Source organism: Xenopus tropicalis, chromosome 2, assembly GCF_000004195.4.
Source record: "Xenopus tropicalis strain Nigerian chromosome 2, UCB_Xtro_10.0, whole genome shotgun sequence".
Classification (NCBI taxonomy): domain Eukaryota; kingdom Metazoa; phylum Chordata; class Amphibia; order Anura; family Pipidae; genus Xenopus; species Xenopus tropicalis.
This window is the reverse complement of record NC_030678.2, coordinates 71,069,985-71,142,073: the sequence shown is the minus strand read 5'-3', so window position 1 is coordinate 71,142,073 and position 72,089 is coordinate 71,069,985. Positions and strand designations below refer to the sequence as shown.

Genomic DNA, 72,089 nt, shown 5'->3' with positions numbered 1-72,089 from the left:
TATCTGTAATAATGGCCCTTTTATTGGAGCTTCCTATAGATCCTATCTGGTCTCTGTCCATGTTTTAAATGAGGGGTGAGTGTATCCTAACGGTCCCTGCCAGAAGTACAGTAGGAGGGGAGTAACCAACTGACAGCCCTGCAGTCACACAAGCAAATACAGGCTTCATTTCCCTATCGGGTCAGTCTAAGTGCTAATTGGTTCCTATCCTACAATGCAGTGTGCTGAGCCACCGGCTCCCTAACACTTCCAGAGAATTCAGCCAGCAGAAAGGGTATTAAGAGAGTATAATTCACTTGTGCATTCTTGATTTTCACATGATATGTCTTCTTTAAGGCATTTATATAGTCCCCCATGGGACTTAAAGCAATCGTGGCAGCCATTATAGGTGCACTAAATAGGCCACGACACCAGGAGATTAAGGTACTTGTCCAAGGAGCTGCAATATGGAATTAAACCAGGGTCTCTAGTATTAGATTACACATTAAAACCTGATCCACTAGGCCAACTTCTCCCCAATGAAGTACAGGGGACAGGTACTTTAAATAACCAGCCATGTATCACCTTTGGATATATAGCACACTATGCTTGAACATGATTTAATTCTGCTCCTGTAGCAGCATAGCTTCTGATGTCTCTTTTATATAATATAAAAAAATTCCTTCTGATTTCTGTAAGTTGATTAGATTTCAAGGAAATTTAAAGCTATGGGTTTCAGTACACAGTTGAGTGGCACTGTGTACTGATACTTTCAAATTTCCTCACTCTTCTATGCATACACACATAGTAAAGTTAAAGTTGTATCAGTTAATTACCTGACAATCAGGAAAGTGTGTTGCTAAATACTTTATATATATATATATATATATATATATATATATATACTTACTGCAAGAAATCCTTCACAATATGGTACAATATACAATTTAGCAATGATGAGTATGTGGTCTAGAACCTTGATTGAGGGCTTTGTGTGCTCTGCCTTGTAACTGTTTTAATATATGTCCATCCCCCTGCATGTCACTAAACTCAGCTGCAGATGCTTTTTGTACAGCTGCAAGCAATTGTCCAATTGAGGGGCTATTTAAATGGGCTGTTTGTCTTTAAGTTAACTTTTAATATGTTATAGAATGTTCTATTCTTTGCAACATTTCAATTGGTCTTCACTTTTTATTTTTTATAGTTTATAACTATAACTATAGTTATAGTTTTATAGTTTTTTAATTATTTGTCTTCTACTTCTTACCAGTTGTCAGATGAGGGTCACTGACCCAAGCAGACAAAAAACTTTGGCTAGTGCTACAATTTAATTGTGATTGCTATTTTTTATTACTTTTTATTAATCATTATCTTTCTGTTGAGGCCCTCTCCTAATTATATATATTCCAGTCTCTAATATAAACAAAAGCCTGGTTGCTAGGGTCTACTGATGCTGAAATTCAAACCTGGACAGCTACTGAAGAAAAAGCTAAATAAAATAATGAATAAATAAAAAATTTAAACCAATTGTTTTAGAAAACCAATAGTAGTAGAATACAGAATTGATCTTGTTTGGGGCCTGCTCAGAGTTTTAGCATGCCTAATAGTGATGAGCGAATTTTTTTCGCCAGGCATGAATTCACAGTAAAATTCCACATTTTGCCTTAAACAAATTTGCCATGAAACAATTTCACTTCAAAAATTTGCAGTTGCATCAAACACATAAATAATATGAATATATATACATTTGCTTCTCTCATTGCAGCTTGCCTATAATCTTCTCTTTTGTTCACATTCCTATTTATTAAATCATCTTGCTTGCATTATGACACAGCTTCTAGGTTTTGTTATTCCACTAACATGCCAGGGTTACACAGCACATAGGTTACTATCAACCAATTCCACACCTAAGCTAAGTAAAGTTACCAAAAAATGTATTAAGATCAATGCCAGTGCACAAAGTAATCTAGAGTCTCATACTATTCATTTAATGACATGCTGTCAACTCATCATTCTGCCAGGAGCAGCACAGCAAAAAGGTTTTTTTAAGCCATGCCCACACCCCAAAATAACCCATTTTACCAAAACATAACCTAGACTTGCCAGTATAATTACTACAGAAAATGGATAATGAGCATATTAACCCTAGACATGTTTATACTGTATAATGCCTATATGAAATGGATAATCAGCATATTAACCCCAGCTGTACCAATATAATTACTGTAGAAATGGCCGGTGAGCACTCTATTAATCCCAGAGAAGCAAGTAAGATCACTGAAAAATTACCAATGAGCACTCTATTAACTCCACACATGCCAGTAAGATCACTAAAAAAAGACCAATAAGCCTGCCTAGTTTTAATAGTAAAGTGGCTTTTTTAGATCATCAATTTTAAATTTCATTTGGAAGAACTGATTTACAATATAAAGCAAGGATTTCCTGGAAAAAAAAGTTGTTTATGAACAGTTTCAAGATGAAAAGTGCTCAGAGAAATTATTTTGCCTAAGGGTTAAACTTTTATATGCGCCTCTGGACATCTTTGTAAACTAGCATGTCTATACAGGTGATTATAATTTTGTGGTAAATCACTTGTCCGTGATATGAATCTTGCCTGCATAAAGGGGAAGAGACAGTCATCCTGATGGCTCCTAGGGATACTTCATTAAGCAATCAGCTCTTTTAATGAAATATTTCTTTGTTAAAATATTCATTGATCTGTAGCTACTCTGTGCAAGGAAATGCAAGTGAGTCAGGCACAGTGCAGTCCCTAAAGCTCTGAGAGTGAACCATGGCAAGCACGCTCTTAAAACAGAATATTGTGTGCCCCCGCATTTTAAAGAGTCTAATTAAGGCACTGGACCTTCTGAGGTGACCTTCAGGAAGAAGAAAGAATGACCCTTTCCCCATCCATTCCTATACCTTTTTATTGCCAGCTCAAAATTAAGAGCAGCTTAACTACTGAACTGGAGGGATTCTAAGTGACAGAAAACAGGTGGGAGAAATGGTCTATTGAAACTGTGGTTGTAAGACAGAAAGTATTAATTAGAATTGGATAGTAACAATTTATAATAATTTTAATGTTAAAAAGGCACCAGGGCCAAATGGAATATACCCTTGGTACTTAGAAAGCTTAGTTCAGTTTTAGCTAGTCCTCTATGATTTTCACAGACTCACTTTTATCTTGTATGGTACCTATGGATTGGAGGAAAGTCTATGTAATTACTATTGTGAAAAAAGGTACAGGTATCGGACCCCTTATCTGGAAACCCATTATCCAGAAAGTTCTGAATTACGGAAAGGCCATCTCCTATAGACTACATTTTAATCAAATAATTCATATTTTTTTAAATGATTTCCTTTTTCTCTGTAATAATAAAACAGTACCTTGTGCTTGATCCCAACTAAGATATCATTAATCCTTATTGGAGGCCTATAGGGTTTATTTACTGTTTAAATAATGTTTTAAGCAGACTTTAGGTAGAAGATCCAAATTACAGAAAGACCCCTTATCCGGAAAACCCCAAGTCCCGAGCATTCTGGATAATGGGTCCCATACCTGTATTAAAATCTCAACCTGGCAATTATAAGCCAGTAGATTATTTATATCCATACACAGACTTATCAATAAACCTGCGTAATAAGGTGTATGCGATAAGTGTTAGTGAATCGGCCCCTTAATGTCGTATATTTATAATGAGCGAGCGAGGATCTCTTGTTTCTGTCTATATGAATTTTGTGGTCATAGCCTCATTGTACCCCCACCTAATGGTTTAAAATTTAGCGGTGAGCACAACTTTCATTATTTTGCTATAGTTTACTTGGTATAATTCAGGTATCTGATCTATTATCTGAAAACAATTTTTATTATTTTAAATTATTTCCTTTTTCTGTAATAATAATACAGTAGCTTGTACTAGATTCTAATTAAAGTGATACTGACAGGTCTGATTTTGAAAGCAAGATATAGATAATGTAAAAGCATTGGGCAAATACTTTTAAGACAAAATTATAAATAAAGCATGCAAAGACAATGTTATGATAGACATAAAATAAAGGTTACATTTATGCTAGTGCAAAGCAAGGTTGGTAGCAAAACAATCCTCTTTCCTCTTTGGGTTTTAAATATACCACTTCCTCGCCTTGTTCCATTGTGAAGTGAAGGATTCTTGAACTTACATATATGTAATGTTACATAAGATGATACCTCACAAAGGCAAAGTACTACGTTTTGTATAAATGTCTTTTAAAAATAAAATGTGTATTAGAGTGAAAATGTATATTTGAATGAGTACTAGTTTAAAAGAAAATGGAATTTTCCAAGGTAGGAAAATCACATGTGGTGTTTAGTTGCCACATTCTTCCTCTGGAAAAGCAGCATTGCCAAGAGACAGGGTATTGCCAATGATAAAATGTGAAGACGCCACTGGGCTGATTTATTAAAGGAATACTGTCATGGGAAAAGCATGTTTTTTCTTTTTTTAAAAAAATGCATCAGTTAATAGAGCTTTTCCTGCAGAATAATGCATTGAAATGTGTTTTTCAAAATTGCAAACAAATTTTTTGATATTTAATAATGAAATTTCACAATGGGCTAGCCATATTTTCACTTCCCAGGGTGCCACAGCCACGTGACCTGTGCTCTGATAAACTTTAGTCACACTTTACTGCTAAGCTGCAGGTTATCACTGGGAGCTGCTATTTTCTTTTATTCTGATATCTACTGGGAGCTGCTATCTTGCTCCCTTCCCATTGCTCTGCTGATGGGAGGGAGGTGATAACACTCCAGCTTGCAGCTCAGCAGTAAAGTGTTACTGAAGTTTATCAGAGCACAGGTCACATGACTGTGGCACCCTGGGAAATGAAGAATATGGTTAGCCCCATGTGAAATTTTAAAATAATTTTAAAAAAATCTGTGTTTTTGAAAAATTGATTTCAATGCAGGATTCTGCTGGAGAAACTCTATTAACTGATGTGTTTTGGAAAAAAAAACATGTTTTCCCATGGCAATATTCCTTTAAGCAGTGCTTATTAAATTTACACTCAGAATGGTCAGTTTTTCTGCTTAGCGGAAGCATTCTCAAAATATATAGTTGACGGCAACAAAGGACTCTCCCCATGCCAATAAGTTGTATTTCTGGGTCCTCAGTGAATACAGAGCAGCCCATAAGCATTAACCACTAGTAAGTTATTTTCAGGTGTCAATTAATCATTTTTATGTTTTATGGGGTGTGTTTTTGGGGTGTGGGAGACAAACCCACTCAAGCATGGGGAGAACATTAAAACACCTTGCAGATAGTGGGCTGTCTGGAATCAAACCAAGACGTCCAATGCTTTAAGGCAGCAATGCTAACCACTGTGCAACATTGCTGTCCATTATGCCACTGAGCTGCCTACTGTACCAGTAAACTCCACTGAGAGTGAATAATATATAATCTCTGTAAGCGCCACATTACAATTTGGTGCGATATAAAGGATAACAGTAATAATAAAGTGGTTCCAAAGCAATGGCTGCTGTACAGACCTGAACATTTGCAATGCAGACAAAAGCTTTTGTTATATTTTGTAATTTTAAAAACCATACTTTTGTACCAGATTTTGAACTCTGCTAATGTGGTAACTAAATGCCATCTGCAACTGCTGTAGGGATTGTGTTTATTCATCTCCTAAAGATTTAGAGTTAGGGTTGCAGGTGTTAGGCTTCAGGATTAATATTTTTAGTTTGGTTCTTATAAAAAAAAAACAGCAGATCAGCTGTGTTAAAGAGACAGTATAAACCTCCTTTCAAAATGAACTTAATAGGGCTTGTGCTGAACATACTTTTTGCCAATTGTTTTAAAAAAGATATATATTATAAATATAATATTATATATTTCTGATACAAAACAAGAATATAAAAATACTTTTGTACTTCTTGTCACTACCTGTTCCCTAGGCTCTATTTAGGTCTGGTGCCACCCTAGACACCAGACCTATATGCAGCCCATAGTCAGCAGAAGTGACATCGCAAGCAGCGTGCACATGACCCCCTCTTCTCCCCAGCTCTGTTGCCGGATTTCTCCATGAACTCTCCATTGGCAGCTGGGGGGATTTTTTTTTAAATTTATTATATAGACATAGGGTTTCCACCCTATGTTGCCACGGTTATGTCACAGGGGGAGGGTAGGGGTGGCCAGCGATGTACAGGGGTGGGGGAGGGGAGGGGCGGTGACATCATGGGGTGGGGCTATGATGTGGAGATTGGCCAATCACTGGGTCAATCTCAGTGTGTCCTGTCCAGTTTTCCTGGCTGCTGCTTAGAGAGGCTGCTTTGTTGAAAGTTTGTTGAAAGGATGTTCGGAACAAATTGCCCTATTTATAAAGGAACAAGTCCTATTTATAGTGGTTATTTTTTAGCAAAGTTGTTTTTGAGGTGTATACTGCCTTTTAAGCATATAACTACTATGCCCTAACCAGTTGGTACCATTAATAAGATACTAAAATATCTCCAAAAACTTATAGGCAGCTTATTTATTAGGACAGGGAAAATTTGCACCTGGGAAATAATCTATAGTAACCAATCAGTGATAGAAGCAATTTGTTTAGCACTAATTACATGGATTTCGTATTTGTTATATATTATATACCGTATTTTTTGCCATATAAGACGCTCCGGAATATAAGACGCACCCAATTTTAAAGGAGGAAAATCTAGCAAAAAAGATTCTGAACCAAATACTGTAGTAAAATATTTTAATCTTTTCAAACACCACTGTTTAGAAAAAAAAACGCTGACTTGGACAAAAAAAAAATCCCATAATGCAGCTCTCCTTCAGCAAAAGCAAGACCTGAGCATGTGTACAATATACCATATATACTCGAGAATAAGCCGATCCGAATATAAGCCGAGGTACCTAATTTTACCTAAGAAAACTGGAAAAACGTATTGACTCGAGTATAAGCCTAGGGTGGGAAATGCAGCTGCTACTGCTAAGTTGTTTTTTTTTAACTGTCAGGCAAGTTTGGGAAGGCTAAGGAAGCTGCCATACTAAGTATCAAGTACTTGCCATCCTGCTGTGTGCGCTCCCCTGCGTGTGCTTCCATCCTGCTGTGTGTTCCCATCCTGCTGTGTGACATGTCATGTGACATTGTTCTGGGTTTACTTTTCAGTTAAGTTTGTTCATTTTCATAAAAATAAAAAATAAAAAAAAATTAATAAAGCGCAGGTATGCAAAGAGTTAAAACTTACAAACTGCAGGCCCTGGTATCTTGCAATTGGAAAATCTTTTACTACATATGTAGAGTTATATGCGCAGGGGACCAGCACGTTCTCTCTTGATTGTTCAATCAGTGGCGCTGAGAAGGGGAAGTCGAAGACCCCTGGAGTCTGCCTCTGCTGCTTATCCTCGTGCTGGCACTGCTCCAGTGAAGAACCTGTTAGTGTGTCCTTCCTGCAGGCCTACAGTACTTAGGGGCTAGGTCTAAAGGAGCATTTTATTTATATTTCTATGGGATTTCTGCTTTTAGTCTTGCCCTTGATGCCGCTCTCAGTCTCCCTGCTGCCGGGTTCTGTCAGGCGGGGGTGCGAGCGCAATGGCGTTACGGATGCCAGACACGGGGGGCGGGCGGTTGCGAGCGCAAAGACGAAACGAGACGGGGGGGGTGCTAGCGCAAATTCTTCTATTCCAAAACTGTGTATTCGTCGTATAAGACGCACCAACTTTTCCCCCCCATTTTGGGGAAGAAAAAGTGCATCTTATACGGCAAAAAATACGATATATTGTATATTCTGTAGTATAAGAATAAACTAGAAAGGGAAGTTTGAGAACAAACTTCATGTTGGTTTGAAAAACATGAATTCACTGAATGAAATCTCATTTATTGTTGGCTCGGCCCACTTTTTCTAAGCTTGGACCACAGTTATATAGTAAAAACCACTGTGCAAAGTCTAGGGACCCTGGTTTTAATAGTGTCTGAATGGCAGCAATTTAAATTTCCCCACTGAAAGTCAACGAGGGACATCTGATTGGCGGTTGATGGCTCTGCCCACTTTTTCTAACCTGGAACTGCAGTTACCCAGTGATTAACTCTGCAAAGTTTAGGGACCCTAGGATTAATAATTAAAGAACAGCAGCAGTTTAAATTTAAACCAATAAAAATCGAAGTCACCCAGTGACAACAGTGGGCACCCTGGCATAAATAGTGCGAGAATGGCAGCATTTTATATTTAAACCAATAAAATTCAATGGATGAAGTCTGATTGGCTGTTAGTGGCCCAACCCACTTTTCCTATTTTTGAACTGCAGTACCCCAGTGACCACCTTTGCAAAGTTTGGGGACTCAGGCATAAAAATTGTGGGACTGATTTTACATTTTACACTTCACCATTGAAAGTAAATAGGTGAAATGTGATTGGCTGTAGGTGACTCCGCCCACTTTTTCTAACTTTGAACCGCAAATATACAGTGACTAACTTTGGAAAGTTTAACAACCCTGGAATTAATACTTAAATAATGGCATCAGTTTAAATATAAACCAATGAAATTTAATGCCTGGAAATGGATTGGCTGTTGGTGGCTTTGCCCACTTTTTCTAACCCTGAATACGTAGTCAGCCAGTGACTGACTAAGTTTGGGAACCCTGACATAAATAGAGTGAGAAAGGCAGCATTTTAAATTTAAACCAAAAAATTTAAATAGGTGAAGTCTGATTGGCTGTTGGTGGCTCCACCCACTGTGTTGTGAAAGGATGATGTTCAATGTGTTTAATTTTAAGTGCAGAAAAGCAGCCACAAGTCTTAAGCACTTTGTTGGGAAGGGTTGTGAGGGGTTTGGTAATTAACATAAGGCTATTGTAGGCATAGATATACATTTTATGTTGTGTGTGGGTTAGAGAGAGGCCATTTATATTAATGTTATTTTGAAGATAGGAGGTCAATGGTTCTAATGCTAACATAAATAAAATTGGGAAAAGTGACAACATTTTTCTTTAAAGCCCCATTTGTTTAGAATGTAGTGTAAATATGGCCAAGAGATTGTGTCAAAAGTCTTACTCACGTCAACAGATAGAAACATGCCAGGAGTGGATTGGGATTGTATTGGGTGAATAAAAGTTATTGCTCTTCTGATGTTGTTGCTAGCTTGGCACTTGGGAACAAAGATAAGAAGGTATTTAATCACTCTGCCATGATCTTTGATAATATTTTAACACCTATGTTCATAATTGAGTTCTGTAGTTAGAGCTTTCAGGGTCTGGTTTTGGGATAGGAGAAACTTGAGCTAATAGGGAGTCTCCCACCCTACACCGAGTCCCCCATCCAGGATTTGATTCAAAGCCTTAGTTAAGAGTACTGTAAATTATAGTTACATAGTAAGTTAGGTTAAAAAAAGAAACATATCCATATGTCTAACTGCTAGTTGATCAGAGGATGGCAAAAAAAACTCTTCTGAAGCCTGTCTAATTTGCCGCAGAGGGGAAAAAAAATCCTTCCTGACTCCAAGATGGCAATGGATCAACGTGTACTATGAGCTATCTTCCATAATCCTGTATTCCCTCACTTGCTAAAAAGCCATCCAACCCCTTCCTGAAGATATCTATATGTATCAGCCAGTACAACTGATTCTGGGAGCGAATTCCACAACTTCACAGCTCTCACTGAAAAAACCCTTTCTGAATATTCAACCCAAACCTCTTTTCTACTAATCTGAATGGGATGGGTGCCCTTGTGTCTGCTGGAAGGACATTCTGGTAAATAAAGCATTAGAGAGATTATTATATGTTACCCATATATATTTTAACGTAGTTAGCATATCACCCCTTAGGGCTGTGACAGACGGGGAAATTAGTCGCCCCCGACAAATCTCCCTTGTTGCGGGCGACTAATCTCCCCGATATGCCATCCCACCGGCTAGAATGTAAATCGCCGGTGGAATGGCATACGCAGCATGGAGATTTGCCAAACTCGGCGAAGTTGCCCTGAGAGGAAACTTCGGTGATTTCGGTGCCGCGTATGCCATCCCACCGGCGATTTACATTCTAGCCGGTGGGATGGCATATCAGGGAGATTAGTCGCCTGTGACAAGGGAGATTTGTTGCACGGCGACTAATCTCCCCGTCTGCCACGGCCCTTAAGCACCTCTTTTCCTGTGTAAACAATCCCAACTTGGCCAGTCTTTCTTCATAACTTTCCATACCCTTTACCAGCTTTGTTGCCCTTCTCTGGACCCTATCTAACTCAATAATGTCCCATTTGATCACTGGAGACCAAAACTGCATAGCATATTTTAGATGGGACCTTTCCAGTGCTCTGTAAAGCGGAAGAATAACCCCCTCCTCCCGCAAATCTATGCCCCTTTTAACACAGCTCAAAACCTTGTTTGCCCTTGCAGATGCTGTCTGGCATTGCTTGCTACAGACAAGTTTATTATCTACCAAGGTCCTTTTCCATTATGGATTTTCCTAATGCAGTCCTATTAAGGGTATAACTGGCTTGCATATTTTTACTTCCCAGATGCATAACCTTTATCGACATTAAATTTCATCTGCCACTTCGCCGACCAGTTTGTCAAGATCCTGCTGCAAAGATGCCGTATCCTGGATGGAATTAATTGGGCTGCAGAGTTGTGTGTTATTCGCAAACACTGATACATTACTTACAATACCTTCATTAAAGAACAAGTTAAATAAAAGTGGACCCAACACAGAATCCTGAGGGACCCCACTAAGAACCTTACTCCAAATACATCCAGACCAGGGGATTTAGAGATTTTCAGACGTTTGATTGCCCATTGGGTCTCCTCCTGCATGATTGGCTGATCCATTTTGTCTGCTTGGTGAGGTAGATTAGTTGATTGTAGGAACGAGTTGATAGTATGTGTTGAAAAGGAAGCAGTTATAGAATAAAGGGATTTGGAATAGCTGCTGAATTCCTGAAGGATTTTAGAGGGGTTGAAAGTGTCATCTACTTCCCACATCAAGTAGTTAACATTGGGGAGAGTGCAAAGGAGTGGATGTATCCTGCCCTGGGTCACTAATTGTTTGAGTCTCCTGCCATCAAGAGAATGCCCTTCTTATATTTATGTATTAAAGACAATAAGTTGGTCAAATATTCTATTTGCCTTGTGTTCGGGCAATAATAATTAATAAAAGGCTGATCTTGTAATTCCCCAATCACAATTAGATATCTGCCCTCTGAGTCTCTAACTTCTTCCTGAATTTTAAATGGCAGGCCTCTACATATACAAGTTACTTCTCCATTAGTTTTAGTTGGGGCACTAGCTGTGTAGAAAGAGGTAAAGTATGTAGAGCGGAACCTTGGGGTAGAAGTGGTAGATAAGTGTGATTCCTGCAACAAAAGAATGTGATAATATTTAAATGCTTTGATCCTTTTGTTGGGGGAATTGAAACCCTGCACATTATGAGAAATCAGTTTCAACTGTAAAAAAGTCATGACACCATAAAGTTAAGAAAATTACAAATAATAATAAATAATAGGTAATAAAGCTAACGCTGGTTTAAATGTACGTCGGCAGGCAATGGTTTGGGTGAAAGGTCAGTGTATATCTGGATGAAGTGGCCCTCAAACTTGAGAGGTGCTGTTTCTCTAGAAGCACAAGTTTGCCTCATTTGCTTGAAAATAATGAGACTTGGCTATAACATCTCAGGCCTGTTCTGATTGCGGAGGTTTCCCAACAGAGCTATGGACCCTATATAGACCTATATGGACCTATAGACCCTATATAATTTGAGTCCAGCCGGTGGCTGGACTACATTTCTTCACTGGTCTCCCTGCACGTTCCTGGTTGTCTCCTCCACTCCTCTCCTCTTTTTTTTTTTTTTTTAAAGATTTTATTTTGCATATTTTATATTTCAAACAGTTAAACAAGAAGAAAAGAATGGGGGGGGGAGTGAGGGTAAGGTAGCAGTTTTGGTCAATGCACTCCTAGCATGTATTTGTCTATTACTAAAGCCACTTAACATAGCACACGTTTTACAATATTTATTCATTCAGCACTTACAAAACTATATATTTGCAACTAAATTCTTAAATTATATTTAAATTTATTTATTTGTATCTAAAAGTTTTTCACTCTATAGAGAGCAATGAATAGCATTTCACCCACATACAGTATCTTCCTGTGCAAGAACGAAATCTCCTGTCAATGTGTACATGTACTGATTGTCTGTTTACTTGCCCAGCAGGCGCTTAAGGGGACATATGATAACTATGTAAAATTATATAAAGGGACCATACAGTATACTCTATACTATAATCACCAGTAGGTATTTCCAGTAGACAAAAGTGGATCCATGAAAATTTGAATCTAATATTCATAAAGGATACAGTGAGAGCTGTAAAGATTAGAAATTCTCTGTCTGAAGTTGTTGTACTTGCAGATTTATTAGATAGTTTCAAGAAGGGGTTGGGTGGCTTTTAGCAAGTGAAGAAATAAAGGTTTACTGAAAACAGCTTTTAGTAGAAAGTTAATCGAGGAATATTGCCATCCTCTGGATCAACTAACAGTCAGGTTTTATATAGACATAAAGGGGTTGATTCACTAAAGTGCGATAAATTTTATCACACTTTTTTTGCGTTAAATAAGACGCAATTAAATTGGTGAATGAAATTAGTCTATGCGAAAATTAACACCTACTTCAGGCAGGTGATAATTATAGAAAAGTACAGTTAATGAGTTTTTGGCAATAAAATATGGACTTAGCAGTGTTATTTATTCAAGTATGTGTTTTTTTACGAAATTTTACTAAAGTATTGGCATGTATGGCTAACATGGCGTTCATATTCGCTACTATAGTGGTGAATATTTAGTCGCCACAATATTTGCTACTATAGCGGTGAATATTTAGTTGCACAAATACAATACTATGTATTGTAATCTCGTGACATGTGTGACTTGCGGCCATTTTGTGTCATTGAGCCTGCTGTATGAGACTGAGACATCATGCCTGGGGTTTCTGATGTGCTACCGGGGGAGAGGCGCTACATTGTGACCTTTTTCCTGCGCTCAGGATATGATATTCTGGGGCCCTTAGGGGTCCATGAGAGGAAGAGGGCAATCCTGCGTGACCTCCAAGATGGGTTGCGCGCCAGGTTTGCCCTTGATGTGGACCTCCGCATGGTCCAGTGGTTATGGTCGGACCTGAAGCGCAGGAATTCAGATCTGATCGCTGAAATAGCGGAAGGTAATTATTGTACTTATTATTGTATTGTTCTACCCTCCCCCAATAATTACCCTATCCTGTAAACCAGTGCTGTCCAACTGGCGGCCCGCAACCCCCCTCTGTGTGGCCCCCCACTTGTCTGGCTGCTTTGATGGCTTACTCTTGTGTAAGCTTTAAATGGTATCAGTACTGTGATTAACTGCCACCCCCCCCCCCTGCATGGTTCTCACCTCAGATTCAGGCTGTAATCAGGCTGTATTGTTTAAATATGTAATCCCCTGTGTTGTTCACACCTTTTAATCTCTGCATTGTTCTACCCCTGCAGTGTTCACACCTCAGGCTGTAATCACCCCCATTGTTCCCCTGTTCACACCTCAGGAGCAGTATAAACCCACAAATAATCCCTGCATACTACAAAAAGAACATATACTGAGGTGGTACTGCAATTAAAAAGTTTTTTAATATATAGTTATTGTGCAGACTGTAGGAGCAGTGCCAGCATTGTGTCACTGTAGGCTGCCTGTGTGTGCCATACACACAGGCAGCATAGGGCAAGCAGAGTATGGCACACACAGGCAGGGTAGGGAAGGCAGAGTATGGCACACACAGACAGGGTAGGGCAGGCAGAGTATGGCACACACAGGCCAAGTATGGCACAAACCAGCCAAGAATGGCACACAGTGAAAGTATGGCACGCTGGCAGGGTAGGGCAGGCAGAGTATGGCACACACAGGCAGGGTAGGGAAGGCAGAGTATGGCACACACAAAGGCAGGGTAGGGCAGGCAGAGTATGGCACACAGGCAGGGTAGGGCAGGCAGAGTATTGCAGGTTTTTGCTGTACTACAACCATTAATATCGGTATGATCATGTGATAATATGGGTGTGGTTTCAAGTGGGTGTGGTTTCAAAAAGGGGAGTGGTCAAAACTGGCTTCCATTATCGGCCCTCCACCACGTAGGTCGGAAAAATTCTGGCCCTCGGTACAACAGAAGTTGGACAGCACTGCTGTAAACCATTTGTTATTTTGAATGCTTTAGAAGAAATTACCTGTTAAACTGGGCTTCCTGTCATTTGAACAAAGGCGATGCCTGGGAAAGTATCAGGAGATGCATCAACTATGCGGTGATCAATTTATCGAGCCTAGCCGGACTCCTTCCTATACAGAAGTCAGGCTAGGCTCGATCAATCTCCTGATACTTTCCCCGGCATCACCATATCGCCTTTGTTCAAATGACAGGAAGCCAAGTTTTTTACAGGTATTTTCTACTAAAGCATTCAAAATAAAAAAATGGTTTTCAGGATAGGGCAATTATTGGGGGAGGGTAGAATAGATTTTTTAGTTAAAAATTTTTAGTGTTACTTTTCCTTTAAGGGCACTATTGAGACAACTGAAGGTATGCCTGCAGCTTGAGATTAACTCTTTACTAGCCTTTCCTTCTCCTTTAACTAGTCCTACAGATGGGAAATAATTAAGGAAATATCCCTTCATATTCTTCCCGTCATATTCTTCATTTTCCAGGCTGCCACAGCCATGTGACACTTTATTGTTGCACTGCAAGTTGGAGTGATATCACTCCCCCTCCCTTTCCTCCCAGCAGCCAATCAGCAGAACAATGGGAAAGTAGTAAGATAGCAACTACCTGACACCTGTATTACTAAAAGTGGTAGATATGGAAATAGCACTCAATAGTAAAAAATCCAAGTCCGGCTTGGAACTCCTTCAGTTACGTGGGAGTAGGAAAAACAATTTTATTGTGTAGTGCTGGTTCCTTCTGAAAGCTGGGAATCAGGTACAGTGCACTAAGATGGCAGCCTACACACCAATATTACAGCTAAATAAAAAACATTTGTTGGTTCAAGAATACAATTTTAAATGATAAAATGAATTATTTACTATGTAAACAGTGTAACAAAAATACACAATAAAAATCATACCAAAAGCTCTTTAAATGTGACCGCTAATATCCTCATATTTTGGAAGAGGGGTATATTATTTTATTATATTACACAAGAAGCCTAAATATCATGTCAATGATATCCTTATTATCCTTATTAACAGTGGTTAGTGATGTGATCAGTTATAACTGGTACTTAGTGATGTAATTTCTGTCACAAGACTCATTGATACTTGTGTATTATAATAAATAATGTACCTCCTGTTTTAAATATGAAGATATTAGTCACCTTGGAGCTACATGACCTGTATAAACTTATCACTATACAACCTGTGTCAGGCTTACCAGAATACCAGTGAAAAGGGGGTACTAGAGCTAAATGTGAACCACAAGCGGTGCACACAACACTAATTTCACCCAAGCATTGAACAGGAGGAAACACACCAAGCAACAGGAGCGGTAAGTATCCTTATATTGCCCCCTACCAAGCAGCAGTCTCAGTACACAAGAACTGGAAGGCTTGTTCCAATAAGTCTTATAAAACTATGCCTAAATCCTAGGTACATGAATGTTGGAATATGGTTCCCATTCATTTTCCTCTGAACCATAGCCCCGCCACTTTTTGATACCGATGCTGCTTGCCCTTAAATCAAGAATCCAAAATTTTTTCCAACTGGAATTCTGCTTGGTTATTGATAACTACTGGAAGAGGAGGAGGAAAAGTTTGTCCAGGAAAATTGTGTTAAGATACTGGTTTAAGAAAAGCTGCATGGAACACCAGATGAATACGCCAGAACTTAGGAAGCCTTAACTTAAAAAAGAATAGATTGACTTGTTGGATAACAAGAAAGGGGCCCAGGAAACGTTGCCCCATTTTTTTACTGGGACAGGATAATTTAAGATGTGGACAACAAGACTTTATCACCAACTAAATTCCAAATCTCTTCTACGTCACTGATCAGCATAGATTTTAACATTTTGTTGAGCCTTAGTTATGAAGACCGAGGATTTCAAAGAGAGAGAGAGAAAAGGAAAAATTGCAGGATTTATGCCGTAATTTGCAAAAAAGAGACTGCTAGACTATAGAAGAATGAGGAGAGCTATTACAGGTATGGGACCCATTATCTGGAAACCCATTATCCAGAACGTTGCGAATTACGGAAAGGCCATCTCCCATAGACTCAATTTTAAGGCAATAATTTACATTGTTAAAAAATATATCCTTTTTCTCTGTATTAATAAAACAGTACCTTGTACTTGATCCCAACTAAGATATAATTCATCCTTATTGGGGGCAAAACAATCCTATTGGTTTTATTTAATGTTTAAATTATTTTTTAGCAGACTTAAGGTATGGAGATCCAAATTCCAGAAAGATTCCTTATCTGAAAAACCAGCAACCACATAAGCAGATGAAAGCTTGCGTACAGAAGTACAATGACCCATCTTAGTGAGACAATCAATAAACACAATTACTCCAAGATAAAGTCTAGAGACACTGAACCCCATTGAGTAGAGAGAACAGGAAGAGGTTGAAGAAGACCAACTGGCTTATTGCAGGAGTCTTTTGACCAAGCACATATTTTACTAAAAAGGAAACAATACCTGATACAGTCTTTTTCCCAATCTAGGGTTTTTTGCTAAAATAGGAGCCCGTCACTGATACAGTAATTCTGAGTGCCTCAAGATGAAGTTCCTTAGGGACAAAAATGCTATTCCCATGAAAGAAAAGTTTGTCCTTTTAAGTTACCTCATGAGAAGAGGCGGGACAAAGAGCATCTCTGGAGAGTTGGTCTACAAAGGTGGTCTGAAAAACAGGAAATTGCTTTAACCCAAGATTGTTTTGGGTGGCAGTTGGACATCAGATTCAGGAGCAAACATCCATGAAGGAGCGTCTGTTTTAACATGGTAGATGGTAAGTGAGATGATAATTAAAGTGCATAAAAAATAAAGCCCATATAGCTTGTTCCTGGCTGACTCCTCTGCTCCTTTCAGAACAACCACTTGATTGCACCCCCACTACTACTGCTGTTTCTGGTCTTAAACCATTCTGCCTTGCTGCACCTTATACAGTATTTAAAATGTCATCCCTGAATTCCTTCAAAGAGAATCTTCCCTTAGTCTCTTTCCAGAACTAAACTCAAAGACTACCTCTTGGAGCACTCGCATAGCACCTGAACTGGGATCTGGCACAGTGTCACCCAATGTAACCTGCAGTGCTTAATACCCTCCTATTTGTTGTCTGTAAGTTACCCTCCCATTCAGATTGTAAGCCGGGGCAAGGACCTCCATCCTCTTCTCTCCGTTATGGACTGTTATCGAAAACAAGGCTTAGCTTTGGTCTGGATACACAGAGCCAGCTTGAGCAATGAAAACAACCATTAGCGCACTATTTAAGTTTGAATTTGGTGCCAAAGTGACACCAGAGCATCTGCTGACATCATGATGTGGCGTCAAAACTAGTGCACATACAAGTGCCACACCAGAACAGGCACTGACATGCTGATCGCAAGACGAGTCTGGGGACCAGCGTGCCTGCAGGCTCACGCCAGTCTCCCGGGTCTCATAACAGTCTCTTTGTTACTTAACTCTGTGGAATCATTAATGCATCTGTACTTTTTATTTATTTGTATTCATTATTGTACTTTGCATTTATTTGTTTGCCATTTGTTTGTTTATTAATTTATTGTTCTACTTTACAGTGCTACGTACATAAGTAAAGCTATATAAATAAAAGTATAAAATTGAAAAAAATGCAGATGCAAACCAGGAATTTTGACCAAAGTATACTTATTTTTTGTATAAATGTTTCAGTCCTCACCTGGGACCTTTATCAAGAAAAAAGAAGGATGACAGGTGACAAATCATAGGTTCGGAAACAAAGAGTCTTCTAAAGATTCAAAAGCAGTTTGTGCCTGTGAAGACCAGGAAAATCATCCATTAAAACAAGTAATTTCTGTAATTGGAGCAATTGTTTGCAAAAAGCTCTTAATAGATAGAAATTGGCAAAGCCAGTAATCGTTGCAGCACTTTCCTGGGGGAAAGTATAGGCCAATCAAGATTTGCAGGGACCTTTCTGGAATCCTATTTATTCCTTGTGGTGAAATATTGAAACCACAAATTCAAGAGACTTTTTCAAAGACGCATTTCTCTAATTTAGCATAGAGTTGATAGGTACAAATATGTGAAAAAACTTTCTTTACATGAAATCTGTGTGAAGAATTTGGAGAAGACCAAAATGTCATCAATAACTTTACAAAAACATCTATAAAGTCTCTGAAGACATCATTTATAAAATACTGAAAAGTAGCTGATGCATTACATAACCCAACGGGAACTAACTAACTATTCGAAATGGCCATACCTAGTAGGGAAGGTGGTTTTCCACTTGTCTTTGTCTCAGATTCTTACAAGGTTGTAGGCACCCCAGATCTAGTTTAAAAACACTTTGGCTTCCTTGAGACTTTGGAAGAGTTCCAGAATAAGTGGAAGAGTACCTGTTTTTGTATTTAGTTCCCGATAATCTATACCGTGTCTTAATGAATGATCCGTTTTCTCAACAAAGAAGAAAGGGAACTAGATGGGGAACAAGATTTTCATCTGAATAGTTCCGTAACTCCAGTAGTTCAGGTTCATACAAGCGATAGATGTGTTCGAAGGGAATTTGAGCATCCGGAAGAAGATTGATTGAGCAGTCATAAATGTGATGGAGAGGTAAAGTATCTGTCCTTTTCTTGTTGAAAACAGCTGCAAATATAGTCAACAGGAAGGAGATTGGTGTCCTCCACAGAGAGAGAAAAAGCTTGGGAGGCACCTTAGACAACCCAGGACAGCAATTTGAGGCAAAAATTTGAATGTAAGGTATGATGGTATGCTCACCCGTAAACCCAATTTTTGTGCTAAATCCCAAATTATGCTTAGGTAACCATGGTAAATGCAGAATGACAGGGATTAATGGAGAAGCTGCTACATCAAAGCTCAATGTTTCTGTGAGTCCTTTATTAAATGTGGAAGTAAAGGACAGGGTTAGAAGTGATAGGAGAGCCATCAAGAACTTGCAGAAGGATAGGGTTCATCTTCGGACGAAGAGCAAGGTGGTAAATCTTGACAGTCTCATGATCCAGGGAGCAATGATTGCCTGTAGCACGACTTTTCTGTCTTCCCACCGTAAAGTAAGTGAAATAGTGAGTATAGGAGCTGGCAAAATAGGAAACAGAGTCTATTTTACGAGGATTTTTACCACTGAGTAGAGGCAGAGACGGACATTCACGAAGCAAGTAATTTGCTTGCCCACAGGATAAGTAGAGGTTGAGATAGAGAGGGTCTCAGAGTCCCAATTAGTATTCACTCGATGGAGGCATAGAGGAGGCACAGAAAGCAAGCGGACTGGAGGAGAGGCATGGGGAAACCACCCAGGCAGGAGGATTTTTGTACCTTCTCTAACTGAGTCTCCAATCCAAAGTAAATGGTCAGAAGGATGAGGTCCTCTAGAGACTCAGGAAAACCTGTGTGGGCAAGTTTATCTTTCAGGCTTCCAGATAGGCCAAAACTAAATTGATACTTAAGGGCGGCTTGATCAGTATCAGCTGCAAACTTACAGAACTCAACCGTGTAGTCCTGAACAGGATGCCACCCTTGGCTTAAGGATCGAATCGGGGCCTCAGTGAGAATAGAGATTATAGTCCCTAAATAAACTCATTCAGTGAAATAAGTGTGAAGCTTAAGGGAGAACAGTTTACAACTATGGACGAAAGAACACAAAGTTTTTCAATGTCCCTAAAAATCTCTCAGAAAGTAGAACCTTCAGTTCAGGAGTTCTGTAGAGGAAGCAGCTTGAACCTCTGGAAAAGAAGCAGTTATTGCTGGAACTGAGGCTTCCCTGAAGGGGAGACTCTAACAAACTTAACTGTTCTTGGATGTGGCTGTAACCGCTTTGAAGTTCACAAACTGCTTGTGTGAGGGCTGATAGCTGCTGGGTAAGGAATGTGAGAGTTGTGGGTCCTTCAGCTCAATCCACTGCCTGGTTTAATGTGAGACTTACCGGAATTCCAGCAAAGAAGAATTTCTTCTAGCGGCTTACACAACACAAATCCTACCTGAAGGTTGAACAGGGGTAAAGAAGTCGAGGCAAGCCATTGAGGCTAATAAGCAAGCTACCAGAGAGTAGTCAGAAGGTGAAAGGCAACAAATCCAGGCTCAAAGGCAGGCAGCGTTCATTCAAGGTTAGCTAACAGGCTCATGTCAGGACAGTCAGATTTAACAGGAATCAGTCAAAACAATATGGCTAGGCTTCATGAAAAACCCAAGATAACCAGGCACAGATCAGTATGATCCACTTCCTTAAATAGCATAAGCATAATTTGGTACCAGTCCGCATGCACCGTGATGCATGAGCAGGTGCAGGCCCGGATTTGTGGAGAGGCCACAAAGGCCCGGGTCTAGGGCGGCAGAAACCTGGGGGTGGCATGCCGCCCCGCCGCACTAAAATCTTTTAAAATTTTTGTTCACATACGGAGCAATGGGGACTTCTCCCCACTGCTCCGTATGCAACTTTGGCCGACCGCGCATGCGTGCGCGCAACCCTACCCCCTCTCTCTTCGCACACTGCGCATGCGCATGCAACCCTCCTGTTCACGCATGCGCACTCGGGGGGAGGGGGGCGTGCGACTGGGGGCGGCCTAGGGGCGGCCGGTTTAGAAATCCGACCCTGAGCAGGTGTCTGCGCACATACAGGCTGAAACAAAAGCACAAAACATAATGACCATTTCTAGTCTACTTCTTTAATTAAGCTTTAGTTCTCCTTTAAGAGAATGTTCAAATGGGGACTGTATCAGACCACAGCAACCGCCCCTTCTATACCAGACCAAGGCACAGCCCCTTAGCAGGTGAAGATATGTGCCTCCTAGGCACCCCCTGGAACTCCCAATCTTCTTTTCTGCAGACTACCAGCATATGCTCTGTGCTGATGTTGGTTACCTGAGCTTAAGGACTTGATACAAGGATGATTAGCAGTTAATTTAGATTTTCATTGCATGGCGGCTCAGAAATGTATTTTTTTTTTTACACAGACATACCGAGTTCCACAAATTAAAAGGAAGCCCTAATAATCTGTCTGTACTACCCTCCCTTAGGCTCACAAAGTAATAAGACTATGCCACCTTACCTTGTAAGGTAGGGGAAAGTCATCCCAGAATTCACTTTACAATGGAACAAGGTGAAGGACGGGTTGCATTACACTGTGAGCCAAGGGGGGGTTGGGAATTGGTTCTTATGAATAACATGGCTTTATTTAATTCTGTTGAGACAGGTGTGTCTGTATAAAAAATATATTTATTTTTGGAAGTTCAGATGCAAAGTGTATATGCACCTTTTCTGCACAAGCCCAACTAAATGACCTCATGTCAAAAAAGGGAGTATATTTCCCATTAACACTTCCTGTGCTGCTAACAGCATGAGTATTTAGCAAACAGACTACAATCAAAGGCACGCACTTAGCAAACACTATAACTTTAACCTCTGGACTAATAGGTTACATTGAATAGCATACAATCAATTAATCTGTGAAAATAGAAACATAATTTAAAAAAGACACATCTATCAAGTTTAACCATTTTGTTTATGTAAAACTTGTTTACCTGCTAGTTGATCCAAAGAAAATGCACCCTTTTAAAGCCTCTTCACGTTGCCTTAGTGGGGGATACATTCTAGCATTTATTTTGAATGAGTGTGCCAAATGTTAAAGTTATCTTTAAAACACAGCTCGAAGTCTGAAATTACAACTACCGTTGACTTTGCATGTAATAAATCTTGAAAATTGTGTGATAAAAAGTCAAATTCGAATAAACTTGCCCCTTAGTTGAGGCAAGGAAAGTAGATACATTGTACTAATAAACTAAATTAATATATGAGATCTGAGCCTCTAATCACGTAATACAAAATAAGAGAATAATTTTATAGCTTGTGTAAAAGTAAATGGTAATTTTATAAAAGGGGGTCATTTTGTAATAGCAGTATTAACATCAGTAATTCAGATTCACAATAAATCTCTGTATGGCTTCTCTGACTTCTTGGTCCTCATGAAATATTGGTTATGTCTTCTTCTATATGAAAGTCAATGTTTAAATAACTGCAGTCTTCTCAGCCCTTAGGGCAATGACCGACGGGACATATTGTTGCTCGCAATTTATTTTGGCTAAAGGGGGCATGGCTAACATGCAAATCACCGCTGAGGAAACATGTGTGGTGCAAAGTTTTGACTGAACTTTGGGCTACTTCATAAAGTAGCTGCACCACGTATGTTTCCCCAGAGGTGATTTGCATGTCAGCCAGTGGAGATGATACAAGGAATGTTTTGTCACCCAATGTAGCTGAGATTAAGTGACAAAACGTCCTGTCTGTCATTTCCACGATAGAGCAGATTTAGCAAGGACGACAAATCTCCCTGTGTGCGACCAACCTCATGGTGAAGACACAGATTGAGGTTAGTCAATGCTCTACCGGGGGCGACTAATCTTCTTGACTACTTCTTGACTACTTCAGAAGAAACAAAGTGATGCTAGTGGGAAAGCATTTGAAAATGATCAGTTGCCTTTGGTAGGGCAGATTTACCGCAGACTACTAATCTTAATGTGTGCCCTAGCCCTTACCAGCATCAATTAGAAAAGTTTTTGAGATAAATAAAACTTACCAAGGTAAAGGCCAGAAACCCACTAGATAATATATGTAATTTTATTTCAAACTGTATAAGTACAAATAAAATTGGCTAAAATTGACCCTGTAAATTATTATTACCTCAGTTGTAAAAGCAACCCATATGTACAAAAAAAAACTTTATGCAGTTCAAAAGGATACCAAATAGGACCAACTGAAAGGTTGTGAAATTAGAGTTAAATCTTGGGTACTCTTTTTCTTTATGTTTGAGTATTACTTTTATTAATATATATTGGGTTTTATATGGCATAAACTATAGCCTTGTGGAATGCTTGTATGAGAAAGGCATAACATGATGACTAAACATCCCAATATTTGTAAATGCAACCCAAGTCTAACAATGGAAAATGAAAACATGGTATAATGAAATGTCCTAATTTATCTGTAATTAAATTATTTAAAAATTATTTTACCCAAGGTTTTGAACGCCTGAAAGAAATTGCTGTTGAGGCCCACTTATGCATTTACTATACTATATAAAATTATTTTTATTCATTTTAACATACAAATTTTTATTCCGCAATGTAAATACTAACAGCAGAGAAAACCTCTAAAATCCTCACATGGCATTGTTGTAAAGAATCACCATAATGGAACAAAAAAGAAACAGCTTCAGTTTATAGATACTTGGGGACAGATTCATTACGAATTACAAGTAAAATTTGCAAAAATTCACATTAAATACGAAAATTTCAGATGTGCGTTAATTTTGTGGAAAGTCGTGCTTGGACGAAAATATTGTGGTACGATCTGAAAGTTACGAAGCGTACGATCGTAACGGTGCAAAAACCTTTCTGACTTTGACCCTTTAGTGCATGATTTTGGAAGCCTTCCATAGGACTCAATGGCACTCTGCAGCTCCAACCTGGCCATAGGAAAGTCACGTACTCGTTGCAACAAATATGATTTTGCCGCACAAATTGTATGAAAAAGTCACACAAATTAACGAAATTATCACATAAAATAAGCAAAATAAAAATAAAATGTAGAAATTTAATTTAGGTTATATGTGTGTTTTTTTTTTGTTTTTTTTTGTGGTAAAGAAAGTTGAAGTTGACAAAAAAAAACCCCCTGCAGATTTGAATTGTGTTTCATCTGAAATAAAATGGGATCAGACATTAAGGGGCAGATTTATCAAAATGTGAGTTTAGAGCTTAATACATAAAAACTCAACCACGTTATATTCATTCCTATGGGATTTTTAGAAGTGTATTTATGAAATTGTGAGTACTTGATTTCACCCACTGATAAATACACTTCTTAAAATCCAATAGGAATTAATAGAACATAGTTGAGTTTTTATGTATTAAGCTCTAAACTCTATTTTGATAAATCTGCCCCTAAATATAAGTGGCAACAAGTTACATAACAAAATGCAATGTCTATATTTTTAGTATCAGCAGATTTGCCATGGCAGTTATTAGTTTTCACAGTGCGCACACCGGTATATGTGAAATCTATAAACATTCATTATAAGTCCCTTCCTGTATGCAAGCATGTTCAAAATCCTCCTGTAAAAATAAAGCACACAAAACACAGAGCTTTATTCAGCACAGAGGACAAACCACCAGCACAAATTTTTGCTTCCTTCCACTTTAGAATTATTCCATGTTGTTACAGTTTTGGGAAGGGAAGTGCGCTGGCTCAATTTTTTGTAAGCATTTTGTTGAATTCTTTTTAAACACATTAGAGTTTAATGCAGTATAGTAAGTACAGAACGAAACTGAATTGCCTGTTTCTAAAGCTTTAAAAAGTTTTTAGCAAAGACAGAGTAAGTTTGCAAATTGTTGTTGAAAGTAATACATGTAACTAAATTCCTTTGGGTTACTGAAATTTTGGGGCAGATTTATCAAGTTTCTATTCATTCCTATGGGATTTTTAGAAGCATATTTATAAGCCATTTGATAAATAATCTTCTAAAAAATTCCATAGGAATGAATAGAATGTGGGTGAGTATTTATGTATCAAGCTCTGAACTCACTTTTTGAAAAATCTTCCCCTAAATCTTAGCAAAAAGTGGTTCCAGGCACTTGCCCGATTTCTCACTTGGAATCCTAATGGGCAAATTAGAGATGTCATTGAAGGTTTTTTTTACAGCTTCCTATGGATCAGCTTGTAGTTACATGGGTTTTATTTAGACTAAAGGTTGCACTGTGTCTTTTTTCAACTTCAATTACTGTTTCTGCTATGGGAAATAATGTGACTTTTGAGTCAGTTGAGAGAGCAAAATGTAATTTTAGTTATAAGGTCAATGCAAGAGTTCATTGCAAATAGAGTAAAGTGAGGAAAATTGATAATTTTGTGCCTACGTTGAATGAAACATTTTTGCCAAAGATTAAGTTTTATAAATAGGGAAGTTGAAAAACTGACAACTGCCAATATCATCCAATTTTTACACTTCATATTTAGGGCCATTACTCCTATTCCATCCAATTAACACTTGATTAATCCAGAAGGGTTAGAGTAAAAAAAATACACTTCCAGTGTTTTTCTTGCCCCCAAATATGGCAATGGCATATTGTTCCTTGATCAACACCCCTGCTGACTGGGAATAAAGGTTCTGCAAACAGCTGCTCACAGCACCACAATGTAACTGTTATATCCTTCATTTTAAACCTTAAAACATAAAATGATTTTATCTCAGCATTTCACTTGCCACCAGCCAGTCAGCTGGGTCAAACAGGATGGCCATTTAGCCTAAGGATGCATAAATAGTCACTTTAGTCTCCTAAGAGAAATTGCTGTGGTGGCATTTTCTCAGATCAAAAGTCCACAAACAGCTGCAACTCCCTCACAGGACTTTTTTTTTACCCAGAACCCAATAATTTTAGTTTTTGATTGAAGTGCAATTTGTTCTGAGTTAAATAAGACCCATGTTTTTCCAAGGGCATTTCTTGTGAATCTTACACAGATTGTATTCAACAGCACCCACCTCTGTGTCTTTGGCACTTAATTTTGATTTACATTTTTGGGCGGATTTTTGGGGGTTTTTGCCTCTATGGTTTTTATGGTTAGAAATTTTTGACAAAAATAGTGGGGCCATAATCCTAGAGACTGTAAATTTCAGGGTTATGGTATTGACCTAGATGTGTATAATGCAATGGATCTATTTCAGGGTTGCTAATTGGGTGTTGTGTAGGAGGTAACCCATTACTGTTACTTTTTACTTTTCATTATGCAGTGCGAAAAACTGTCTGATTCACTGTAATGGAAACATTACATTTGAAGAAAAAAATACTAAGAAACGCGTGATTTTATTTTTCCTGTATGCAAATTACTCAGTGATTTCAAGCACTGAGAGTAAAAAGCAAGTCAGGGGACTGTCAGTGTCTGAAAGTGACATGAAGGGGATCAATTTCCAACGAGCATTTCCGGTGAACACAGCTCAGGGGCAATTGAAATGACTTGCTAATTAAAATAAGTGCGAGACATTTTATTGAAGCCCCCGGCATCCAGCGAAAGGCAGGCGAAATGATTGGCTTCTATTTTTTTTTTTTTTTTTGCATGGCTTGCCTACAAGCAGTCTGTCTCAGCAAGGTTCCCTTGTATTTATTTTGGTATGGATACTTTTCTGTACAGTTACTTTAGCCCTCTGAACCCAGGGTGTGAAGAAGCATGAGGGTGATCGCTGAACCCCCTTATGGAAGTCACCTAGGAAGCCAATGCTGATCGTCACCTAGGAGCCCAATAGTCCGGACTCATAACTCATACCGTCGCTATCTGACAATCAAGAGAAGATCCGCCCCACTCCAGAGACTTTCTGCCTAATAGCCCTACTCCCAGTCCAGGGTAAAGTATTGTCTTCCTGTAAAAATATACATATTTTATGTTTTCCATTATCAGTAAAAAAAGGTTTATGAAAAGCTGCTAAAATGCTATAAATTCTCAAAAAATGTTTCTGTTGGATATAGTGCTTGTTGCCAAAAAATGTTTCAGTCAGTGCATTTTAAAATGTATAATTTCAGATTTAATTTGAACCAGAATGAAAAATTAAACAAATAAAAAAATTGTAGCCTGTTTGGCCCTGCCTATCATTTAGCTAGGAGTCCCGGCACGGACTTATTTTGTAACTTGGTGTGTTTAACAGCAGCTGCACATGTTGGATGCTACTGTCCCACACAAGGAAAGAAAAGACCAGCTATACCATGATCCATTGCACTGCAGTTCCTATTGCATTTTGACAGGGAATGCTACCCACTTAGAAACAAAATGTAATATTAGTTCATAGGAAGAGTGGAACGGTGCGCCATTAAGAGCAGATTCATTTGTCTACTTCATTTAAGCATTTGATGTCACAAAAACTGGAAGTATTGCCCTAAAAGTTTAACGGATTGATGGCACAGGAGCTGGATGGCCACAGGTTGATTTTCCATATCAGTGTCACAATACAGAGCAGCGGTACATTTCACTTTCTTGGAGAAGATTTAAAGTGAGAAATGAGTGCAAAATGAGTGAGGGGGGAATTCGATTCACTTAACTCCATCATCACTAATATGAAGGGTAGACGCACAGGAAAGCTAGCCGACACACTGTGTGTAAGTGCATTCTGTTGTCCGTAGGTTTTAACTCACAAAATAGAAAGTTAAAACTTTTTCCCCTCTTCTTGGTAAAGAGTGAGCAGCGGGGGCCCAGGATCCCCCGGCATAAGAAAGCAGCGGGGCCAAGAGTGTGTGAATAAGCCCTGCCCGGATCCGCACCGTGTGCACTGACATGTGAAGAGGCGGCTCAGATTTCTTGCCTGGAGAGGAGAGAGCCCAGAGCTTTTCTTCTTCTCTTTCCCTGCGCCGCTTTCTTTGCTTTCAGTCTCTGAGCTGGTGTCTTGCAGAGAGGAGGAGGAAGAAGGGAGGGAGGGGGCCGGGAGAGGATTGTTTGAATTTTTTTGTGTGTATGTGTGTTTGGGGCGGGGAGGGGGCTCCGAGCAGATAGAGAGAGGTGCTGCTCTGCTCTTGTCTTTGTAGTGTCGCGCAGGGGGGGGGGGGGTTAGGGGGGCGAGGAAGGAGTTTCTCACTGGTCCTGAAGCCAGTCCTTCTCCGCCTCAGAGTGAGCGCAGACAATCTCTCCCTTCCTCTCAACTTTGCCTCCCTGATATCTCGGGCCAGCTCAGGTTTTTTTCTTTATTCTCTCTTCCTTTGTTCTCTGACTGCTTGGCCAAGTGTTGTCCACCTGCTCCTGTGGGATATCCCGAAGCCTCCTGGCGGCCGGCCGGGCGCTGTGTAGTGAAGCTTGTGCAGTAGCAGCGCCAAGTTCTCTGTGGGAGTGGAGCGTATGGATCCCGGCACTGGCTGCTACTCGGGGCATACTTAGAGGTGAGTGTCGGGCTTTGTGGAGCACATGGCATCACAACCTCCCCCAACAATGGCCATGTAGGAAGCACTTTACACCACATGCGAGCAATAAGGGCTAGCCGCTTTTGCACAACTTAATCCCGTCTGTATTGTTTGTGTGTGCAGAGAGGCTGTGTGTTCTACCATTAAACAGGTTGTAAAACAAGTTGCTGAACACTTTACCCAGTAATACAGTAAACGTCGCCCATTTCTTTCCTGTCAGGTGACAGAAAGTTCCTCGAGTAAATAGAAGGTTCCCTATGTTCGGTGCTTTGCTCCCACCACAGCCCTGGGCTCTGCTTTCCCGGGGCACTACTCTGTCATGTGCAAGGGGAACAAAAGGGGATCGACGCGCTGACTGCAAGGGGATCCTTTCCGATCTCGTCTGCCTGGGGATTATTTAGTCATTTTTGAGGCTTTAGGGCGTTTTTCTAGGGCAAACCTGGATGTCCACCCTGCGGCCCCCAGCTGTCAAACTTCAATAACCAGCGACAATTGTAGGCTGTTGGATATTATAGGGAGTGTTAGAGCAACATCAACTGGAGGGTCGCAGGATGGACACATCATGGCCAAAAAAGTCTTTTGTTAAAGAAATGTGGCTTTGAGTGATGTACACAAGAGCCAACGTAATCCACACAAACTTCTTTGTAAAGTTTCTAAGAATGATAATAGCAGTGTCTCTTTGCAGTAAATACTTTTCTGTGTTTTTTGTTTTGTTTCTTTTTGTTTCCTTGGAGGCTAGTGGTTAATATGAAATTTCTATCCCTTCTTTTGATGCTAATGAGGTGACAGTAATCAGGGAATGATTGCTTCTATTATCTGTGTGGGTGTCTTTAACTGTGTTTGGTATGTAAATATATGGAAATACCTTAGAAATATAAATGCCAAATACACTTTATTAGACTCAATGGCAACAGAATTGACTAGTGTATTTTAATTCCACCTGTTTTATTATGGCCATATGGGCAGTGCAGGGCACATGGATGCTGTTTCCAGGTTATTATGCTATTCCCAGTCATTAGCACTGAGTTATAAGAGGGGTAAGAGAGTTGTTATTGGAAGAAAGGTTTTCTCCCCATCAGATTTTTTTTTAGGTTATTTTAGAAAATTGTCTAGTATTGGTGGCTGCTCTGAATATACATTTAAGTGTGTACAGCTGCATGGAGGCATCTCTTGGCCCAGATTGTGCATACCTGCTGCCCCTATTAAAATACCATTCTGCCACCTATAGGAAATTATAGTAGTCTTGTTGTAAAAGCACCGGACTGTAAAGTGAGACATCATGGATTTTATATTTTAGCGCCACCTCCATGTGGCCTTAGGCTAATGACAGTATATCTCCTATCCAATTCATGTTTTTGGATAACATAAGATTTACTTGCTAGACTTGCTTGCTAGCTACTTAGACTATATTTTTAAGCAGCCCTATGCTATTGTGTTCAGAGGTGTGAAAAGGGAGGTTCATCATTTACAAAAAAAAACTTTCTTGATGGAAGTGGGGAAAAAAAACCAGGGTGTTAAATATTAATTATAAAAGCTCGAATGCTTCATTTTTTTTAAACAATATTTGATAATAAGTATAGGTTGATAATGGGTATGCCTTAATTTATAGCAGGCTTTTTTCATTGTGGTCTTATGGCAGATATCTCTAGGTAGTATGCATTTTAAGAAAACCTGTGTACTTGCATATATTGTTGTTAAATTTTGTGCTTACAGGCATTTTCCAGATACTTACTGAAGCACATGCCTTCTAAACTCTTTACAGCTCACAATACATACAGCTATGTTATTTACATTAGTCTAATAAGTAAAGCTATTCATTTGTTTTGTTTGTTTTTAATTTATCTTAGTTTATTTTAGTAATTTGTGTACCTTTTGATAAAAGTTATTTTTAAATAGGTGGAAACCACCTCCCGATAATGTATTAATAAGTCAGTCTTCTGCAATATAATTAAGTTTTACATTTTTAATCCTTTTTTAGGGTCAGTATTTTCCACATGTGGTGTATGTCTGGATCTGTAGTTGTATGTGTGTGCATAAATCTAATTCATTTGTTGTATTTATTAGGGTATGCAAGAAAAATGTATGAAATTCCAGGTTAACTGAATCGTCCATAAGATAATAAAGTGGGTCTGAACTTTTAAGTGCAGTTTGCAGATGTCTTCACTTCACAAGAAGTTATTGTAGTAATTGAAGTAGCAGTATCTTTTAGACCGGGTTTTTAAATTCAGGACTGTCACATTCAGAACTGGGAGGGCTCTTAAATGGATAGGAATTTGAAAGAAGTTTTGCAGCTTTATTTTCTGGCTATAAAAATGTGTATAATTTGAAGAAATTATTATAGGCATGAGCTTAAAAATTGCAGAAACATGCAAAATAAAGGTTCTTTGTAGATAAAGATGGTAATGTATGCACTCTAACTGCTTTTGATGTGTAAAAACTATGGGAGATTTTTATAGAAATTAAGTTAAATGGAATTCATTTTTATTAAATATGAGAAAATAAAAAATACACTTTCATTTACAAAAATATACTTACAGAAATTCAATTATTAGTCCTCAGGTACATTTTGGTAAACACAGAAAAATAGTTTTTGCAGATCCATATGTGTTGATTCATTAAGGCATAATTCAATATGAGGAAGTTAAACTAGATGATTGGCTAATATTGCACCTCATGTTTTACAAAGTGATGAGCTAATTACAGCAATTCAAGAATATATTTTATGTATTTATCTATCCATTAATTATGTGCATTGCTCCCTTGGTCCTTAGGAACTAAGGATGGTGCTCAAATGTCTAGGAGAGAGACAAAGCATGTAGCATATATAACAGTGTGTACATTTAAATCCTCTCTAATCCCAAATTGATGTTTTTTTTGTGGTGTTGGTTGGGGGTAGTTTTTCCTTACACTTATTAAAACCATTCCTTTATTTGAATTCTCTTTTCATTGTCTGATACCAAGGTGTAAGAATCAGGCATGCATTAAAATAGATCATGCTGGTAAACATCAAAGCTAAAAAAAGAAGAGAAATGGAATTTGGAAGAAAAGTTATATCTAAGAAAAATGCAACATTGTGTTTGGAATATTTTCCATTGTGTTTGGAAGTTGCTTTTGAACATCAATTTGCCTTCAAGAGCTACTGGGCTGTGCAAAAAAAAACTTTTTTATGGTCCATTCCATTAATTTGTGAAAAAGAGATTCAGTGGATTAACCCCTCCTAAAAGCCTGTAATGTGGTTTGTGCATGTGTGTGTGTGATTACTTATTTTTAATTAGGGTTAGTGTACAACAGAGTAAAAACTGCAAAACATGGAAACAGCACAGAAACATAGTACTTAAACTGAAATCTGTGTGATATTTCTGAGATTTATTTACTGTGCTTTAGAAAATATAGTTGATGTGTTTTGTTTGTTTCTCTTGTTACTCCTGAATATTACTAATTTTGATCCCTAACTATTAAACATTAGGAATATTTTTTTATTACCATAACATATATCAATATAATAGTGAAACAATATATTTTTGCCCTCGTCACATAAATGAACAAATATTGTAATTTTTAAGATCATTAAAAATAAATAGCAGATTTTCTGTGCAATTTAAAATTCTAAATAACCGTCACTTTATTTTCTCTGGCACAGCACTGTTGAACTGAATACATACGTTGGGCCTCTGTTTCAAATTGTTTGCTTGGGTGGTGAGTGAGATGCTGCACCATGGATAATGCCCCAAATTAATTACTTTTTTTGATGGAATTAATTTCTGATATTACTCATATCAGTTTGTACACACCATTGCTTGCCAAAGTGAGTGCAAAATACTTTTCGTGATTGACTTGAGTAGGATTGTCTTGAGTTACTCAGGTTAATTTCAGCTACCAAAGCAAAATGGCCAAGCATCTGGGTTTTTACCCCTATGCATTAAACTGGTCTACCCAATCTGGTTTTTCAAAAGTAGAATTTGCTTAATAAAAATAAAGGCAGCAAAGGTTCCTGTGAAAATGCTGTAGAACTGTCCACCAGTGCATCAAGTCAGGCCAGATACTGCATCATCTTGGTAGGTAACTGTACACATGGCACACTTGGCTATGTATAAAGTTTTTACACCATTTCACAGAACAAAATCTGTTTTTGTTAAAATAATTTTTGTCATTGTAAATTTGTGCATCATAATGAGCCTCTTTACTAGTACAAGACAGCATGATTGCCTTTCCCCCTGACTAGTTTCTTTGTTAATTATTCAGTTCTCCTGCTCTATTTTCATACTACTGTATATAAGACTTCTCAATGTATGTAAATGTGCATATATGATAATTTATGAAAAATAGCAAATAGATTATATAATATATTTTTCCATAATACTGCCATAGTCATTTAATAAAGCTTGACTGCTTCCAATACCAGTGCTCTAATTGCAGCCATTAAACTTCAGTATCATGCACTAGATACAAATTTGGTAGTACAGGTAGTTACTTTGTGTATTTATTTTCTGTGTGAATAGAGAATATTACAGTAATGGTGTGCTCATCAGCCTGCTACTGATATCTTAAAGGATTTTATTTTTGTGTCTAGCTGAGAAGAACTTTTTGCCAAATGGTGCGCAGGCCTTTAAATAAACCTTAACATGAATTTAGTATATTGCTCATAACCTGTATATGAACCTTTAAGGATAAAGAGATGACTTTCAAAATCTTGTCCTTAAATCAAATACATTTACTAGAAGTACATTACTTGTATTGGTATTTCAAAGGATGAGGGAATAATTCCTAAAGACTATTTTTCAGACACTTGAGTGAAGAAATACTGCTGTCATGCCAGTTTTGACCCAGTGAAATCTGGACTGTTGTCTGGCTGCCAACATCAAGTGCCGTTTGGGTAGTTTCATCTCATTTGTGGAAATGAGAGGAATTACTCAAGACTAAAAAAACAAAACAAAAAAAAAAAACAGGGGGTGAATGGTTGAAGATTAGAATCTCTCTGGAGCAAATATGACAAAGTTCCCAGCATTGTTAATCATGAGCAGTACTTGGGCTCCTGTGTCATAGAGATGTTCTTCAGTACATCCCCCCCCCCCCCCCCGGGGGGAATTAAGAGGGGTGTATAGGATGAGAATATGATGTTTACACAGCTGGCACTAGAAACACTGAGGGGAGGGGATATGATGCTGCACATTCACCCCCACAGCAGCGCTGAGACCCTATAACTTTGGTGTGTAATGAGGCAGGAAATGTGCCATTAAAATCCAAGCATGTGCAGTGAGGCCACCACAGTTGCATCTCCTGCAGAGCAGTAAAATTCTCTTACTGAGTGACAATGTGTATGTAATCCTTAGGCTGTGACAATGTATGGGTCCACAGATTGCATTGGAAGAGTGATTTGTGTGTTATGTGGCTCCCCTTTATGTAAGATTCCTAAAGTTTATGTGCTTAACCGAATGCTTGTGCATTTTTGGTGACAACTTTAGTCTGCAGAGTCATATGAGACTTGTACTCTGGTTGTTAACAAACTGACTGTACTGGGGAAAATAGCAGGTCCTTGAAACACCATGCACCTGCCAAGCTGCAGTATTATTTGTTTGTCTTATTTGATGCAGTCTTATGTAAAAAGTATACTCTCAGTGCAGTGAGCCTTCGGTTGACAGACATTACATTTTTATATTGATATACTGCCAATATATATATTTTGGTGACTATGGGGGGATAGAGAAAACCGTACCACACATTGTTACATTTTCCTGTTTTTTCTTGTATGTGTGTGTTTCATTTGCATTGGCTCTCTAATTCTTTTAACTACACCTAAACTAATTAATTTATTTTTATTTTTGTATCCCTTATTTTTTCATGTAGTAGTTGTATCTACTTTTTCTTTCTGTAGTTTGTATCACTTTGTAGTTTGCGTATGTCTCTGTAGCTTATTGTTTGTCTTTCAATTCTTTCCGCACAGAACTAAAGGCATGTTGTTTCATATATGTGTGTGCGTGTGTATAGTTTGTGTATGTGCTCTAACTGTCTTTTAATTTCTGAAAGGGAAATAATTTTTGAAATAATATGATGAATTTTTCTTAAAATCTTAGACTTGAGGTGCATGGCCAGTTCTTGAGACTAGCGCAGTTCAGAGGAATTTTCTTCATCCTTTGCACTGGCTGAAAGCATTCGGCTAACTGGAGCATACCTAGTAAAATGGTACACATGAATGCCAGCCAAAATGAGTGCGTATTTAGGATTTGGATGCTTTTGTCTGGGGTTTACATAATAGGTTAAAATCTTATACTGTCTTGGCAACATTTTGCTTGCATGTATACGTATATATATGTTCTGTATTTTATGCCCCAATGCCACGGTCTTCTCTATATCTTAAGTTTTATCTCTTTTCTACATATGTCATTGTTGGATGTGTATGTACATTTGTCTTTATGTTCCCTATTATGTAGCATTCATCTTAATTAATCTTCATTTTTTCCCCCATATGTAATAAAATACCCTAAGTTTGTAAAGTACAAGTAACCCATCCCTACCAATAAGATGTTTGCTTTAAACAGTGAACCAGTAAATGCTACCTGCTGAATGGTTGCTATAGGTTACTGCACAGGGACAAACTTAGTGTCTTTTATTAAATAACCCATAATATTTTTTTTTCTATATAATTTGTCAGATTGCTGGCTTATTATTTCTATATTGTCTGCATATGCTGGGTATCTTTTTCTTTAGTGTATATTTATGTTATAGCTATAAACTTTATATGTTGTAATTACAGCCTCCTTTATGCCTCAAAGTGCAATCTGTTTTGCGCTCATTATGATGCCCACTGTCTACCACTCGCAAACATTTGGGTTTTAGTTAGGGAAATGAGCTTTGCAGTATAGCTTTTAAGAAGGTGTTGCTTATACAGGTGTGGGATGTATTAACCAGAATGCTTGGGACCTGGGTTCTTCCGGATAAGGGATCTTTCCGTAGTTTGGATCTCCATGCTTTAAGTTTACTAAAAAATAATTTAAACATTAAATAAACCCATCCAATAAGGATTAATTATATCTTAGTTTGGATCAAGTACAAGGTACTGTTTTAATACTACAGAGAAAAAGGAAATTATTTCTAAAAATTAGAATCATTTGTTTAAAATCGACTCTATGGGAGATGGCTTTTTTGTAATTCGGAACATTCTGGATAATGGGTTTCCGCATAATGGATCTTATACCTGTACCAATTTTAGTTTTTGGAATTCCAGAATTCTCCACTAATCAATGTCTGTTGCCTTTTTTTTAATATGTATTGTTCAGTGTAATAATTCTCTTAAAGGAAGCTATGGGAAGGCCTATTAGAAAATTGGGTGTCTGATTTAGCTGGGCACATGGAAGACTAAAAACAGCCCATAATTTTTATGTGGGCACTTGGCTGGTCAAAAACAGTTATTGGATTGTGGCATAGCATAAGCAGGAAGAACCCCTATTTCACTGCTTATAGACTGTATAAAGAGACACTGTACAACTATGTAATTTCCCCCCCAGCGTAGTTCAGCAGTAAATGTTAAAGTTATAAATTCCATTTAATGGAAGAATCAAATCTACAATGATTTGCACTTGAGAAAATATGATTTTAGAGCAAACTTGTCACTGCAGTCCAGTCTTATCTGCTAAAAATATGCCATGCTTTATTCCTTCCAAATTAACAGTTTGGGTTGCTTTTGTATTTTCATGTAGAAATAGATTTGTTTGTTAAACATGAATTTTGGCTTGCTGCTTTCTAAAACCCTCAAATGTAGTTAAAGTTTTAGATTGTGTGGTTATGTAGTTGCATTGGATTTGTTATCATACAGAAGGGCTGGAGGGAGGCATGGACCAATTCAGTAGATATGAAAACGAAAAAACTGAACATCCTTGTAACCTAGTTAAGTAGTAGCAATAATCCTTATAGTGTGTCTTCATCAAATATTGCTTTATTAGAATTGTTCCACCGAACAGTACCGTATTAAGTGGTCTGTGAAGATCTTGATTAAAGTGTTTTAAGTAAAACAAACAAGTAAAATAAGATGAATGTACCCCATCTGTACAACTTGACTTTTTATGGTTTTGTGGTCCTTTGCACATGTATTGCACATGTATCATGAAACCTAAATATATTTTTAATTAAAACATCTATACCCCTTATAAGTGTATTTAAAAATCTAAACTGTCAGTAAGTTACTTTCATTTTCCATTCAGCACTTCTTAGATGTCATTGCCTTCCTTATATTCCCCCTCCATCGTTATGCTCTATATTATAATAGTATATCCTGGGCATGGGCAAAATGTCCTGCCTGTTTGCTGTGATTGTGAATTCCCAGACTGAAGGCAATGCAATTTAAATAATTTATATAATGTAAGTAAAGTTAATTTTGCTCAACTAACGTGATAGAAAAGGTTTTGGAATAATTTCTTAGGGTGAGAGTTTCCCTTTTAAGAGCAGGCTAATTCAACTGAGAGTCAACAACTCCAAGGGTTAATTGAATACAGGCATTTCCTGACAGGGTGCTTTGAAGGGTCCTTCCAAAAGCCAATTCTGCTATAAGCGTCTTAAACTGCTAAAATTTTTAGAAACTACCAGAATAGAAAATTAATGTAAATGCAAAAAGGGCTCAGTGGACCACTCTTAGTAAGTTTATATCAGTTGTAGGTTTTGATCCCCTTCAAGGATTGGATTAGCTGAATGTGGGCAGTTGCTTGTGTGGCTAGTACATGCAAGACAGTTTTATGAAAAAATAGGTAGCCATGAAAGCTTTTAATACTATACTCTATTCTTCTCACATAAATCTATTTGGAAAAAAAGGTTCTCTCGCCGAATATGGAGACCTCAAACAAGTGCCTTCTGGGCATGCTAAGTGCCTGTGCTCTAACTAATATCAAGCAGGCATGTGAAGTAAGCACCTCTTTGAGGTCATCATAGTCGGTGAGAGTCCTCAGAAGGCTTAAGGGGTGGAGCTTCACGCTAGACAGGGAAGTAAGTAAAAGAACTGCTGTTTAGCTGCTTGTGACAGAGAAACAGATGCAGGGAGAAAGGTATGTTGTTCTGGGGGCTATACCGAGTAATTTTAGAGATCTACTTATTCTTTAAAAAAAAAAATAATAGAAGAAGTAAAGAATGCCGTGCCCAAAAGAGCCTGCAAACATACCATCGCTTATATTAATAGTAAAGCATGTCATAAATGCAGATATGCAGTAGCTTAATATAGACTGCATAAACAAAGCTATGTCCTTAAACTTTGCTGTTTATTTTACCTATCTTTTTATATATTGGGTATATTTGGGTCTTTTACAATCACACCAGCTTTGCCAAATGTTTAGCTTGCTATACAAGACAACTACTTATTAAATCTTTATACACATGTTAAAACAATTGTGTTAGTAATAGGTAGAGAAAAAGGGGCACATGCAAGTACTTAAATATAAATGTGGGACATCGATTAAATATAGCACTATAAGTTTGTCACTTCTTTTTCAATTCATTAGTTTAAACATTAGATTCACATTATGCATTTCTAATTAGCATTTAACATGCTCTTGTAGACTGTACAGGTTTTTATTAAAGCATGTATTGGTCCCTAGCCATTCAGTACATGGACATTATATGTGTCTTTTCCTCTCTGATTGATTTACAGACATGTAATACTGAACAGGATAATACAAAATTGTAGGATGTGTCCAACAACTCACCACACGGAAGAGAGGCTCTGGTGCGCCGCCCTGAGCCTTCAGCTAGGGGAGCAGATATCACTGTTTTTTTTGAAGAGCAGGAACTTAATGAGCAAATCTTCAGGCAAAATTCTTCATAGTTTTATTGAGTACCTGTCTTCTAGACAGGTTAGGGCATTTGGCCATCAGTGGGATGGGGGAGTTGTAGTTCAGCTAAATGTAGTAGCAATTAGCATAATTTTTTTCACAATGACACCAGTAGAAGACACCAAGGGCAGCCCTGATCCCACTTTTATTTTTGGCACAGGATAGGCCACAGAATTTCATGTGGATATAAGTGGGAAGCAACTGTGTTAAAGGGGCAGTGTACCCCCAACTCTAGATCAATGAATAGGGCTTAAAGGGACTGAGAAGCCCTTGGTATAATTAACTGCTCTTTATTACAAAGCTTAATAGGCTGTAGCTGGGAGAAGGAAGAGGTTTGTTTACACAGAGGGCTTCTTAGTGAACTACTGATTTTTTGATTGTTTGAACCCACATTATGCCCTCTTTGGTGCAATAAATAACAACCGTACATATTTCCATAAACAATAGGTAAAATGTATATTCAGCACAAGCCCTATTTGAACTAATGTTGAAAGAGGTGGCCCCTGTGTGACTCTGCTTTTGGGTTGTAGCCCATAAATTAGAAAATAAAGCACCAGACTTTGAAAGTTTCTAGATGTCTGATATTCATTTTCATTTTAAAACTGTTATGTTTGTTTAAAGGTAAAGTATTCCACTATTTTTATGAAATCCTGTGGAAACTCTAGAGAGTTTCAGTGTTATAGATGGGTGTGCTGGGATGTCTTTCTTGAAAGTGTAATTATGCTTTTAATAAAATGTTTTATTCTGTATTTTGCACTGTGAGTGTTTTCCTTCTTTTATTAATAGATCTCAAATTGTATGTAGGTGACCTTTGGGTCATGTGTGCGTGAAGTGGGATTCTCTCTATCAGTTGTTCAGTAGTGAAACACAATCTGTTGGGGGAGCCGCAATGATGAGTGACTGGTCTCTTTTATGTAGCCCTGGGTAAGGTTACCTGATAATGAAAAGTGGTGCATGTCTAATAAAAGTTGTTAGGCACTGATTGCAAACTTAATGCATTAAAATGCAGTCAGAGCAGCCCTTAGATGGATTCTCTAAAAGGAACAGTAACTCCAAGCTAGAAATAAGGAGAAAAGGCACAGGTGACATAGCAGATAACACATAGTCCTGAAGAATACAGTGGTGTTTTATATGTTATCTGCTATGTCACCTGTGCCTTTTCTCCTTTTTTCTAGCTTTTATTGTCTGCTGACTAAAGGTGAAGACTCACGGGGCAATTAGTCGCCACAACTTTTTTTAAAAGGGTGCAGCATTTTTAAAGTAGTTTTAGATAAGGTGCTCTGAAGGGTTATACGTGTCATTTCACTGCATGGTTTGAAACTTCATTTGTTCTGTGCTATGGGCCATTAAGTAAGCAAGGCAGACTTTCTTTTAATGCTTTATTATCTAGAAAACACCAAATATTCAGGGTGTTTTTATTTAAATTATATTTTGTGTTTGTATTTTAAACTCCCTGCAAATTCCCTGTTTTACAGTATATTATAAAATATTGAATTATATAATAGGTTTGTGCCATTATTTTATTGTAACATTCCTTTACATTAGTCGTTATTTACGTTCTACAAGTATACATTCTTTCTCAGATAATTTGCTATTTTATATGAAAAACTCACTTAACAGGCTTGTGCTAGGATTTGTCCCTTAAACATTTCTGCTAGGCCCACAAGAACTGCTGTAGTACTTAACTCTTACATCCTGAAATGCCTTTATTTGTATTTGTTTTTGAAGTAGAAAAGTACAGGGATGTAGAGTGCAGTTTTTCACTGTCCACCATTTAAGAGAGAATTAAGTTAGTCACCTGATGTTTTTTTAGTACAGGTATGGGATCCCTTATCCAGAAACCCATTATCCAGAAAGCTCAGAATTACGGAAAGCCTGTCTCCCATAGACTCCATTTTAATCAAATAATTCAGATTTTTAAGATTGAATTCCTTTTTCTCTGTAATAATAAACAGTACCTTATTCTTGATCCCAAATTAGATATAATTACCCCTTATTGGAGGCAAAACAATCCTATTGGGTTTGATTAATGGTTTATTGATTTTTTAGTAGACTTAAGGTATGGAGATCCAAATTAGGGAAAGATCCCTTATTCGGAATACCCTTGGTCCCAAGCATTCTGGATAATGGGTCCTATACCTGTATTAAGCAGAGCTACATGACAACACCTTATGTTTCTCAGTTAATGTTTAACTGTACACATCTGTCCAAAGTGACCTGCAGGTGGCACTGTTGTTACAAAATTAATTATATAAGCCAGTGCTGTCCAACTTCTACGGTGCCGAGGGCCGGAATTTCTCTAGCATACATGGTGGAGGGCCGCTAATGGAAGCCAGTTTTGACCACTCCCCTTTTTGAAACCACACCCACTTCAAACCACACCTATTTTATCACAATGGTGGTAGCACAGCAAAATCCCAAATGCTTGGTCCTTACTGTGGGGATATCAACCATCATTCATATGTGAAAGAATTATGTCATATTAAGATATACCCTTAAATTCCATATGCCTCCTCCTCCCCTGTGGATAGCAGAGCAACCCCCAGCACATAATTACACACCTTAGGGACCATTTAATGGCTATTTCCAACTGCTAACAAACTCCCACAACAAACCCCTGCCAGGTTCACCTCCCACAAGCAGCATAGGGCAAGCAGAGTATGGCACACACAGGCAGCACTCTGCCTGTCCTATGCTGTCTGTGTGTGCCATACTCTGCCTGTCCTACCCTGCCTGTGTGTGCCATACTCTGCCTTCCCTATGCTGCCTCTGTGTGCCATACTCTGCCTGCCCTACCCTGACTGTGTGTGCCATACTCTGCCTTCCCTATGCTGCCTCTGTGTGCCATACTCTGCCTGCCCTACCCTGACTGTGTGTGCCATACTCTGCCTGCCCTACCCTGACTGAGTGTGTGCCATACTCTGCCTTCCCTATGCTGCCTCTGTGTGCCATACTCTGCCTGCCCTACCCTGCCTATGTGTGCCATACTCTGCCTGCCCTACCCTGCCTGTGTGTGCCATACTCTGCCTGCCCTACCCTTCCTGTGTGTGCCATACCCTCCCTGACCTATTCTGCCTGTGTGTACCACTCTACCTGCCCTATGCTGGCTGTATGTGCCATACTCTGCCTACAGTACCTATGTCTGAGGTGTGAAGAAGTGAACAATGGGAGTGATTACAGTCTGAGCCTGAGGTGTGAACACTGCAGGGGGTGAACAATGCAGGTATTAAAAGGTGTGAACAACACAGGGGATTACATTTTTAAACAATACAGAGGGATTACAGTCTGAATCTGAGGTGAGAACAATGCAGGGGGCCAGTTAATCTCAGTACTGATACCATTTAATGCTTACTCAAAGGTAAGCCATCAAAGCAGCCAGACAGGAGGGGGGTCGCGGGCCGCCAGTTGGACAGCACTGATATAAGCAGTCTAAAATTTTCTGTATCATGTAAACAAAAGAAAAAATTATGTAAAGAGCTTAGAGCAATTCTACATTTAATTTATCATGTAAAGTGGTCTGTGGGCCAACTGTCTTAATTACCCTATAACATACTGATGGGGGTCATCGTCCAGGTGGTGCATATGGAGTCAGTGTGAAGTAGATGAAAGCTAGTTCAGAGGACTGATGAGTGGGCCAGTGATGATGCAGTTCAGCCTATCCCATGCCATGAAAATAATTTAAAAATGTCAAAAGCTCAGGTAAGTTAAGGCCCAGATACATTTAATTTGAGTTTCTGTTCTGTTTCATGTCAGATAATTGTCTAAAGGGTGCATAGTCCAAGATATATTTCATATATTCAAGTTATTTAGGCTTTGCACCTTGTAGCAGCAGGGCTTAACATTTAGAAAAGTTTTAATGCAAACTTCGTCAGTATCAAAGATTCTTAGTTAACTCTCTCCCTTACAATGAATTCTTTGATTCCTCTAGTGATTTCTTACTCGATTTTTACTTTTGTCATCTTATCAAAGACCTCCCCCCCAATGTGAATCAGTTCTTTTACTTTTCAAATGTGAATTGAGAGACGTTTCTTGACTGGGGTTTAATATTCATAGGGTTATGGGGCTTATTTTAATTTCTTCGTAGAGCCTCTCAACTCTGTGCTCATCCCCCATAATTAACTGACTGGAATGTACATGTTAAGCTAGGCGCCTGTGTCCTTTTTTGCCCCCAATGATTTTAAAAGGATATTCATTTTTGCTTTTTAAACGCCAGCCCGATTAAAATCAGAGAGATTTTCTTCATCAAAATCTAACATCCTTGAAAAATTAATTTGATGCTTCTGTTATCAGTTAATTGAATCTGCTCAGGGACGAGGTTTGTGTGGAGGGTGATTAAAAGCGGCCTCTCTGGGCTTTCTTTCCCTTTCTTATATCAAACATTGCGACATTGTGAAACCTTCCTTTTTATTTCTTCATTTTTACACCTTTTCTGTAAAATAAGAAATGAATAAAGAATGTTCTTCTTGTCTTAGAAAAAGATGGAGTTTCAGACAGAAGAATAAGCCTGAAGATTGTATGAGTCCAAAAGTCAGTCATTAAATAAAAAGAGCAATGGCTTATGACACATCTGCATATGTGTTACTAGTCAGTGACATTAAATTTTAATACTAAATTTTAATAAAGTAATTGAACAGCTGACACTGCCTAGTCAAAGCAGAAATATTTGTATTTGTGCTGCACATATTCATAAACAAAAGATGTACTCCAGTTCAATCTGGTTGCATATGGCAAACAGTGCATCATTGTTTTTGGTGCTCTATCTTGGCACTAAAATGCTTTAGAAATGATCTATTACTTATCTGCCCAGCTGTATGTGTATGTATTTTTAAAGTCATTTTGTTCTAATTTTGTACATTCATTAATATTTTAGTTCCAAAATACACTTCATAGGTGGCATGCCCCACTTGTCCTATCTTGGCCTCAGGAGCTGACACTCTTAAAACAAGCACACCCCTATCCACAAGACCTCGTTGTGCAATCACACGTCACAATTTAATTAGCCGACCCTAATTAACAAAACTTGGCACACGCTTTTCTCTTGCCCTTGTCTTCTCTGGCTGAGAATCAATGGCTTTGATATGCTAATTAGGCAGTAATTTAATTTCAAAGGCCGCAATTAACAAGGGTGTTGTGGACATGCTGTAGTTAAGCAGCGTAATCTAATTTGCATTAGTAACAAGCAGGGACTAATTAGAAGCTTAATTAGACACTTAGCTGGCTCTCATGTTTACCTTCTTAATGGGATGGAGAAGAGGAACTTCCTCTTGTAGTACTTCTTAACTTTCAAGAGCTTAGGTTCTATGGTTGCTGCTGGACACTCCGCTGTTTGTAGGGCTCAAATGTGAAAATATAAAGTAGGTTTGCATGCAAATAGACTGCATATCCAATCTTAGCACCTTTGAAAACCATAGCTGTCCATAGCTGCAATTCGCTGCATTGCACAGAGTACATCGGCAACAGTCATAAATGGTTCAGCCTAATTGGTTAGATGGGAGGTGTGTTATTTTGGGGTAAACAGATATCATCATTAAGCTTAGGAATTTTTAATACCCCATATTTCTCCTGGATAGGAGGTTGGTCCTTGAAACGTTTTGCTTCATTCTGTATCCAAATGAAAGATTTGTGATAACACAATTGCTACATGACTGCAGGGCCCCAATATATGCAGGGCCATTGCATGCCAAGGCCTCATACCCTAATATGTACTTACAAATGTCACCCAAATACATTCGCAAAAGGCTGTACGTGATCAGCCTCATTTGCCAGCTATGCCACATCTGGTGCTTTTTCAGACATGTCCTGTGGCTGGCATTTAGGGTAACAGCTGGGCAATTTGCTCAGTGACAAGTTGGTTTCCTAGTGGAATGTCTCTAGCAGTCAGTTGCCTTACTTTAAGATTGCATTTAATACGTATTTATATTTCTAGGTTTTTATGCAACACACAGCTGAAGAATAGACCCTGGGCTGGTGCACTGAACTGATGTTCAAGTGTCATTGAAGGCAGGGGGTTAAAGACCCTGCTCACAAAATTTTATGCTCTAAAGTAGATGGCATTCATGTTATAAAAATAGATGCTATATTTTATAGGGCTTGTATGAAGTTATTAAATATTACAAGTTTTTTAAACAACAAATCAAATTGATACAATCCATCCAATGTTTTTTGTGCATGCAGAGAAACTCAACAACACTGTTGTGCAACTTGGTGCTTTTATAGAACCGTGTTCCTTATGCATAAGGGGCTGAACAGGAATTCCCTATCTGAAAGGTGTGGGAGTGCAGAGTCCAAGACCCTTCACCCAGGCACCCGTGTCAGGTGTACATGTAAAACAATAAGCATCTCCCTCCTTATCTCACCCCTCCCCAGTTTGTCCAGCATGACCTGCACAGCAGAATGTGGATTGGCCAGTTCTGAATGCTGTAAACTAACTCCCAACGCCCTATAATGTTTACTTACGAAGAGGGGGGACTGATACACAGGACTGCCCCACCAATCTCAAAATAATACTGAAAAAGCCTCTTAAGCAGCATGCAGGCTGTTCATCTTCTACTTTAGAAACCATAGTTGTCCTTTTTTTTTTTTTTTTTTTGCCCAAAGGCATTGCACAGAATGATGGGTGAGTAGAAAACAAAGTACAGCCAGTAAAAGCTAATTCCCACAGGGGCTCAAAACTGGGACAATTTTAACAGTATTATTAGAATTCTATAAAGTTAGAAAACAGATTTAATACTTTGCAATTTTTTAAGTTGTCAGTTGAAATGTGTGCAGAATTATTAACATGTATGTATGTATATATGTATGTGCAAGATGTGAAGAGGGCCCTGCCCAAAAGAGCATGCAGTCTAAAGTATATTGGATATCTTGGTATTTATTAATAATGTGCTAATTATTTTTCCCACATTCATCCCAATGGCTAGAATGTAAATCGCCGGTGGGATGGCATACGCGGCGCAGCGATTTGCAGAAGTTGCGCGACTAATCTCTCCGTTTGTCACTGCCCTAAGTCAAATAATTATTATCTTGCATATTTATTTTTTCCTATAGACTGGGAACCTTGATTACATTTGTATGCACAGCTGGGTTTAGCCACAACTGCATTTGGTGAATCAAAACATTCAACTTGATGTGAGCTTTATGTGAGCTTTAAGTCTACTTTTATGAATGTAAATACATTTTACATCAATGGAGTCCTTGCTCCATCTTGATGGAGCTCCGTCTTGAAGAAGCTGCATTATCTTCCAGCACCCGAGTTTCACACCACCGTAACAAAGTTTTGCAATTTGATTATTTTAATCAGAATTACTGTCCAGGTTCAGGTTCTTTTTTAGCATAACTGACTTAATTTACAGAATGTTTTCTTCTTGTATTGTTATTAGGTCACAAAATCAAGTCATGATGGTGGAATCTGCATCTGAGTCCATACGGTCCACCCCAACCAGCCAAAATGGAGTTGGAAGCCTCCCTAACCAATCAGAGAGTTGCGTGGGAAGAGAAGGAGCAGGCAGTGGTGACACTAATGGAGAGTTAAGCCCAGCAGAACTTCTGCACTTTCAGCAACAGCAGGCAAGTACCATTCTATTAGCACCATATACCAAAAATAAGAGGAAATGGAACCTAAAAAACTAATGGTGAACTGTTAATAACAGTTTGTGCTAGTGTTAACATTTCTACCAGCCAGTATACAAAAAGCATTTACAGGTCACACTTTATTGGTTAGGTTACTGCAACCGGACAAAATTAGTACCTTGAGTGTCAGACGTAGATGCAGGAACAAAACACACCATCCAATTTTATGATTCAGCTTTGTATATAGCTGAATCTGTGGTAAGTGCCAAACTCACCTGAAATCGCAGGGCAGTCATCCCTGTTTGGACTGATAAAGACAACTGTGAAAAGAGTATTAAAGGAAAAGTAACGCTAAAAATTTTTAACTAAAAAATCTATTCTACCCTCCCCCAATAATTGCCCTATCCTGAAAACTATTTGTTATTTATAATGCTTTAGAAGAAAATACCTGTAAAAATCTTGGCTTCCGGTCATTTCAACAAAGCTGATATGGCCATGCAGGAGAAAGTATGGGTGAAGTTTAACTATGCGGTGATAGATTGATCAAGTCTAGCCTGACTCCTTCCTATACAGAAGGAAGGCTAGACTCGATCAGTCGATCGCCGCATAGTGAACGCTTCCCCTGAAACTTTCCCTGTGTCGCCATATCGCCTTTGTTGAAATGACTGGAAGCCAAGTTTTTTACAGGTATTTTCTTCTAAAGCATTATAAATAACAAATATTTTTAAGGATAGGGCAATTATTGGGGGAGGGTAGAATAGATTTTTTAGTTAAAAATTTTTAGCGTTACTTTTCCTTTAAGATGGCTGGACATCTTCTGTTGGTTATTATTTGTGCCCCTGTAGCCTCCCTTATGCTGTATTGTAAAGCCATCTCATGAAATATAAAATCCCCAGATGACAAGAGTATTTTATTGTAAATTATATGTAAATGAATTTGCATTCCTTCTCTGGCAAAGCCACTATTACCATTTGTATTGAGAATAATTTTGGGACATTTGTTTATATTGTCCCAAATTGAACTATGCTATGGTACATAGAGGCTAATGATGGTGATCAAAATATTTTTTGTTACAGGGACAATATACATGTATAAACACCTCTACCTCTATCATTACTATAATAAATACTACTTTGTTACACTGTTTTTCCCTGAACCTGTGAAGAAAACTCCCTATACATAAAAAACAACTTGCCCAGGTGCTTAGTAAATCCAGTGAATATCATAAAAGCAAAAAGCAAAAAGGAATCAAGCAGCTCCAGGCAGCATTTGAAAACTGCAGCACACTACATGTTTCGGGCAGAGCCCTTTCTCAAGCACACTTGAGAAAGGGCTCTGCCCGAAACATGTAGTGTGCTGACACTGCCATTAAAATTCACTGCAGTTTTCAAATGCTACCTGGAGCTGCTTGATTCCTTTTTGCTTTTTGATTTTATGATATACTGTTGGGGTGGTTCACAGACACCTGGAATCTGCAGCCGTATACTACTGATTACTTGTGCTGAACTATAACCCAAATTTTTTTTTGTCTAAATCCAGTAAATATAATGACATTGTACAGCACTCTTCAGGGGGAAAAAACAATATTCTTTAAAAAATAGTCCAAGAAAAAACTCCCTAACATAATTCTCTGATCATTCTTTTGGGAATTGGGTTTAGGGTTTAGGGAAGTAATGATTATAGTTAATGGAAGTTTTAAAATAAAGTTATGAGGACTTTATGGCTTATATGACGTATTTATTCACAAAGTATTTTACTACCTAGGCTCTGCAGATGGCAAGGCAACTTCTTCTTCAGCAAGCAACAGGTTTGAGCTCCCCCAGTAGCACAGATAACAAGCAGCCCTCAGTACAGGTGAGTCCTTGCAAAACTGAAATATGCTGTCCTTTGTAAGTGAACAGGCAGATATAAAGGAAATGCAATGCCTTTTTTTCTACTTGCAGCTAGCTCCAGCTCTATAAAAACTACACTGTAACAAAAACTAGTTCATTTTCTCATTATTTATATGGGTGATAGAGTTCTGAGGTGATTTCTAATGTCCTCATATTTTACCAAGGTCTTTGTCATTTAGCCTAAAAATCCACTCAATTATTACTATATATTTTATATTATCATTTTGCTATGCATACAATTTAAAAACCAAAGGAAATATAAAAAAATTCACACAGAGATGTGCATTCACATAATTGTTCGGGTGTTAGAACTTATTTATCTTTAATTTTATCTATTTATTTAAATTGCAGGTCCCAGTCTCAGTTGCTATGATGTCCCCTGGAATGATCACCCCTCAGCAAATGCAGCAGATTCTGTCCCCTACACAACTCCAGGCTGTCTTACAGCAGCAACAGGCACTCATGCTACAGCAGGTAAGTTCATTAACATTATTTGCTAGGTGCCTGCAAATTTAAATACCAGGGCGACCAAATAACTGTTGTGAGAAATGTAAACTTGCTTTTGTGAGGCCAGATTATGTGGAACTGATATAAGAAGCCTCAACAAAAATATTATGCTTACATAGTTAACTTGGGTTGAAAAAAAGACCAGAGCCCATCAAGTTCAACCCTTCCAAGTAAACCCAGCACTCACAAACCTATACTGACCTATCTATACACTCAATACATAAACTATATATACCAACATCAGTACTTAGGGGCTGATTTACTAATCCACGAATCCGAATCCCGAATGGGAAAAAATCGGATTGGAAACAAACATTTTGCAACTTTTTCGTATTTTTGCATTTTTTTCGTCACCGTCTCAACTTTTTCGTAGCCGTTACGACTTGTGCGAATTGTCGCAACTTTTTCATAGCCATTACGACTTTCGTGAATTGTCGCAACTTTTTCATAGCCATTACGACTTTCGTGAATTGTCGTGGCTTTTTCATAGCCATTACGACTATCGCGAATTGTCGCGACTTTTTCATATTGATCGCTCGAAAAATTCGAGACAATTCGCAAAAAAGTCGTGACGGTGACGAAAAAGTCGCAAAATACCGATCATTACGAAAAAAACGCATTCGGATGCTTTTCGGACGTTCATGGATTAGTAAATGTGCCCCTAACTGTAGATTTTAGTATCACAGTAGCCTTGGAAACAACATAGTAACTGTAATGGGTATGTTTCCAGACAACTTACACACATTTACGAAGGCTGGTTTAAGGGTAGGGCTTACAGGGGAGCAAAGTTTTTAGGTACTTTAGGTACCCTTTAAAGTGAGATGAATACTCTTAATGAATACTAAGCACCTGCAAATATCGGTACCACAAAATAACTAGTTCTTTCCAGATGTCAAATTATTTATAGAACTAAGTCAACAACAGTCTTATCACAAAGGAACTGTAATGGATAATGTGTTCCATATTCACTTATGCCTACCCCTTAATTAGCCTTGGTTAATTTGCATAAGGGGTTAATTCCATAGTCTTTAGGTGGCCTATTTATCAAATTTTATCCGGATTTGTTTAATTAAGAGGTTATTTTTAATCTCGACTAAATTCACATTTTAAAAAGCACAAATATTTTCTTATTTGTTAAACATCCAATAAAAAAAAATACTCAATGTTAAAAAAACACATACCTCAAATTGTGAACTTCACATTTAATAGCTCGAATAGCTACCAAATTTTTTTTTTTTTTTTAAAATCGAATACTTCAAAGTGAAAGAATAACAAAGGAAATGTCTAGCACAGCTTCCATTGATGTCTACATGTTTTTGCAAGCTTTTAGATGAATTGCAACGAAACATACAATGGTTTAGCCCTCTTAGCCACCAATAAACACAAATACAATTCCATATTATTAGTTATTAGTAATTCTTGCATGAAAACACAGGGCTCTTTTGTATAGTCTTTCACAAATAAACAGCTACACTAGTGTTTAGCATTGATATCACACTAAGGCAACTTTTAAACTATTCAGCTAGTTAAGTTTCCTTTTTTTTCTTTTTCTAAGTTGCAGGAGTATTACAAGAAACAGCAGGAACAGCTGCACCTTCAGCTTCTGTCTCAACAGCAGGCTGGGAAGCAACAACCAAAAGAGGTGAGTTAAGTAGTCGCTCCGTTACATTTTGCGTTTTGATGTGAATTTTCATTATGTCATAAAATCTGACTTACACTGACCCATTTTGCTCCTTGCTGACCATTGTTTCTTTGTCTAACAGTCATCTTTGGGAAACAAGCAGTTGGCTTTCCAGCAGCAACTATTACAAATGCAACAGTTGCAGCAACAGCACTTACTAAATCTCCAGAGGCAGAACCTGGTGGGGCTTCAATCTGGGCAAGGGCCATTACCAATACAGAGTCTTCCACAAGGTAAGAGCACCATTACTCCCTGTCACAACCAAGCCAGTTTACTGGACCAGAAATAAGGGAACACAATGAAATAATATGTTTTATATGCAGTTATAAATGCATGTGTTGTGCAGCTTTTCTTTAAATAACTTTATAATATCTTATTAGCTGTATCTCCGTCAGACCTGCAGCAGCTCCTAAAGGAGATGAGCAGCAATCAGGAAGAATCTAGTAAACAGGACACTGTTGACCTGACCACCTCAATCACTACCTCATTCCCAAATTCCAAGGTTTCACTTCCTACAATACACCCCTCCTTACCTAATGGGCAGAACACACGCAGAGATAGGTGAGTGGTAGCTATACTGTATAAAGGTTTGTGGATGAGCTTGTTTTACCTTTGCTTTTTCATAGTTTTTACTCAGCATTATTTCTTACTACTTTATTCCTATAAGCCACATTGTCTTCTTAGGGCCATGACAGACGGGGAGATTAGTTGCCAGTTGACAAATCTCCCAGTGCCATCCCACCGGCTAGAATGTAAATCGCCGGTCGAATGTCGATATCACTCCAACTTGCCACTCAGCAGTAAAGTGTAACTGAAGTTTATCAGAGCACAGGTTACATGGCTATAGTACCTTGAGAAATGAAGAATATGGCTATCCCCATATGAAATTTCAAAATTAAATATAAAAAACCTGTTTGTGTTTTTGAAAATTTCAAAGCAAAATTCTGCTGGAGAATCTCAACTAAATGATGCATTTTGAAAAAAAAAACATGTTTTCACATGACAGAATTCGTTTAAGCATAAATGCAAATTTTGCTTGGGGAAATAGTAAGCACACTCCCACATTTGGTGCACCAGATCAGGTGCAAATGATTAGAACATCCTTAGTGAGGATCTTGGAGGGACCTCCAACATCAGATGTTGGTTTAGTGTTAGTTTGGTTTACTCTTCGTTGTTGAAGTGTATTGTATCACCATGTTAGATTAAAAAAGCTTTCTGAGGCGTTTATAGATGCCAATGAGTCTGGGAAGGAATTTAAAAAAATCACCAGACAACTGGACATCAATCTTTCCATTGTTCTGGAGATCTCCTACAACTGCCAATTGCTCTGGCCATCCCAGTAAGTTAACCTTTACAACAGAATGCAAGATGCTGAAAGAAGTTTCTAAGAACCAGAATTTTATAACAGGACCTACATGTATTTCTTGCCACTGCTACTGTCACATTGTATGAGTCTTCCTTTAGAAATCTGCACAAATGTAATCTACAGGTACATAACATTTGTACCTGGAGGAAGCCTTTGTTGAATTAAGTTTGCCCATGAACACCTAGGCAAAGGCCAAGACTTTGGAACGAATGTGCTTTTGACATATGAGGCAAAGATAGTTTATCTGGTCACAGTACCAGAAGACAGCGTTTTACCAGAAGAACCTGATTCTGATTCTTTATAAAACCAATTTTAAACCATGGTTCTTTGCTGCATCAGGACCAGGGCAGCTTATCCTCATAGAAACGACTATACGTTCTTCCATGTAACAGAGAGTGTTTAAGGATAATGTGAGATCATCTATCAGAAGATCAACCAAAAGTGGAACTTTCAACATGACAATGACCCATTACAACAAAAAAACTATTTGAGGTTGTTTCTGCCAAAGTGGAAAATACCAGGGGGCACATTTACTAACCCACGAACGGGCCGAATGCGTCCGATTGTGTTTTTTTCGTAATGATCGGTATTTTGCGATTTTTTCGGAAAATTGTCGCGACTTTTTCGTTACTAATACGATTTGTGCGAAAAAACACGAGTTTTTCGTAGCCATTCCGAAAGTTGCGCAAAATCTGGTGATTTTTCGTAGCGTTAAAACTTGCGCAAAAAGTTGCGATTTTTTTTTTGTAGCGTTAAAACTTGCGCGAAACGTTGCACCTTTTAAGTTTTAATGCTACAAAAAAGGCTCAACTTTTCGCGCAAGTTTTAACGCTACGAAAAAATCGCCAGATTTTGCGCAACTTTCGGAATGGCTACGAAAAACTTGTATATCGTATTGGTAACGAAAAAGTCGCGACAATTTCCGAAAAGTCGTAAAGACGCCGAAAAAAATCGCAAAAATAACGAAAAAGTCGCAAAATGTTCGTTTTCAGATCGGAATTTTTCCAATTCGGTTCAGATTCGTGTCTTAGTAAATGTAGTAGATGTACTTGCTTTTACCACAGAAAGTAATGGCATTTCTGTCAATTTTTTGACACATTATTGTAAAGTCAATTTTTCATTGTATTACATTTACCTTAATTATTTAATTTAAGATCTAATGTCATGATTTTACCATAGTCTACCAAGGCTTCCTGGATATTTAGTCCTAATAAATGTTATCCTTCTCTCCCAGCATGTCACATTATGAAAGTTCTCACCCACTCTATGGTCATGGTGAATGCAGATGGCCAGGCTGCGAAGCTCTCTGTGAAGACATGGGACAATTTATAAAGTAGGTAACATCTTTATTGTGTTCTTTGCAGCCATGTTAAACATGCAAAGGACATAAGTATAAATAGAAGCAGGCGGCAAAAGTCTACTACTCTAATTAAGGGTTTTAGTTAATCATGGTTATTTGCTAGCATTTGTACTTTAAGAACTAGTTCATTTTTCTTTTTAACTTTTAATAACTGTAGCTTAATTTAATATTACATTTATCTTAACAAACCCATAACAAACATTTCACTATTACGTTTGCAATATATACACTATTGGTTACTTATGCATATGTTATATAAACTGTTGTGTAGTTTCTTTATATAGTAGCATAGGTTGAAAAAAGACACATATCCATCAAGTTCAGCATTTTATGTCTGTGTACAATAAGCAACTTGTGCAGTTCAAAATGGAAATCTATGGGAAATGTGTCCTTCCAGATTAGTTACATTGCTGCATGTCAAAAGGTATACAGGTCAGAAGAAGTACTTTGTTCACATGATATGTTATACTGTGATAAGTTACTATTTATTTAAAGTGGATATTTACATTAAACATTGGGCATTAAGGTGGCCAAGTATTAAGCATTGCAGTGTTTGGTACAAAGTTCATTTCCAACCTAATAACTCTCTGCAAGAAGTTTGTATGTTTTCTGTGTTTTTAATACCACATAAAGGTTAATTGGCTCCTAATGGAGTCTGTGTGCGTTGTATGAATGGTATAGGGGACTGTAGATTGTAAGATTCATGGTGCAGAGGGTGTTATGAATGATAAACTCTATAAATCAATCTCACTCTCACTCCCTCCTGGTACAGGATCCCAATACGTATGGTGGTCTGACTTACTAACTGATTTGTTCTTCAGCTGTCTGATTTGTAAAAGGAAAAGGAAAGGTTCATTTATTGGGAGGGGGCAAATATGCTAGGCACCCCCCAGGGAATTTAAGTTAAGTTGTTTCTATAGCAGCGCTGCACTGCCATTTTACCTGTACTTCCCTGGTATCCATTGCGTAGGCTATGTCATACAAGGTGTAATTATGTCATGTTATTATGAATTTGCAATGTTTTTTTACATGCATAAAATCATCCAAGGGTATTTCTGAATTACCAATAATTCGATCAATTCACTGATTCACATTTCCCACTAACTATGACAAAATTACATCAATCTTTTATAGTGTGCCTTGCTACAGGCAATAACAATATATGCAGTAAGTACAGACCAACTGTAGCAGTGTATAATTGAGCACTGTTTGTTTATATTGTTAATGACTCGCACCAAAACGACTGAAATAGTGTTAATTTTTAATGAAACATTAAGTCATTGTATTGCAGTAATTCACTTTTTTGGCAGATTGCATGTAAAATATGTTTTCTATAGTAATACTTGGCATTTTTACACCATGTTGTATTTTAAAAATGCTATTTGTGACAAAGCCCTTAGACTTTTGTATGAGCAGTATAATTAACATTTTCCAATTCAGTGGTGGTGGCAAACTTTTGAAAACTCGAATTAAAAAATATTTCTACATGAACTTTCCAGCTTTTAGATCACAATTTTTTTCCCAAACAGTTTGTTTTGGAAATGTAAAAATTTTTGCAGTAAAAACCCTGAATGGTTGTAAAAACTCGAATTAAAATGTGGATAATTGTGCCCCTAAGTGCTGGTTTAAAGGGCAAATCTGTGTCCATAGCAGCGATGATTTACATTCTTGTATATTCTTCTATAATGAATGTTGCTTTATAAACACACTAAATATCTATCTCTTAAACCAAATAGGCATTTAAACACAGAGCATGCTCTTGATGATCGCAGCACTGCACAGTGTCGAGTTCAGATGCAGGTGGTGCAACAGCTTGAGATACAGGTTAGTATGTATATGATATATATTTACGTATATACGTATGTATGGGTATATATATATTTATACGTATATTTAATTAATTTTTTAACAGGTTTTAAGCTACAGCTTATATTTGATGAAATTTGTTTGATTTGTTTACTAGTTGGCAAAGGAGAGTGAGCGATTGCAGGCAATGATGACCCATCTTCACATGAGACCATCAGAACCAAAGCCCTTTAGTCAACCAGTAAGTGCTTGCCACTTGTGCATGTCCCCTTTATACAGCCTTATGTGTTCTTATTTTCCACGCTCCAATTTATATTTTCATGTGATATCAAAATTAGTTTTTATTTCATGCTATTTGACATTCATTAATTGCTCATATCCTTCCAGCTCAACTTAGTATCCAGTGCTTCCCACAACAAAATGTCCCCTGACACATTCCCAGATGGCTTACCTCAACCCCCTACATCTGCTACAGCCCCTATCACTCCACTGAGACAGGGCACCTCTGTGATTAGCTCCTCAAGTCTGCCTTCTGTCGGTCCTGTGCGTCGAAGGATTGTAGACAAGTTTAGCACCCCAATATCATCAGGTAAAAAGGTGTTAAAATACTAACTTCTTCGAACTTCATATAATTGTTTCTCTGTCCTCATTTTCCTCTGCAAACCTTTTTGTGTCTGTATATAATCTAATTTTAGTAATCTAGGCTGAAAAAAGACACGTTCGTTGAGTTCAACCTTTTATTTCTAAATTAAGCCTGCCTAACTCTTGATCCAGAGGAAGGCAATAATCCCTTGTCAAGACTCCAGTTTGCCTCAATGGGGGGGAAATTCCCTCCTGACTTCAATTATCTTATTGTTCTTGCTATCTATTTTTCAGAACTTGCTCAAAATCATGAGTTTTATAAGAATGCTGAAGTACGTCCTCCATTCACATATGCCTCTTTAATCCGACAGGTAAGAGCCTTTTAATGACAGAAGGGAACTTAGAGCCTTGCAGCTGGTAATTTTTCAAATCAGCCATTTTTTCCATTTATCCTACACAGGCTATATTAGATACACCAGACAGACAGCTGACATTAAATGAGATTTACAACTGGTTCACGCGCATGTTTGCGTACTTTCGGAGGAACACTGCTACATGGAAGGTAAGAAACCATGTTACATATTAGTACTTTGTAAATCAGTTGAGGTAGTGGAGGGATGCTGAAAGCACTGTAAAATCATTAATGCGTGTGCTTGCAGCGGCGCAATTTCGGGAAATCGCAGAAAAAGACTTGCAAGGCTTTTTCGGCGATTTGTGCGAAATTGCGCCGCCGCGTGTGCCATCCCACCGGCGACTTAAATTGTCGCCGGTGGGATGCTTACATTGTCGCCGGTGGGATGGCAGGTGAAGGCAACTCGGGGAGATTAGACACCCGTGAACAGGGAGTTTTGTCGCGGGCGGCTAATCTCCCCGTGTGCCAGAGCCCTAAAGGTAGTTGACAAAAGACATACTCTGTCATTATCTTCTTGGATTCCACGTGGTGAGAAGTTCATACCTTGACAAGTTAATTTATTTGCTTCTAATTTTCAGTGACCTAAAAAAAGATGGTAGCATCTGTGTGCCATGTAGTATATGTCTGAAATAATACTCCAGTGTAGAAATGATTATTTTTCAGAATGCAGTTCGTCACAACCTGAGTTTGCACAAATGTTTTGTGCGTGTGGAGAATGTGAAGGGAGCAGTGTGGACAGTAGATGAGTTGGAATACCAAAAGAGAAGGCCGCCAAAGATGACTGGGTGAGTCCTGCCCATTGTGATCTTAAAAAAAAAAAATTGTTAACATCTATAAACCTGTGTAAAATGTGATAGCTTTACTGATATACAAAAGACTGATAATACAGCTTCACTTTTAAGTCAACTTCCCATAAGCATGAGAACTGATGTCAGGTTAAATGTACATAAAAGTGGAAAAATCATGGTGTTTAACTAAAAAAATTACTACATGGCCAGAACAATGCAGACGTGTCAGCCCAATTGTTTTTTTAAACCAAGGGTATTAAAATTAAGTTTCATACAAAGTAACATAGTAATTAAGGTTGGAAAAATACACCCACCAACCAAGTTGAACCTTTTTGTCTAAATGAAATCTTCCTAGATTCAAGTTGATTAAGTGAAAGGTAAAAAAAAAACTTTTTTTGCTGCTATATTAGCCTCCACACTTCATGGAAGGCCTTGCACTAGATTGTGGAATATTATTGGTAGGATATACTTCCATTCATCCACAAAAGCACTAGTGTGTTTGGGTACTGATGTTGAGACCAAGCTTTGTTCACATTTGGCTTTGTTTAGGCCAGTGAAATTATTCCTCTCACATCTCAAACCAGTTCGGTTGTGACTTTACTTTGTTCACCTGGGAATTATTGTGTTAAAATTGTTGCCACAAAGTAGGGATCACAAAATTGTCAAGAACGTCATTGTATGCTGTAGCCTAAGGTCTGTGAAAGATGGGGCACTTTGTCACCTACAGGAAATCTCTCTTGCAGGCAGTATGTTGGCCAGTAATACTTGCCATATGCATTAGTTTGATGTAAAACACAAATGGGCTTATTTATCAGTTGTCAAATTTGTGAATTTTTCTAATTCAAATAAACTGGCATTTTAAAAAAAATTGAATGCTTGCTTATTAATTTATATGGTAAACTCATTTTGATAAAAAACTCTAATTCCCTTAAATTTTCTAATTTTACAAACTGGAAAAAAACTCAAAAAACGATATTGCTTGACTTTACCTAGGACAACCCCCGTTGACTTCTACATGAACTCACACGCTTTTAGTTGCTAAATACATTTTTACAAATTCAAAACTTAAACATTGATAAACCACCATACCACCAAAGTGTTTTACATGTGCCAATTCAAATTTATCCAGAGGGCCAGATGTTTTCAGGCCCATCATCACCAGAGTGGGAGCAGATTTCCAGCAGGCATTAAAGTGCCCCAACTGTCAGGTCCCTAAAGGTTTGTTTTTATTTAAACTGAAGACCCTAGCCCAAACTGTGTAAAACATCTCAGCATTCTTCATCTTCAACCAAAATTGACTTTTGGCATTATGCTTTTAGGCATGTAGGGCCTTCTGGCATATGCCAGACCTGGACTTTTCTGTCAAAATGCCAAATAGTAAGTTACCACTTATCAATCCAGAGAATGCATTTTCACTGCCCTAGTGACCAGTGATGGTGACCTTTACTGTACAGTGTACACCATTCCTGCCAATAAGTGGCTTCACATGATGATGTTTTAGGAAAAGTTTATACCTCAAAGGTGTAGAAAACTATTTGTTCTTAATATTATCTGGTCACTCAAAATACTTAATTACTGCCAGTCTCTGTTTTTTCTTTATATTGTTATGAAAAAATAAAAGTCAGCAGTTATGTTTTAAGGTCAGAGGAGCAGTACAAAAAATGTCCACCAGATGGTAATGAAGTTATACATATTTAGCTTTTTTTATCATCTAAGTTTACTCAATAGGAGACTGAGTAAAAGCCATTTAAAATCCAGAGAAAAATACAATTATATACCTGAAATAAAGTACCAGGGGATTTTGTATGTAACATAGTAAGTTGGGTTGAAAAAAGACATACGTCCATCCAACCATAATGACTATATATAACCTGCCTAACTTCCAGAGGAAGGCAAAAAACCCCGTCTGAAGCCTCTCTAATTTGCCGCAGAGGGGACAAAATTCCTTCCTGACTCCAAGATGGCAATCGGACCAGTCCCTGGATCAACTTGTACTAAGAGCTATCTCCCATAACCCTGTATTCCCTCAATTGCTAAGAAGCCATCCAGTCCCTTCCTAAAGCTATATAATGTATCAGCCAGCACAACTGATTCGGGGAGGAATTCGAGGAATTCCACAACTTCACAGCTCTCGCAGTAAAAAAAACCTATACCGAATATTTAAATGGAACCTCCCTTCTTCTAAACGGAGTGGGTGCCCTCATGTCCGTTGGAAGGACCTACTGGTAAATAAAACAGAAAGGTTATTATATGATCCCTTTATATATTTATACATAGCTATCATGTCACCTCTTAAGCGCCTCTTCTCCAGTGTAAACAGACCCAACTTGGCCAGTCTTTCTTCATAACTGAGACTTTCCATACCTTTTACCAGCTTAGTTGCCCTTCTTTGGACCCTCTCTAACTCAATAATGTCCCGTTTGAGCACTGGAGACCAAAACTGAACAGCATATTCTAGATGGGGCCTTACCAGTGCTCTGTAAAGGGGAATAATAACCCCCTCCTCCTGTGAATCTATACCCATTTTAATACAGCTCAAAACCTTGTTTGCCCTTGCAGGTGCTGCCTGGCATTGCTTGCTACAGCCAAGTTTATTATCTACAAGGACTCCAAGATCCTTCTCCATTATGAATTTGCCTAGTGCAATCCCATTAAGGGTATAAGTGGCTTGCATATTTTTACATCCCAGGTGCATGATCTTACATTTATCCACATTAAATCTCATCTGCCACTTAGCCGCCCAGATTGCCAGTTGGTCAAGATCCTGCTGCAAGAATGCCACATCCTGGATAGAATTGACTAGTCTGCAGAGTTTTGTGTCATCTGCAAACACTGATACATCTCTTATAATACCCTCCCCTAAGTCATTTATGAACAAGGTAAACAAAAGTGGACCCAGTACAGAACCCTAAGGGACCACACTGAGAACCTTATTCCAAGTAGAGAATGTACGATTAACAACCACCCTCTGTACCCGATCCTGTAGCCAGTTTTCTATCCGTGAGCAAACGACTTCACTAAGACCAATAGACCTTAGTTTAGAAAGCAGTCGTTTGTGGGGAACGGTACCAAATGCTTTGGCAAAATCCAAATAGATTATATCTACTGCATAACCACGTTGTTTGTGGATATTGGCTGTGACTTCTGTGCCCTTGTTTTTAGTTGAACTTTTTTTTGCTTTATATGGATATCTCCATTGTAAAACAATCTTTGTCTATAATTCAAGTGTTGTGTAATAACTACTTAAGTGCCACAGATTGCAGAATATACAGCACTGGAAATACCAGTGTGACAGTGCTGCATATTATATAGGTCAGGTATCCCCAACCTTTTTAATTCATGAGCCACACTCAGATGTAAAAAGTGTTGGCGAGCCACACAAGCATGAAAAAAGTTCTTTGGGGGATGACAAATAAGGGTTGTGATTGGCTATTTGGTAGCCCCATGTGACTGTTGGACTGCAGGAGGCTATGCTTGGAGTAAAACTGTCTCTGTGCTTCCAAAACTTGCCTCCAAGCCAGAACTTTAAAAATGGGCACCTATTTTCAGACCACTGGGAGTAACATTAAAGGGGGTGGTGCGCAACATGTTGCTCACTGGTTGGGGAACACTGATATGGGTAACATGTAACTTTGTGGAAATACACTTTGCAATTTGTTATGCTAAATGCTTATGATGTTTATAAAATTGCCACACATTTTGCAATGTTTGTAGCAAAATGTTGAGATTGAAATTTTTAAATTATGATGTTGCTTTATTTTTCAGTAGCCCGACCCTTGTTAAAAACATGATCTCTGGGCTGGGATACAGTGCCCTAAATGCAAGTTACCAGGTAAGTCATTCTGTCATTGTCTGCTCTTTATTAAAGGAACAGTAACACAAAATTTTCACTTTAAAGATATCAATTCTATATACTTTTATTAAGCTATGTAACCTTAAAAAAATGCAATATTGTAAGTGGTTTTTAAAAAATTTCATTGCCACTGACTTACTGGGCCAAGCTCAAAAGGCGATATGGCGATGGGGTAGACTTCCGGTTTAATCCGGCAGTTGATTTAGTGCATTCTTCGGAGTCCTTTCTAAAGTGATTTACGGGCTACCAGTGATCTGGCACAGAGAGGGAAAGGAGAGGGATAGGAGACGGACCTTTTCTCTTCTTCCCCTGCATCTGCATGTCTGTTACAAGGATCGCTGCACGGAGAAAGGGAGGGGGTGGAGGGGGAGTGGAACGGAAGCAGGCTGCGAGACTTGGGAGAGATGTGCTGCCTGAGCTCAGTAAGTCTTTGGTAAAGTCATTTTTTTAAAAAAACCACATATACTATTGCAAGCTTTCTTTTGTATATTTGCTAATAAAAGTATTTAGAAAGGATATATTGAATATAAAAATTTTGTGTTACATTTCCTTTAAGGGTCATTTTACGAAAGCAGTGTACTGTGCAAAGTGCAGTTTTCTTATGCATATTGGCAGTTTTTTTGCTCACAATTCAGCTAATTTTACCAGTATTCCCAGTACCTGTTTCCACCGGTATGTTCATGAATTGCCGCTAAAATTCTGGGATTGTGTCACTTCCAGTGTACAGAATTGAAACAACATAAGCCTGTGATTCTTTCAGTGCAAGTCTGTTTGCACCTATTGACACAACCGTCTGTGAAAACCTAGAGTGTTAGTAACTTCAGGGTCCCCCACACACTTGGTCCGGTAGAAGAGTCATGCTGAAGTGATGCTAAGCGCAACTATGGAAGTTTAAGGAGATAGTTTTCAGCAACTGAGCTTGCGGCTGCATTTGTAAATGTAACTTTACTTATTTTAAAGAATCTGCATACTTTAGGTCTACTGAAAAATAATTTGAACATTAAATAAACCCAATAAGATTGTTTTGCCTCCAAAACGTATTCATTTCTGAATAACAGGTTTGGTATAACAGATCTCACACCTGTTGTTTTCTTCACTTTGCTAAGCTTTCTTGTTTAAATTATTCTACTAATTAACCTTGTTAAGACGCCTAAGTGCTTCTCACAGTGCAGTGAAAAACATGGCAGCTTGCACCTGATTTTGTACACTTTGCACCCTGCTTAAGTGTTCATAAATGACTCCTACTATGTTTACCCCACTCAATACGCTGCATTTAAAAACGTCATATCGCATGCCAAATGAAGTATGATAAACACTAACATCAAATAGTCACAAAATGTTTTTTATTGCAAGCCGTCTGATTACAGGAAACTTGTCCTGTAAAATGTGCTGGCAGATGCATAAAATGCTTTGAGTATAAGGTGTTCACCAAATCCATAATTTTAGTATTTTAATAAATATAGAATCTGACACAAAATATTTGGTGGAATCTCTAATTTTAATATTCAGATTTCAGAAAAATGTAAGAATTTTTTTTTTATTTTTTTATACGCTTGTCCCATTCAGTTGTCCAGAGATTTAAAATCATAAGGGAAAAAAAAGATGCCGTTTGCCTGTATTATATATATATATATATATATATATATTTTTTTTTTTTTTTTTTTTTTTACATATATAATGTACTGCACAACCCTAGTGGTTCATCCAAGCCTTTAAAGTTGTGCACAGGAGCATAGCATCTTGAATTTTGTAAGGCACACGCATGCTCAGTGTGTTTTGGGCAGTTGTAGTGAAGGTTGTCACAAATCATTAAACAAAAAATATTTGCCTGCCATAGAAGCTGATGGTACAGGCCAGATCATTAAATTCTTATGCAAATTGACTGGTTTCTGAGCTGCTATGCAATAATAATCTGAAGTAAATACTGAAACTTGCATTGTGACTTTCGATTTGATATCAGGATTATTCTACTGGAGGCCTGTTGTGGCCAGACATGGCCCTCCCAAGGAAATTTTTTGGTCCCCAGTCTGCTCCATAATCTTTACAGTATGTAAAGATATTTTTTTTATCTTGGCCTAAACATGCTAAAAAAGAAATAATTGGCCCACTTCATGTAGTTGGGCAGCACTGTTCTATATATACAGTATGTTGTTAGTTTGTCCCTAAGCTGTGATAACTGACAGCAACATAAGTATGTGCTGTGAATGAGCAGAAAAACAAAAGATTTGGAGCCTATACGTGCAATTCTTTACTGCATACGGGCTGTAGTCACCTCAGATTGGTACAGAACCCCAAAACATAATGGACATCATCTACCCTACTTCTATTGTGAAAGGATAAGTAAGCCTTTTATAATAAAAGCACCTAAAAAGACTCTATATGGCCCCCAGAATAACATACCTTTCTCCCTGCATTCAGTTTCAAGTAGATTCTGTATCACAAGCAGCTCAACTTCAGCTCTCAGCTACTTTCTAGTCTAGCGTGAAGCTCAATCCCCTTTTCTTTGCTGAGCTCTTGTTGAGCTGCTTTTGGGACAGAACTGACATGAGACAGGCCATACAGATGGTATTAATTTTTAGAGCAAAGTAAAACCAGCACCATATATTAGTCATAATTGCCTACAAGATTAGGGTTTTTTTTTTTTGATTTAGTGTTTTTTTCTTTTCTTCCAACTAGGCTGCCCTGGCAGAAAGTAGCTTTCCATTGCTCAACAGTCCACCACTACACAACAGTTCAGGCAGTGTCCTCCATGGTGGGCATGACGATGTTACCAGCACCGGGGAACCTGGAAACAGCAATGGAAGCAGCCCTCGTCTGTCTCCTCAGTATAGGTAATTTTTTTTCATGGCCATTACCTACTTATGCCTTTCCTAAACTGCCATCATAATGTAAACATGAGTTCCTTATAATACCATCAGCATCTTTCCTCATCACTTTAACTTTTTTTCAGTTACAGTTTTAGACCTTTTCTAATTTTGCACTCTAAATAGTACTCTCTTCTCTTCTAGTCAGTCCATCCATGTCAAGGAGGAGCCTGCAGAAGATGATGTCAGACCTGCCTCTCTTTCTGCACCAACTAATCAAACTACAGTCCTGCCAGAAGATCGTGACATAGAGCCAGAGACACCCATGGAAGACTTGCCTTAGTGGCACCAAATTTCATAATTTTCATTGTCCCAAAGTCCAGCACTTCCACCAGAGACCAACCTGTCCCAAAGCCTCATCTACTCTCAAAGAGACTTGAACTTGATTCTTATACAAACTTTGGGGCCAACCATAATCTGGCAGCACTTCCATGGTTTATGGACTGGAGGGAAACTCCCAGAATCATTTGGCTCATGGACAAAGATGGGATGGGTATTGATTCTTCTAGTGACCTCTGACATTGTCAGGAATAAAGTTCCAATCCTGTGTTCTCGCCCCCACCACTGCATAATATGGAAATATGGACATATTTTGCCATTGCAAACTCCATGAATATTCCCTTACAATGCATGCAGGATTGGGGGTCCCTTATGCTAGCTCTTCTGCTGGTCAATTTTGAAGGTACCAAAAATAACCAAACTTTGTTATTTATTTTGGCTTTGTGTGTTTCAGATTAATTTTACTGCTGGCACACTTCACACATAGATGTGAAATATTGGTACACACATACATGCACAAATGCAACACTTAATGATACAAGATGCACAGATTTACACAAACATATAAATATGAGCACATTATGTGCACAAATGGATAAAGACAAAGGTGTAGGTCTGCATATTTAGAGGAAAGGGGCTTGTTTACTGTTTTATGTGTATCTTAAAAAAGTGCACCAAATAAGTGCTGTAGCTTTATACCTGTCACAGGGGTGACTTCCAGTGAGTCAAAGGTGAAATTGCTTCTCCAAACAATTAGTACAAAATATTATTTTCAGGGAACTTTTCAAAGCTAAATAACCTTATTCATTTTAGGATCAAAGGGCTTCCAGGTACACCATACAGTACATACAGTAAAGAAGGGGTCAAAAGGGAATTCACACTAAAATATAAGATGTGCTTATATAACAGAGCACATTTTATATTACAGGTATGGGAACTGTTACCCAGAATGCCCAGAATTATTTTCTTATAATGGAGTCTATGGGAGATGGTCTTTCTGTAATTTGGAACTTTCAGGATAACAGGTTTCCGGATAAGGGATCCCATACCTGTATAATAGAAATTGAGATACATAAGACTAAATAACACTTTTTTACTAACACTGAGCATATTTGTGCTTGGGCAGTAATCTATAGCAACCAATCAGCAATTAGCCTTGGTTAGTCAACTCAGGTAGACCACCATTAGCAAAAATTTGATTAGTTGCCACCAGCTACATGGGCTATTGCCCAGGTAAAAATATGCCCACTGTTAGTAAATAAGTCTTAGGTAGCAAGACAATAATAATGCCCAAAGTCAGATGCTTTATGCAAATGCATTATGTTGGTGGGACCACAAAAAACTGTAAAATGAGAAAAATCTTAAAATCAGAGTATATGGGTAAAGTGACTTTTTAGGAGAAACATGGGCAATATGAATAAAAATGGAACTGTGGCATACTTTGGCCATAAAATGTACTGTGTTTAATTTGAGGAAATTTGGTGCTATCATTCCTTCATTAGATGGCTAAAATAGGCAAAAAATTTGGATTTTTTTCTGTTTTGCCTATTTCTGTTTTTTTCTATTGCAGTAATGGGCTATTCTGGTGTGATATGCATCTGTGTGATAGCTTTATCAAAACACAAAACAAGTTAGCAGTATTTATCCCTACAGTTCAGTAATTTCTGCCAAATCATAACATTTTATTCATACTGGCCCAGGTATTTTGGTATTTACTGTTAAGACAATTCTTTTCTGTTGTCGTTGGTTTCACCAGATGGAGAACATGGCTGCTCTTACATCTATGACAAGTGACACTTTAACACCAACACTAAAGGAGTCATTTATTTTAAAAGTAAGCACAACCCCAGCTGCAGTAATGGTTGCAGAAACGTGGTGCAATGTGCTTGCATGTACAGAAGCATAGGGCTCCCTTACATCATTATGCCTACAGGCAGGGTTGCCATCAGGGAATGGGGGTGACATTTTGACCTGAAAAGGGTCTGCCCAAGGAGCAAAACTTCCGTAAATTGCATAACTTATGTATAAACTTTAAAACTTGAACAAATGGTATAACTTGTGCAAAAATGCTTAACTTGTAGAATGTAAAAACTTGCATAACAAGCAATGACACCTCAGAGCAGTGTGACAAGTGCAGGCACAAGTGTAGGGTTTAAACTTAAGGCAAACTCCACTAACCCTCACTGAATTAAAAAAAAAACATAAGGGATATTCTTCTAACCACCAATAAATTGATTTATTAGTACATTAATCTTTTTTATTACTTATATGAACTACTTATTATAGAGTAACATCAACTGTTTATATTGTGATCAGTTTACTTTATTATATAAGCTAGTACTTACATACACTTTTCAGCAGTGGAGTTATTAGGCCCCACAGCAAGATCATTGGGCCAAACATTGGGAACAAAACATTTTCCACTAACATATATTGCAGCCACTTATCAGTCAAAAACCCATGGGCTCCCCAGGAGTTGCATTGTCTGTTTCCTATAGTTAAAGTCCTGCTCCTTTCTAAGAAGCATGTAAGTAAAGGAAGTGCAGGCGAATGGCCCTGTCCCCCCCTCTTGTGCTGCCTCTTACGTGGTGGGCGTATGCTTTAGCAACTATAAGGTGCAAATATTTGGTCCTGATTGTGACGAGCAGTTATACTAAAATAACGTGTTGTGGTTTTTAAACACATGACGATTTGCAACAGTTTCTTGCTTTAAGCCCTTAAGTGTCTCTTAAAGACCTGATAATATACACAAACCACTAATATATACTTTGTATATTTATTTATACAAAAAAAAAATCTTATTTTCCATGTTCATTTACACATCTTGTGAGCATTAGCTTATCGGCCTACTAGAGATTAATTTCCACGTGAAAACATTTTCATTCAGAAATTTATACAAGTACTTTTTCACATATGCATGCAAAACATGGCTGGCCAGTCAGCACATAGTGTAGAGTAGCAGTCACCTGTCATCAGTTCTGCCCAGAGTCCCTCTCCTCATGAAGGGCATAAGTCCCTCTTATCAGTGTGCTGCTTCCTACTTTTCATCCCCTACCAAAGATAATTCTTATGCCAAATAAATCAAAATATTTTCATGCTTTGGCTTCACTTACTGAAGTGCAGCATAGAACATGCAGGCTAAATTGAGCCAAAGGTACACACATTTGGGTATGTTACAGACTAATGCTCATCCCTGCCTGCTGGCCATTAACATTACCTTAAACTGTTTCATTACTTTCTATATAGATTTGTCAGTCTAGTTAACTGCTAGCTGCTCTGAAGAAGTGGGTGATGGGATCATGTCTCTATGAAGTGAACAGTGCATTTATTTGTGATTTCTCAACTTTATGGCTGTGTGAGTAGTGAGTATGAGTAACGTTTGCCATAGATGTGCAAGATCCTGGTGAACCCAGCCATCTTGAATAATGGTTGTTTTTAGTTTTGGATTTTATTGATGTAAACCTAAATTTATTTAAATGTATGTGTGTGTGCTTGTCATGGCAGACTGTTTTTGCCTTGGTGTATTACAGCCACCAAGGAGTTGTTTCTACAGATTTCTTTAGTTGCCGATGTTGTACTTATTACTTTGAGTATGACTTTTGAGTATGCATTCCATTGTCATGTAGACTTTAAAACCACTCCATCCCTACATGTATTCCACCCCATCAATCAAATTGCTGATAGGAAAGTATATAAGTACTGCAGGTACAAGAAGTGTGGCTATCATCTGTCTGTAGCCCACTGTCTTTTCCTGTATTCTGAATCTGAATTACTACTGTGCAGATCAATGCAGAGAACAAGAGAGGCAAAATTGTATCCCTCAGGCTCTGGGATCTTTGCTTTGTCTATTCTGTAAAACACCTGTTGCTGTGGTGTGCCATCATTTCTTTTGCACCAGAAACAGACTTCTCATATAGACCTGGCTTTTGGTGCATAAAATAAACCAGTATGGACATCTGCATATAACATTCACTGAGTATTGCATCATACAGCCCATAAAATGTGAGTAGGGTGTTTGATACAGCCAGTGGGTTGACTAAATGCATTAACAGTTTATCCATATCAGAAGCTTGCTCCATTTACTACTTTACCCAGTTTACAATTCCCAGTTTTTCAGGGCACCCCTACAAGTTACACATTATATATATATACATATACACAAACTGCAGGAAAGCACAGAGAGACCATTTATGTCATTTGTGTTAATTATGTGATGCACAAGGTTTCAGGGGGGCAAAATGCCATTTTGACAAGTCCATACCTCCCAACTGTCCCGCGGGACAGTCCCGATTTTGACAGCTCAGCTCTGACAAGTCCCTCCTTTCCCTTTAATTTCCTGCACTAAACCTGCACTGAACACTAAAAAAGATACAAAGTTTCTCAAACTTAATTAGAAAAAATAGCTTTTGGCAAAGAGCCCAGAAACTTAACAAGCAATACCTGCACTTAGATACAATTGTGACTAATAAACTAAACAGGTCTCTTGGGTGAACTGAGACTTGCAGCTTAAAGGGCAATTTCACCTTTTTAATCAAAACTGTAACAACAGATAAAACAAGACCCCAAAACCCCCAGAAATGTGTTCAAACTTTAAATAACCAGCCAAATTTTGTAAAAATAGGAGTGGTATTTAGGGGGCATGTTTGCAAAAATGGGCATGGTCAAAAGAATTTTCACCTTGCTACACGCAACTTCTTTTGTCCCTCTTTGCTTTTTTAAAATGTTGGGAGGTATGAAGTGCAATTCAGTTTACTGAATGTGACAGACTGGCAGGTTACTCCATGAAATTTTATGCATTGTACTAATTAAGAAAATTAAATGTGGTTAATATCTATAAGTTTACGGCTGTTTGTGTCTTACAATAGCCGCTCTCTATGAAACCTGCACACACTGTTGAGGCAGAACAGCAAGGGAGTTGCTCACCTTTACATTAGAAGAGTACCTTTAAGGTCTCTCTTCCTTCTTATTTAGATTTTCAACTGTTGACCCTTGGAAGTCTATATATCTACATAGAGGCAAATGTTGACAGATGCAAATTTGACCCCTAGTTCCAGCCATGTGTACTGCAACTGCTCAACCAAACTTGACTCATTTATTACTAGACTACAAATCCCAGAAATATCTAACATATTATAAAGGTTAAGGCATGCTAGAAGTATAGTAGTAGTTTAGCAACATCTGGGTTATATTCTTAAAGAAATATTGCAGAATAACGCTATACAAATTATTCCACAGCCAGGTGCTATGTTAAAATGCAAAAAAAAAATCCTTCAAAGAGAATCCCAGCTGATCTGTGTAAAGGTGGCCACACACATGGCGATTTCCGATCCGATGGTCGCACGAAAGATCGTACAAACGGCCACTAACCATTCAGGGCTGAAACGGCAGATAAGGAGGTAGAAACAATAGGATTTCTACCTCCTTCTGCCGACAGCAGATTTTGATCAGGCGCCTTCTATGGCGCCCGATCAAAATCTTTTAACCTGGCTTATCAGTCGACTCGCCGACTTGCCATACACGCACCGAATATCGTACGAAACGGGGTTTCGTACAATATTATCGGTGTGTGTATGGCCAGCTTAAGTTAGAGTCTTTGTTTCTGCAATTGGATTTACACATTTTTTCCCAGCACCGAACAAATCTTCCCTTTATTCCCATGCGTGATTACAGTTTAATATAATGAAAAAATAATATTTCTATATGTAAGATAAAAGCAAGATGAAATATTAGACTTGGTGAAAACATTAAAGAACAATAAAGATCAATAACAGAACAATGCATACCATATACCACAAGAAAAAAAATTCAAAATGGCATGGTTTGTAATAATTACTAACTGCTGCAATAAAATAAAATAACGTAGACACCTTTTCTATATTCTATATGCATTTAAATGCATTTAAATTCTGTAACAGGTCCAGACTGAGATTCAAAATAGGCCCTGGCATTTTAAGTACAGTATCGCAACAGCCCACACAGACCCAATAAACTGATTGGTTGTATGGCATCTGTTCAGGCCCAAAAAATAATTTCCTTCAACTGGAACTGATATATTGGTGGTTTTGCATATCTCATACAATCTTGCAAGTGCAGCTAAGCAGAAAGTTCCATACCATTTAAAAATGATCAAATGATTATCAAGCAAACAATTCAAAAAGTTGCTTGTACACATCTTATTTATGATTAACAAAAAGGCTTTTGAGAGTATAGTAGTCCTTCGGCTACCATCACACATGCAGCTAATACAGCAAAGCATTGTCACATTTCTGTATGTTTAAAACACATTTAAACATAAAGAAAAGACGGTTCAACCAATAACAAGGTACAGTATTGTCATAATTATTAGAGAAAAATTTATTATACTTTATGCTATGCTGTCATGTTTATGGAACACTTTTCAGAGTTACACATGACCCAAACTCAGTGGCGCTTACTATCTAAGGCCACATTCACATACACAAACAATAAAGTCAATATTATTAAGAGTCAATTGCCCTTGCTTTATATATTTAAGGCTGATGTCCCACGGAGTGTTTTAGCTGGCCGCCATAAACTTTGCTATCATGCGCGACTAACCGCTCCGAAATCCCTTTCCACCAGCACATATAGGAATTGCTAGTGGAAAGGCCTTTGCATCGCTTCTGTTTTCTTAAGTCGCATAACATTTCCCCCAGGGTGCTCCACACACCCCCAGGGACTCCTGCCACCCATCCTCCCTCCAAGTACATTTGACTAAACTTTAGCGCAATCAGGTTTGGTTTGGCGGGGCCTGCCTGTTTTTTTTCCCAGTACCCGCTGGCCCAGATCGACCCTGGTGCTAAAGCCCCATGATATATGGTTACGGAACACCTGCTGTCTTTTACTATCTATATATTTTGCAGAAGTAGGCAAATTATTCTGTATATAATTACAATATATAACATCCAATGCAGAGTTTGTCTTCCTATTCCTCCAGTACTGTTGCTTAGCATTTACTGGAACTGTTGCACAGAGAGGCGTTTTTGTGAGTGCAAAAGAAAAAAAAAAGTTAAAAATAAACATGCAGTTAACATAGTGAGGCCCTGTGACTGGGCTGCAGAAGGAACAAAGAATGGTTTGTATAAAGTTAGACACAGGGAAAGCTCACTCAGGTTTCCAGCCTTGAATCTCCACAGTTAACCACCCCCTATGGGGAACTAGAGCACCTAACCTTATACACTGCTCAAAAAAATAAAGGGAACACAAAAATAAGACATCCTAGATCTGAATGAATGAAATATTCTTATTAAATACTTCGTCCTTTACAAAGTTGTGTGGACAACAAAATCACACAAAAATCACACAAAAATTATCAATGGAAATCAAATTTATTAACCCGTGGAGGTCTGGATTTGGAGTCACACTCAAAATTAAAGTGGGAAAAAAACACTATAGGCTGATCCAACTTTGATGTAAGGTCCTTAAAACAAGTCAAAATGAGGCTCAGTAGTGTGTGTGGGTGGCCTCCACGTGCCTGTATGACCTCCCTACAATGCCTGGGCATGCTCCTGATGAGGTGGCAGATGGTCTCCTGAGGAATCTCCTCCCAGACCTGGACTAAAGCATCCACTAACTCCTGGACAGTCTGTGGTGCAACATGGCATTGGTGGATGGAGCGAGACATGATGTCCCAGATGTGCTCAACTGGATTCAGGTCTGGGCAACGGGCGGGCCAGTCCATAGCATCAATGCCTTCGTCTTGAGGTCTAGCATTGTCCTGCATTAGGAGGAACCCAGGGCCAACCGCAACAGCATATGGTCTCACAAGGGGTCTGAGGATCTCATCTCAGTACCTAATGGCAGTCAGGCTACCTCTGGCGAGCACATGGAGGGCTGTGCGGCCCCCCAAAGAAATGCCACCCCACACCATTACTGACCCACTGCCAAACCAGTCATGCTGGAGGATGTTGCAGGCAGCAGAACATTCTCCACGGTGTCTCCAGATCCTGTCACGTCTGTCACGTGCTCAGTGTGAACCTGCTTTCATCTGTGAAGAGCACAGGGCACCAGTGGCGAATTTGCCAATCTTGGTGTTCTCTGGCAAATGGCAAACATCCTGCACAGTGTTGGGCTGTAAGCACAACCCCCACCTGTGGATGTCGGGCCCTCATACCACCCTCATGGAGTCTATTTCTGACCGTTTGAGCAGACACATGCACATTTGTGACCCGCTGGAGGTCATTTTGCAGGGCTCTGGCAGTGCTCCTCCGTTTCCACATTGCACAAAGGCAGAGGTAACGGTCCTGCTGCAGCAAACCTTCTTGCCATAGCTCGCATTGATGTGCCATCCTGGATGAGCTGCACTACCTGAGGCATTTGTGTGGGTTGTAGACTCCGTCTCATGCTACCACTAGAGTGAAAGCACTGCCAGCATTCAAAAGTGACCAAAACATCAGCCAGAAAGCATAGAAACTTAGAAGTGGCCTGTGGTCACCACCTGCAGAACCACTCCTTTATTGGGGATGTCTTGCTAATTGCCTATAATTTCCACCTGTTGTCTATTCCATTTGCACAACAGCATGTGAAATTGATTGTCAATCATTGTTGCTACCTAAGTGGACAGTTTGATTTCACAGAAGTGTGATTGACTTGGAGTTACATTGTGTTGTTTAAGTGTTCCCTTTATTTTTTTGAGCAGTGTATATTGCGTAGCTCGTACATTTCCAGTCCATTGTTTTCTTCATTCAAGGGTCTATAAAATATGAACCCAGGAGACAGCTCATCTGATCATTCAACAGTGTGAAAGCACTCAAAACTATAAATAGTTACACCAGATATAAACTACCATTAGTATGGCTCAGACTTTTACTATAATCTATTGCTGTATATGTAACAGTATTAAAAAAATTGGGTACTTCCACTGTATAATACTTGTTGATGGATTTCCTTGGACTTGACTAGGCAAGTTTCAACTCACTGCAACTCCCAGTAGAGCACAGGTTACATGTGACTCTTTCCGTGCAGGTGGGCCCTTGCTGTACTGATGAAGGAAGGGTTAACCACACTGTATTCACACAAAGAACTTGATCTCTCAACTAACTTGGGCACCAATGGTTTTTAAATTAAATGACAACTCTTTGTTACACAGTCTCTTTGTGGGTGCTGATTAAATGGTGCAAACATCAACCATTCGATAAATGCTCCATCCCTTGAATGGTACTCTTTCTCAATCACAACTGAATTGTTCACAGCATCCCAGAGGTAGTTCTCATAGGGTGGACTAGTCCCCAGCAAGC

General features: G+C 38.4%; 1 protein-coding gene across 4 annotated transcripts; it reads left to right on the top strand.

Annotated features, from left to right (window-relative positions):
* Positions 1 to 26,289: 26,289 nt before the first annotated feature.
* On the top strand, positions 26,290 to 68,704 carry foxp4 (forkhead box P4). 4 transcript variants are annotated; one of them, XM_012964612.3, is made up of 17 exons: positions 26,290 to 26,532; positions 45,256 to 45,442; positions 47,210 to 47,299; positions 47,689 to 47,811; positions 49,400 to 49,486; positions 49,608 to 49,758; positions 49,906 to 50,086; positions 52,126 to 52,224; positions 53,988 to 54,075; positions 54,215 to 54,298; positions 54,445 to 54,646; positions 54,934 to 55,010; positions 55,100 to 55,201; positions 55,715 to 55,836; positions 59,605 to 59,671; positions 62,369 to 62,523; positions 62,701 to 68,704. In XM_012964612.3, exons 2-17 carry the CDS (start codon positions 45,272 to 45,274, stop codon positions 62,837 to 62,839), a joined length of 1,938 nt encoding a protein of 645 aa, XP_012820066.1. In that variant the 5' UTR covers positions 26,290 to 26,532; positions 45,256 to 45,271; the 3' UTR covers positions 62,840 to 68,704. The 4 variants fall into 4 exon arrangements, with proteins under 4 accessions (XP_012820066.1, XP_012820074.1, XP_012820069.1 ...); XM_012964620.3 differs by lacking the exon at positions 26,290 to 26,532 and adding an exon at positions 27,588 to 28,049 and having other exon boundaries at positions 49,406 to 49,486; XM_012964615.3 differs by lacking the exon at positions 26,290 to 26,532 and adding an exon at positions 27,588 to 28,049 and having other exon boundaries at positions 59,608 to 59,671.
* The last annotated feature ends 3,385 nt before the right edge of the window (positions 68,705 to 72,089 follow it).

What these genes read in the sequence shown, in the direction of transcription:
- foxp4 (XM_012964612.3), top strand. Translation starts at nt 45,272, where the DNA reads ATGATGGTGGAATCTGCATCTGAGTCCATACGGTCCACCCCAACCAGC. An exon ending in AGGCACTCATGCTACAGCAG is followed by an intron (nt 47,812 to 49,399) that starts GTAAGTTCATTA and finishes TCTTTTTCTAAG; the next exon opens with TTGCAGGAGTATTACAAGAA. An exon ending in CAGAACACACGCAGAGATAG is followed by an intron (nt 50,087 to 52,125) that starts GTGAGTGGTAGC and finishes CTTCTCTCCCAG; the next exon opens with CATGTCACATTATGAAAGTT.